Source organism: Dermochelys coriacea, chromosome 4 (assembly GCF_009764565.3).
Source record: "Dermochelys coriacea isolate rDerCor1 chromosome 4, rDerCor1.pri.v4, whole genome shotgun sequence".
NCBI classification, from domain to species: Eukaryota; Metazoa; Chordata; order Testudines; family Dermochelyidae; genus Dermochelys; species Dermochelys coriacea.
Genome location: NC_050071.1, coordinates 85476647 through 85548735, shown reverse-complemented (window position 1 = coordinate 85548735; position 72089 = coordinate 85476647). Strand labels below are relative to the sequence as shown.

General features: G+C 40.4%; 1 long non-coding RNA gene across 1 annotated transcript; it reads left to right on the top strand.

Moving 5' to 3' along the window:
• Positions 1 to 47837: 47837 nt before the first annotated feature.
• Positions 47838 to 58348, top strand: LOC119854848. The gene is made up of 4 exons (XR_005292653.1): positions 47838 to 48004; positions 51033 to 51147; positions 54235 to 54386; positions 54473 to 58348. It is a non-coding gene; the product is annotated as an uncharacterized LOC119854848 (long non-coding RNA).
• The last annotated feature ends 13741 nt before the right edge of the window (positions 58349 to 72089 follow it).

Below are 72089 nucleotides of genomic sequence, written 5' to 3'. Positions count from 1 at the left end.
CAATTTAGCAGGTGCCCAGCACTCTTTAGAAGAAAAATGAGGTCTGAGTAGAACTGGTCGAAATTCATTTGACAAATATAATATTAAATGAGTTTTAGTGGGTTTGGGCAAAATTTTAATAAATCAATACCTCATTTTAGTATTAAACCAGCTTTGAAACTTGTCAAATGCCACTAGTCAAAGTATTCATTAACTGATAGATAACAACTGTGTTCATATACAGCTACATTTAGGACAGAGTGGCTGAAATTGATCAATCCTTGTAACACATTCATCTGGACCTTCTCCTAGACTGCTCCAGAAAGTCAATGGAAGTTTGGCTATTGATTGCAATGGGAGTGGGACTGAGCCTCTCTTCTTTTAGGAAAATGTCAGACATTACATTTGTATTCTGTACCTGGGGCATGCTGGCATATGATTTTTAGGTGTGAGATTTGACTCAGGTTGTATATCTTGGAAACATTATGAGCTAAACTGCCAGTAGTTTTAGTGATGGCATCTCTATCAGAACTCCCAGTGCCTGGAAAGAGAAGTAATATCATGCTTGCATTATATACACTTAAAAGTGTGTTCTTACTGAAAGGCTCTTCACTGTAGGACCTTTTACTGCAGATAAGGATGAGTTCATTTTTCTTTGTTGTGTGTAGGTAGAGCTTGAAGACTAATGATACGCTTGGACCTCACCATGCCAAGCACTATACAAACACAGAACAAAAAGACCCTGCTCTGAGGACCTTAAAATCTAAATAATGTGCTCTCTTTGTTAGCACACCAAGTAAGACTGTCAGTTTGCAAAGGGCTTCCCATACTAAAGATAGCCACCTTTAGACTAACAAGCTGCCTTTTCCTGAAGTATAAGGATTTAGAGAATATAACCCTCATGGAGAGTGGCACGGAGACTATGGTTCTTTAGGAACAATGGAGAAATAATAATTATTTTATTATTCCCAATTCAATGGTAAGCATGCACTATAAATGCATAGACAACTAAGAAGGGGACTGCATATCCTTTTTAGTTATCAAATTATTTCATATCTCACATAGTATAAAGAATTATTGCATTCTAGATTAACTCAACTGATACATTCTGGGAGCAGGAGTTTTTCCCTGAAAAACAATAATTAAAAATGTAATTCCATAAATATTGCCTCAGTAATCCAGTTATTTGGCTGTATATTGTATATAAAAAGAGAACTGAAGCTTGCTTGGTGTTTATGGCAACAGGTGTTATTGTCAGGTACATTACAGGTCATTGATTTATAAACAGCCAGGATGAAACTCTCACCACATCCAACTGTTAAGGGAATTGTGGCTATGTCTACACTAGCACATTTGTTGGTGAAACTTTTTTTGGTCAAGGGTGTGAAAAAACTACCCCCTGATTGACATAAGTTTCAACGACAAAAGTGCCAGTGGGGACAGCCCTATGTTGGTTGGAGACGCTCTCCTGCTGACATAATTACAGCTGCTCATTGGGGATGGTTTAATTATGCCAATGGGAGAGCTCTTTCCCATTTGCATAGAGCAACTACACAGGAGATCTTACAGCGGTACAGCTGCAGGGTACAGCTATGCTGCTCTAAAGTCTGTAGTGTAGACACAGCCTGTATGAAATAAAGTACCCTCAGAGAAGCACAACCTTCTCTGCATCTGCACAAAAGGAATGCTAATGGCCAGGCCATCTCTCCAAAGCATGCAATCCTAGATGAACAGCTAGGACACGGGATTCTCAGACAGAAAACTCAGGGCCCGACAAACCAAGATGGGTCAGTGTGTTTTAGCAGTTAAATTTGAGTGAGAGGCCAAGATAGATGGCGAGACCAAGACAGCTGCTTCTTTGTGATTAAGTAAATGGTGCCTTAGCTGAGATTTCAGAAAGACAGAATTATCTATGTGCATTTGATAACTGTGACAGATAGGGCAAATTTCTATTATATCTTTCAGAGACCATTTTATATTAAGTATATGATTGGTTTATATAGCAGTGTGGGCCAGGGTTTGTATGCATTTTCCAGCAGGGAGGGATAGTGAAAACAGGTGCAGAAGATTAAGGCAAATCACTCAGGTTGTAACAACTCCAGAGATGTACCATCTCCTGGGGGCTTGCGTATTCTGGTTCAAAATATATTCTTCAGAGACCATCATGCAAAGAAAGGACTTTTGGATAAATAGTCCAAGCTTAAACTGATGTGGGGCCTTCATTCTGGTTCCTGATCTAAAGAGCAATATGAACTTGTAGCGAGAAGGAAAACCCAACTCTGCATGTGAAGGACCGACACTTACTGGAGTCCTATGGTGGAGTTGGGGGTGATCCCTGGTAAGCTTCCAGAGCTGTTAGCACTTATGGCAATTCACTCTGTCATATGTCCCACACATGCTGCCACTAGACATGTCACAATAATATCTCAGTTCTTGGAAATCGACTCATGTCCATTCTGTACATAAACAAGTTACTCTGGAAAATGTTCTCAATGAGTTACTGATTTCTGCTAAAATGGAAAACTGATCTTCAAGGCTCAGAAATATGCTACTGCTTGGCAGAGACAGAACAATATCATTTGAGGTATGCAATTATTTTCACTTTTTAAATGCATTCCTACAAATCATATTAGATTCAACAACTGCCTTTAAGGCCTCACTCCTACAAAGTGCTCAATGTGAGTAGATCCTTGAGTCAATGCAGAACTTGTTGCAGGATCATGAGCTTAACACTATGTTGGACAAATTAATAGAAACAATATCTGGTGGATATTTGACCTCTAAATAATTTATTCCTCTTGGCCTGAGTTTCACAGGAAGATACATTGTGCATTCAAAGGAAAAACTTATTGAAATTTGAATTGCAAGTTAACAAGAGACTCTTGAAGTTTCAGATGGATTCAACTCATAGGATATTCTGTTTCTGAAGTAAAAATAAACAGTTAATCAGCATATCATCTGTGTATTTTATTTAGAGGAAACCACACAGTATTTTAAATGATTCTGAACAATAGCTAAATGACAGGCAAAAATACTAATCTCAAGTGCCAGAGTGAGGGGCACTGCAAAGTTAGTATGGGGAGTTTGGACTGCATGGAAATTTCATCTCCATTTCATTTGAACCTTTTACACCAAACTTGAGGATTTAAACCATAATCTTTATAATTAAAAAAAAAAGGCTGGACAGAATGGCAACCCCTGTGCAATTGAAAAGACTGGGGGATAGTTTATCATCTTCTCTCTAAACCAAAGGTATGCAAAGCACTTAATGATACAGGAGAGGTAGACTTGGGGCTTCTAGTTAACCTTCCTCTTAGCACAAGAACAAGGAGACATTCAATGATATTCAAAGGCAATATATTTAATACTGGCAGTAAACCCTCAAAATTCTAGGCATAAACTAACTACTGAGTGACACTGGGAAGGTTATTTAATAATTGTCCGCTACAGAGTTTCTTACACTTACATCTAAAAGCAGTTGCCACGAGCTACTGTCACAGATAGGGTACTAGACTAAACAGACTGCTGTTCTGGTCCAGTCTGGCAATGCGTATGTAAAGACAACCTGATTAAGTACATTTCTGAAACATTGATTAGAGATAGATGAATTATTCATGTATAAGTGATACTATTTCATACTCACTACAATTGCTGACTTGCTGCGAAAGGCATTCGTTTTTCACAGGATAGCATTAGATTTTAGCGAGTGGAATTGGTTGACTAATACAGAAAGTGATTAATGTTCAAGCAGGAAAAAATGATGCTGACTAGTTCAGCTTGCAATTTGTGAGGTCATCCTGGCCAATATTTTCAGAACAGGAAAAGGACTTAGGAACTTAACTTTAGGCATCAATTTTTAAAAAGCTTGGATATTACTTATTGTTAATGAAAAAGCATTAGGTAAGTGTCCCAATTTTTTGCAATAATAATCATTTCTATGAAGATTCATGCCATATGTGAGTTACTTGCTATTTTTATTCTCCTATTTTAAAGGTTTATCATCCAATCACAGAACAGAAATATCATCTATTTTAGATGACTAGTTATACACCACAAATAATAAATAATGAGCAATTTGCAAAGAAACAAATTGGGAGTGGATGCACATATGTGTAAACAGTGAATTGAATGTTTACCAATAGTGCATATATTCACATACATTGGGATAATTTGGGAATAATTTGTAAAGAAAAAACTGACAAAATTCACAACAATCAACTTTTAACAAATAATTTAGCAAACTGTAATTGTGGGTAAATTAGTGTCTATTTCTTTAATCCAACTGTTATAGATTTCAGACTCTTTTCACATTTCAGGAACAGCAACCCTTTAAAGACTACAGCAACTGTTTACAATCCTACTTATTGCATTGTTCAATAAAATTATTATTATACTCAAACTAGACTTGGAGCCGCAGCATTAGAAGGATTTGTGAATAGATCAAGTGCTGCAGTGCATCCAACCCAATTTCAGATCAATTTTTTCTTTGATCTGAATACTGCCATGTGGATTAAAAACTGGTTGAAGGACAAAAAAGAAAAGGTGATGATGAAAGGCAATGGACTGAATTTTGGGTAAGTGTCTAGTGATATAAACAAGGATCAAGGTTTGATCTGGTCTGACAGAAACTTCATTAATTATCTAGATGAGGGAGTAAGTAGCACATTTAACAAAAATCATAGATGATACCAAGTTAGGGAAAGGTAAGAAAGACTAGTGAAGACAGATAAGTGATGCAAACCGTAATTCCAAACATGGATAGGAAACGTAATGAGATTCACCTTGAAAAATGGAAGCTATGCTAGCTGAGGAAAGATAATCTAAAATAGAATTATTCAGTGGAAAGCAGGGGAAAGCAGTAATGTTGAAAGAAATGTAGGGCAAATAAGTTGATAAAAAAATTGACTTTGCAATGTGATTTGACAGCAAAAAAAGCCAGTGCAATATTGGACTGCACCATATCATAGAACGTGGTGGTAATATAGGTCTAGTTCAAAAACAGTGTAGTATTATGTTTCATCCTGGGAATCTTGTTACTGTAAAGATATTGTTAACTTGGAAGAAGGTATTAGGAAAGATTAATAGAGTAAAATAGGTGTAGCTAGCCTAAGTAATGATTACAGGAGGACAAAATAAAAGTCTACAAATCTCTGAATAAGGTGTAAACAACCTAAAAGGGAAAACATTGTTTAGGGAAAAACAAGAGAATAGGAGTAAAGGAATAATATCAAGAAAAGGAAAATAGGATCTGAATATCGGAAAAATCTTTCTGATAATGAGATTTTTCAGGCTAGGGAATTTAGCTCTCAAGAGCAGCAGTGTAAGCTCCACTGCTTTGGACTCGTAAGACTAGATCAATAATCATGGTATTTTAGAAATGACATTCTAGCCCCATTATAGTAAATGGTAAAATTCCCATTGACTTGAAAGGGGTTGGTCAGTATTTCACCCTAGGAGTGAGTCCTGCATTGGCAATGGAATGAATTAAATGATTTAGCAATTATTTTTCAGTTGTAACTGTTTAGGGTGACATTCTTCTCTGCTACCTGTATAAATCTATAATAACCCAATTGCAGCCAATTGAGTTACTCTGGATATACATGTGCATAAATGGGAATAGAATTTAATCCTTGGATTCTTCTTTACTTCCTTCTCTTCTTCAGAAAATTATGTACTCAGGCCAAATAGTACATCACAAGTAATAAGCTTAAGACCCAAAACATAACTCTTCCAGGAAACCATAAGTGCACAATCCACATTTTTATGGGCAGTATAGAGCATATGGATGACAGCATGTGGATTTTGACAAAAGCTTATAGAGAAGCTCATTATGCTGGAAGAATACTTCCCAGATAACCATATAGAGGTCCCAGGAAGGACATCATACTACACTGGCATATGCGAGAATGTCTATAACCATAATTTATAGAAGAATCTGTTCACCACTGGGCTATTGTCTGCCTTCAGATTTGTACTCAGAGTATGTTTTATGCTAGTCAGTGCTGCTGAGGGACAGTGTGTCCAAAAGAGCATTACTCCTTTCATATCCATATAATACTGAATATTTTATTCTTATTAATGTGAATCTAGAAGTCTCACACAGTAACCTCTAACTTAAATTTTGTGCAGAGAAGATGATGCTGGAAGCAGTGAATCAAGTAAACTAGTAGATCAAGATCAGTGTCACTACAAATAATAAACTACAAGTATTGAAGGGACTGTGCAGTTTTCGTTTTGGGAATCTCAGTACTGAGCCTTGCTTTGGAAACAAGGAGACCAGACCAAAACAATAGCTCCTATTATGACAACTGGGCCTATACATTTATTGTCATTGTGAGCTCAACTGCGAAAAGTGAATGAAAGTTCATAAAGTGTCACAAATGTTGATTTGGGAAATGACTGAATTAATACAAACAAAAAGCAACCTTATTGTTTGGTTCTTTTTCTTTTTTTTTCTTTTTTTTTTTACTATGTTTTATTTACTCTGCAATACTTAGGATAAATGCACTGATGAGAACAAAATACCCATACAACCTAAATTAAATCTCTAACTTTAAAAAGATTTGGATAACTACCTGTTAGCTCCCTAACTTTCAACTGGCAACTCTACCTTCTATGACATACCGTCAAATCCACAGTGAGGATTCAGCAGTCTGGTAATCTCTACTATGGTGTCTTCTGGTCTTTGAATCTCACATACTCAACTGCTACCTGAATATCAAAGGCTCAAAATGTGTTATGTAGAGCAGTGCTACTCAAAGTGGTGGACCGCGGACTGGTGCCAGTCAGCAAGCCATCGGCTGCCGGTCTGCACGCACATTGGAAAAAAAAATTGCCAGTCCCCTACATCCGATAGCTTGAGAAGCACTGATGTAGAGTGTCTTTTAACCAAGGAAGCTTTGGAATGCATGAGATTTCAAGAGCAGGCTGATACACAAAGACCCTGGAAATCTGTTATTGTATTGATGGAATACCAATATAAATATGACAGGGATGTTGAGGGTAAAGAGGAAAAGGAAGGAAATGGGAAAAAATGAAAGATGTGGAGTTATAATTGGTTCAAGAAGTTAGCATTGGCTGAAGAGATGATTCATGAATAGGGTGACCAGATGGCAAGCATAAAAAAATCAGGACAGGGGGTGGGGGGTAAGGGGTGCCTATATAAGAAAAAGCTCCTAAAATTGGGACTGTCCCTATAAAATCAGGACATCTGGTCACCCTATTCATGAGGCTAGGTTGGAGACTGGATCAGGAAAAAAAAAGAGGGGAGGTCTTGATCTTCTTAGCATATGTGCAACGTGTTTCAGGTGGAATGTGATCAGGATTCATCACCGAATTTGGTCCATTGGTTGGATCATTAGCTTCCCCGGACCAGGACAGGTACTGACAGGGAACATGACATGAACACTGATTTGAGGGTTTGAGGATTTGAGGATTTGATTTGACTGTTGCACAGAGGGATGGGATGCAGAGAAACTGAGTAGAGAGAAAATCTCAAAAGGCTTGGATAAATTATTTTAAGCATTCACATTTCAGGGGCTTTTCTGAATTGAGATTCCAAACCCCTTGATGTCTGCAGCTTATGCCTTATACTCTAGCTTAGTAAATATTGCTAGTTCTTATACAAATGAAATTTTGAAAATGTTCTGGACTAAGAAAGAAATCTAAGGAGGTTCTGAGAACCATAATATGAGCATTGAACTAGAAACAGAGAACCTTGCTAACTAGGAAAATTCTAGGAGTTTCAACTTTGGGCAGTAATTTAATGTAACTAGAATTGTTTTGCTCACAGTAAGTATCAAATTATAAGTGATTAAGAGTGGAACAGCATATACAATTTGTATCATAATAATAAACATTGAGAATATATACATTTTAATGTGCTTCTGCAAATCAGGCCCAGCATATTGCAAGTTGGATGCCCAAATTGTAACTTACTGACGGTATCTCCATCAGAGCTATGATTTGAACTCAGGGGTTCAAGGCTCCTGATCGCTTAATCAGGTCTAGACCACACCTAGTGTGGGAGGAGGTCAGGACTCTGGGCTGGGGCTGGGGATGAGGGGTTTGGGGTGCAGGAAGGGGTTCCAGGTTTGGGGGGCTCAAGGCTGGGGTAGGAGATTGGGGTGCAGGGTCAGGGTGCAGATTTACCTCTGGTGGCTCCTGGTCAGCCAGGACTCTGGCCTGCAAGCACAGCCCCTCCCCCCAGTTCCCATTGGCCAGTTCCAGGCCAATGGGAGTGCGGAGTCGGTGCTTGGGGCGGGGCCAGTGCGCGGAGCCCCATGACCCCTCTATCTAGAAGCTGGACCCACTGCTGTCTGCTTCTGGGGCATAGCATGGTGTTGGAAAAGGTAGGCACTACCCTGCCTTAGCTGGGCAGCACCGCTGGTGGGACTTTTAACGTCCTGGTCGGTGGTGCTGACAGGAGCAAGGCGACCCAGCGCCTTACATGCCGCAACCCAGTAGTGGGTCATGATCCAGTTTGAAAAACACTGCTGTAGAGGCTCATGCTCTAAGCTCCAGAGGTCTCAGGTTCGATCCCGCCTGCCCACACCCAGGGTCTGTCAATGTTACAAGTAGAATCGAACCTGGGACCTCTGGAGCTTAGTGCATGAGCCTCTATGGCATGAGCTAAAAGCCACATGGCTCTTAGCTAAGGCTGTAGAGAAGACTCATTAATCTTTCTCTCTAAGTGGTCATGGTGCCACTAGATGGGCCAGAGCACCACACCCAGGAGGTGTGTGGGTTACATACTGCCAATGACTGGGGTCTGTCAGCTTTACAAGTGGGGGTTCATCCAGGATTTCAACTGGAAAGTCTCTGAAGCTCGGGACTCACTTCCTCAGCTAGGGGAAGTATGTAACACACATACCTCCTGGGTGTGGTGCTCTAGCCCACTTGTAATAATGACAGATCCCGGTCATTGGCAGGTGGGATCGAACCTGGGATCTCTAGAAGCTTGGTGCATGAGCCTCTACTGCCTGAGCTAAAAGCCATATGGCTCTTAGCTAAGGCTGTAGAGCAGACTCATTAATCTCTCTCTCTAAGTGGTCTCAGTGCCACTAGATGGGCCAGAGCACCACACCCAGGAGGTGTGTGGGTTACACTCAGATACTATGGTACTGGAGGGCCATCTAGGAACATAAAATAGGTAGGCCCAAGGCAGGAAGTGGATTATTTATTTCAGGGCTTCCAGCCAGCACAGTAATTTGTTTTGGTCAAAAATTTCACAAACGGGTGCCTAAATTTAGGCTCCTAAATCTATAATGAGACACCTAAGTGGGTTGATTTGTAAAATGCTGAACACTCTGCAGATGGTAAAAGCTACTAGATGTTCAGCACCTTTGAAAGTCAGCTGACTCAGAAGGTTTAGTGAGTTTGGATAGTCTTGGATAAGCAGCTGAACATTTGAGAACTTAGGGATAGATTCACAAGGGGGCCTTAGGCACTGCAAAACCTTGCAGCCTGAAGGAATTCACAGCCCCAAGTCAGGTGCCCAGGTTTCATGTACAATGTGTATGGAGAGTTAGGTGCCTTAAAAAAGGGAGACAGAGAACCCAGCACAATGAATGGGGAACCACCTAAGCTAGCAAATAGGAAATGCCTAAGCCTTCCTCCTCAAAGATAGCTAGGAGGCTCTGCCTGCTCATGATTCACATCTGTGAACTTTCACCTTGAGTTAGTTGTTGCAGTTAGGGGAGCACTTTTTCAGCCAGGAGGAGTGATATATCCATTAGCCCAATAGCTAGTCTGCTCCCCCAGGATATAGCAGACTCACATCAAATCCCCACTCTGGCTGATTCAGAGCAAGGATCTGAACCAGGTCTCCCATCTCAGTGTCCTAATCACTAGGCTATAGAATCATTCTGTCCAATGATTATTTCAGTATTTCATATTTCATATAATGTGGAACAATACCCACTTCAGTGTACTCCTATAGTACCATGATTAGGGTAATCAGGTGGGATGTGGGTGTGATGTTGCATTCCATATGATTTTATGAAAATATGCTAATGAGTGGGAATATAATGTAACGGGAATATGCTTCATGCAAAAGGTCTCTTGTAAGGTATCATTACAAAGCTTATAACCTACTGAGTGTGGTCATCCTATTTGTATAAATGTATCATTCTTGTATATGAAAATAGAAATATGAAATATAACTCTGAGGTCCTATTGTAATTATGCAAAGTGTTGGCCATTAATGGGGTTTCGAATCTTGATGGCTCCCATCAACTAGGACAATTGTTTGTATATGGCTCTGTTTACTTGCAAGCCTTCCTGTGAGTCAGGCCAGGAAGAATGAAGGCTTGGGGTCTCACAGGACATGTGATCATGTCACCTGATACAGGAATCCATCTTAAACCTGGTGCTTTTCCATTTAGAAGGTGGGGTGGGGACGCAGAGAGACAAAAGATTCCCACCTTGTTCCAAGTTATATAAGGAGGTGGAACAGAACAAAGTAGTTTCCATTCATGAGAAATCCCCTAGTTACTACCTGAGCTGGAGCTAACAAGAACTGTACCGGGGGAAAGGATTGGGCCCAGACTAGGAAGGAATCCAGTCTGTGAAAGAAGCTTATTGGAACATCTCTGAGGTGAGATTTTATCTGTAATCAGTTTCTTAATATTTAGGCTTAGACTTGCATGTTTTTGTTTTATTTTGCTTGGTAACTTACTTTGTTCTGTCAGTTATTATTTCAAACCACTTAAATCCTACTTGTTATATTTAATAAAATCACTTTTGTTTATTAATTAACCCAGAGAAAGCAATTAATAACTGGGGGAGCAAACAGCTGTGCATATCTCTCTATCAGTGTTATAGAGGGTGGATAATTTATGAGTTTACCCTGTATAAGCTTTATACAGAGTAAAATGGATTTATTTGAGATTTGGATACCATTGGGAGCTGGGTGTCTGTGTGTTAGAGACAGGAGCACTTGTTCCTGTCTTGTTAAGCTGTTTTCAGTTGAGTCTGCAGCTTTGGGGACATGGTTCAGACCTGGGTCTGTGTTTGCAGCAGGTCAGTGTGTCTGGCTCAACAAGGCAGGGTTCTGAAGTCCCAAGCTGGCAGGGAAAACGGGCTCAGAGGTAGTCTCAGCTCATCAGGTGACAGTGCCAAGGGGCTCTCTGTGATCGAATCTGTCACAGTGGGTTCAAACCCTTGCTCTGAATCAGGAGGCATGGAGATTTGAATCCAAGTGACTGACCCTGAGAGAGTGCTCTAACATTGGGCTAGTCAGTATTTTGTCTCTCTGTCTTTTGTGCAAGTTAGGCATACTCCGAGCATGCCTACTGGATCAGGTCTCACAGGCAAGATAGGTGGAGGAATGCTAGTTTGTGAATCCCCGTAGGGCTAAGGTGTGTTAGGTGGTGAACAGTTTGATACCTTCCCCCATTACAGGATCCCCAAGCCTGAGCTCCAGCCCAAGTTTGAATGTCTACACCACAATTAAACAGTGCCTTAGCCTGAATCCTGCAAACCCTCGTCAGCTGACATGGGCCAGCCATTGGTTTTTAATTGCAGTGTAGACATACCCTTAGACACCTAGAGACGTTCAATGCCTACAGGGTTAGACAGGCATTGGAGTGGTGGGTTTTGTGAATTACGGAGGCAACTCTATGTTGGATTTAGATTCCTAAAGTGGAAATTAGGCATCTAAATCCCCATTGTGAATCTAGCCCTTGATCTAAATGTCTCTTCAGAGCTTTCAGAAGACATCAATGACTAACAGTAACTATAGCTTGAAGCTCATACAAATCCAAAGTAACTATTACATTGTTTTAATTTTTATATGGTTACTTCAGATTATTAGGGTGTAAAATGTAATAACTTTGTTGACTCTTGAAATGATATTACTTTCAGACACTTTTCTAGTCAAATATCTAGGAGAATACAATTTTGTTTCCATGTATTCCTGTTTAGGCAAATCTATGGTTTTATGTTATAAAATCTTAATGAGTTAATGATTTAAAAATCCCTTCTTCTGGCACTTACCATATGAATACCAACAGTTACCATCCAAATATAAATTAGTTGATATTGGCACACTAAAGTACAGAATTACTTTCTCAGGAATAAGGAACAGGAGTACTTGTGGCACAGTAGAGACTAACAAATTTATTAGAGCATAAGCTTTCGTGGGCTACAGCCCACTTCATCAGATGCATAGAATGGAACATAGAGTATATATATATATACACACACACAAAAAGTGGAAGTTGCCATACAAACTGTAAGAAGCTAATTAATTAAGATGAGCTATTATCAGCAGGAGAAAAAAACTTTTGTTGTGACAATCAAGATGGCCCATTTAGACAGTTGAGAAGGTGTGAGGACACTTAACATGGGGAAAGAGATTCAATATGTGTAATGACCCAGCCACTCCCAGTCTCTATTCAAAACCAAGTTAATGGTATCTAGTTTGCATATTAATTCAAGCTCAGCAGTTTCTCATTGGAGTCTTTTTTTGAAGCTTTTCTGTTGCAGAATTGCTACCCTTAAGTCTTCTCCTGAGTGGCCAGAGAGGTTGAAGTGTTCTCCTACCGGTTTTTGAAGGTTATAATTCCTGATGTCAGATTTGTTTCAATTTATTCTTTTGCGTAGAGACTGTCCAGTTGGTCAATGTACATGGTAGAGGGGCATTGCTGGCACATGATGATGTATATCAATTGGTAGATGTGCAGGTGAATGAGCCCCTGATGGCGTGGCTAATGTGATTAGGTCCTATGATGGTGTCACTTGAATAAATATATGGACAGAGTTGGCATCGGACTTTGTTGCAAGGATAGGTTCCTGGGTTAATGTTTTTGTTGTGTGGTGTGTGGTTGCTGGTGAGTATTTGCTTCAGGTTGGGGGCTATCTGTAAGCAAGGACTGGTCTGTCTCCCAGGATCTGTGAGAGTGAGGGATCATTTTTCAGGATAGGCTGTAGATCTTTGATGATGCACTGGAGAGGTTTTAGTTGAGGGCTGAAGGTGACAGCTAGTGGCGTTCTGCTATTTTCTTTGTTGGGCCTGTCCTGTATTAGGTGACTTCTGGGTACTCTTTTGGCTCTGTCAATCTGTTTCTTCACTTTAGCAGGTGAGTATTTTAGTTTTAAGAATGCTTGATAGAGATCTTGTAGGTTTTTGTCTCTGTCTGAGGGATTGGAGCAAATGTGGTTGTATCTTAGAGCTTGGCTGTAGACAATGGATCGTGTGGTGTGTCCTGAATGGAAGCTGGAGTCATGTAGGTAAGTATAGCTATCAGTAGGTTTCTGGTGTAGGGTGGGTGTTTATGTGACCATTGCTTATTAGCACAGTAGTATCCAGGAAATGGACCGCTTGTGTGGGTCTAGTCTGAGGTTAATTGTGGGTTGGAAATTGTTGAAATCATGATGGAATTCCTCAAGGGCTTCTTTTCCATGGGTCCAGATGATGAAGATGTCATCAACATAGCACAAGTAGAGTAGGGGCATTAGGGGACAAGAGCTAAGGAAGTGTTGTTCTAAGTCAGCCATAAAAATGTTGGCATACTGTGGGGCCATGCGGGTACCCATCGCAGTGCCGCTGATTTGAAGGTATACATTGTCACCAAATGTGAAATACTTATGGGTGAGGACAAAGTCACAAAGTTCAGCCACCAGGTTTGCCGTGACATTATCAGGGATACTGTTCCTGATAGCCTGTATCCATCTTTGTGTGGAATACTGGTGTAGGGGGCTTCTACATCCATAGTGTCCAGGATGGTGTTTTCAGAAAAGCTTCAAAAACAAACTCCAACAAGAAACTGCTGAGCATGAATTAATATGCAAACTAGACACCATTAACTTGGGTTTGAATAGAGACTGGGAGTGGCTGGGTCATTACACATATTGAATCTCTTTCCCCATGTTAAGTATCCTCACACCTTCTTCTCAACTGTCTAAATGGGCCATCTTGATTATCACTATAAAAGTTTTTTTCTCCTGCTGATAATAGCTCATCTTAATTAATTAGCCTCTTACAGTTTGTATGGCAACTTCCACCTTCTCTGTATGTGTGTGTGTGTGTATATACATATGTACTATATGTTCCATTCTATGCATCGGATGAAGTGGGTTGTAGCCCATGAAAGCTTATGCTCTAATAAATTTGGTAGTCTCTAAGGTGCCAGAAGTACTCCTGGTTTTTTTGTGGATACAGACTAACAGGGTTGCTACTCTGAAACCTTTGGCAGGAATACTTTGATAAGTCCTTCTTTTTTGTTGTGTAACCAAAACAATACCTTCCAAAATGTAATGTGGCGGGTTTTTTTCAAGCCACATACCTTTTTCTCAGATGGGATATTTAAGATGTGGATAAAAGAAATTACATTAAATTCTTACTCTGTAATATAGCTAATCTCTCTGTGTAGAAGTATTGTATTTTAGGGTATCAAATAGATATGACGTAGAATCATAGAATCGTAGGACTGGAAGGGACCTTGAGAGGACATCTAGTCCAGTCCCCTGCACTCATGGCAAGACTAAGTATTAAGTATATAAGTATTATGTATATAGTAAGATGATGAGTAGAATGGGGGCATCTGTAAAGTGGTACACAATAAAGAAAAAGATGGGGTGTGTAGCATATACTGAAGTAGATTACATAAATAATATGATAGCAAAGATCATTGGTGTCAATCAATAATTTTTAGGCATAATGAATGAAGTTTTCCTACCTCTTGAGGTTTAAGTGGTTATCAGAAAGAGCTCCCCTGCAGATTTAAACTATTCTTAATTATTCCCTTGACAGCAGCACTCAGCTCTTTCCTCCACTTACAGTATATAACAAAGCTTAGGTTACAAGAGCACTTTAAGAAGTTTAATTATATTCTTTATCACCTCTAGTACTTTATGACTACAGCTGGCAGGAGAATGATTATTCTAGTTTGCAGCAACTTTTGAGGTTTCAAAATTTGTTTCCTTTGTGTACTGGAAAGAAAACAAAACCTTTCAAACATTTTTCTGAAATACAATTGTATCAAAAGATCATTTTTCAATCTCCCGCTTGCTCTGTGACTAGAGAATCCACCCTGGACCTGAGAAACTTTGCCTTCAAAAACTTCAAAAATAGATACATTTCTCTTAAACATTTTGGCATCAACAAAACAGCATACAACAGAGCCTCAAAGATACGAATATCAGAGTTACGGACTGATTGGTCAACTGGACACCATGTGAAACTGGAAGTAACCAATCAAGCAGCAGCAGAGACAAAAAGAAGAAGCAAGTACTGTATTGCATCTTAAAAGTAGGCACATCTGGGCTGCCTGTTCCCACGCCCACTGGCGGGACAGCCAGTGACAGCAAGATGCTGGGGCTGCCAGCCCAAGGCAGCCAGAGCCAGCTGAGCAGGAGCAGCGCTGGGGTCTGCACAGCTTTCACTTCTCCCCATGCCCCACCAGGAGGGGAATGTGCTGTTTTTACCTCCCTCTCCCAGCAGGGGTTGTGGAGGGGTGTTACTGTTTTTACACACCATGCAGAGAGGGACAAGCTTGCAAACTCATGCCAGGGCTGAGTAGGGAGCTCAGCTGCTGCTGAATCCTGGCCTGGAGTAGCAGTTGCTGGATCTGGAGCCCAAACTTTGCTTTGTTCAGAGTTATGAACATTTCAGAGTTATGGAGACAACCTACTCCTGAGGTATCCATAACTCTGAGGTTCTAGGAGTACTTGTTAGAGACTAACAAATATATTTGAGCATAAGCTTTCATGAGCTACAGCTCACTTCATCGGATGCCTAAATTAATTTGTTAGTCTCTAAGGTGCCACAAGTACTCCTTTTCTTTTTGCGAATACAGACTAATACGGCTGCTACTCTGAAATCTGAGGTTCTACTTTATTTAGATGAACAAATGTTTAGCTGGAAGCTTTTGGACCAGTTTGAATCATGACATTGTCAACAAGGTGATATGGGGAAATAATATGTAGGTTGATTGAACATCAGCTTTTTATAACTATTGCATCACTTTATAAAATGAAATTTTACTTTGAACTTGCCTAAATTATGATGAAGATGAAATGTATGGATGGTACTAATTAAGAATGGACTCAACCAAAACCCAGACTGGAACACTCTCAAACTCAAAATGCAAATCTAGATCTGATTTTTGTTTTCAAATGGTCTCCATTTTCATAATGAGTGAAACTAAACTCAAGATCAAAACATGCTTTAAGTTGGAGTACTGTGTGTGCATATTTAGTATGTATGATAACTATTAATGACCAGGATTAGCTATCAGATTTATAGGAAGAAATTGCAAAAATCCAATAGGGCATGTGTTCTTCCTTTACAACATGACCATAAGTGTAAACAGGTCAGGATTAGAAAAGATAGACATGAAATAACATGAAAAATATTATCAATTATCAGGGGACAGCCGTGTTAGTCTGTATCCACAAAAACAACAAGGAGTCTGCTGGCACCTTAAAGACTAACAGATTTATTTGAGCATAAGCTTTTGTGGGAAAAAACCTCACTTCTTCAGATGGAGTGAAAGTTACAGATGCAGACATAAAAATATTGTTCTCTGGCATTTCTAGGTCCAATGTAAAGGATAAGTTCCCCTTTAAAGTACTGGAAACATTTTTAAATTAAATGCTAATTATTTAGTTTGTTCACATTCACAAACTATATACATTATACAAGGACAGGTCTGAGCCTGCCAGTGGCTCATTGTGCTTCCTCTGACGAGCATCCTCAATTGCCTCTGATTTCAATAACCACTAAAGGTGCACAGCAACTCACAGGAGAAGTTCAGCACCTGGCATGGTCAGGTTTTAATACTTTCTTGCTGGATTTATAAGATTAAATTCTATTTAGTCTTTCTACTGGCATCCCTAAATGGTCATTCAGTAAGACCTGTGTGTCTGGGTTTGGGAATATTGGTTTGCTTATTCCCTGTTCACTTATGTTCTTGTAAAGTTAGACTCCATGGAGGAGAACTAACAGAGCCTTTTACTGAGATGATTGTATTTTTTGCTTTTTTAGACTCAAACCCATAGACTTTAAGGCTGAAGGGACCATCATAATCCTCTAGTCTGCCCTCCTGCACATCGCAGGCCACAGAGACTCGCCCACTCTCTGCTGTAATAGACCCACAGACTCTGGCTAAGTTATTGAAGTCCTCAAATGATGATTTAAAGTTTTCAAGTAACAGAGAATTCACCATTTACTCTAGTTTAAACCAGCAAATGACCATACCTCATGTTGCAGAGGAAGGTGAAAAAAAAAAACAGGGTCTCTGCCAACCTGACTCTAGGGAAAATTCCTTCTGGATCCCAAATATGTTGATCATTTAGACCCTGAACACATCAGCAAGACCCACCAGCCAGGGAAATAATTTTCTGTAGTAACTCAGAGCCCTCCACATCTAGTGTCCCATCCCTGGCCATTGGGGATATTTGCTACTAATAGTCAAAGATGTGGCTACAATGGCATGAGGCCATCTTATCATATCATCCTCTCCATAAACTTATCAAGCTCAGTCTTGAAATCAGTTTTTTGCCCCCACTTGTTTTATCCCCTTGTGACAGAAGACACCAATCTCCTCCAGGATCTTTTTCATTAAGGGCCAAGTTCAGATACCCTTACTCACATTGAGTAATACATTACTCTTGATTTCAGTCCAGCTGTGTAAGTAATAATTTACTACGCAATGTGAGCAAATGTGGCAAAATCCAGCCGTACATACTCTGATGTTGTATATGTATCCCTTTGTACCTTATTTTATACAAGATTTCAAACAATGAAAATATTAATAAATCATGTTTAAAAGATCAGATTTCTTAAAATAATACTGTGTTATTTGTGCAAAAATCCCAAATGATACAATATAGTACATTGCCCTCTTAACTGGCCCCTTATCTTGAAGTAATAATGCTGACAAAAATAATACCCTGGGGTTATAAGTTTGAAGTTTCAGTAGTATCTGTTTCTGTAGGGAATGCCTAGAATAGCCTAGGGTTTTGTTATTGTGCTAGCAATGTAGTAATAATTACATGAAGGAGGATGTTAGTTACTTCCAAACTCCTTTTGGTTCTCTCAGTCTGGACTTTCTAATGCTTAGTGTGATATCCTCAAAGAGTTAACTGCAGAGGTCATTGGGGAACAAATCATTACAGACATTTTCTAAACATCAGCATGCCTTAAAGCAAATGATTTTTATATGTAACAATATCATCCTCAGACACTCTAACCTCAGTAAATGCTGTGGTGGTACATGCAAGCACAAACAGTACTAATCAAAGTGACAGAAAAACTTCCTGTAAATTTAGATTCCTTTTACATTTAATTCTTAAAAGGTGTGGAAGGATTTCTATGTTTTTGTTTTTAAAGCATGGATGCCTTCTTATGTCCTATCAGGGAATGATTTGTGGCAAAAGACTAACAAAGGTACATATTTTATAACGGCTTATTAATAGTCTCAATTCCTCCTGCTCAACACCCCTCTTCCCTCCCTCCCCCCAAGTGAAAGGGCAATGTAAACAACTTCAGACATAGGAATCCTCAAGAGCAAGAAATGCCTGCAAGCAATGCAGAAATTCTAGGACTTTGGAATAGCAGAAAATATAATTTCACTCATGGAATTTGCTCTTGCTTCACATGCACAGCTCTCCTGGGGCTATTGCCTGTGTGTTACTTCCTTCAAGCCTCGGCATTGCTGTTCCATTATCTTTCAGCATTGGGGAGCAGAGTGGAGAATCTTATTTCTCCATACTGAAAAATATGAAATTTGATTTTAGACATAGGGAGGCATCATATACAATCCACATGTAAAGCCTGATTTTGAACATAGGGAGGCATCATATACAATCCACATGTAAAGCCTGAATAAAGAGGCTCTGTGCAGAGCCTACCCTATGATTTGCAGGAGGACTGTCAGCCCCTTCATGGACTCTCTTTCAACATCTGGGGCCTGAAATTCAGGGCATGCTTTCATGCACTCCTATTGGCCACAGACTTGTACTTCCCACAAATTCCTTCTTCAGAGTGACAGGTTAGAACCCAGTTCAACAGTATTAACTAAGTGTGGATCCTCTTTACCAGCCCACGCCATATCTACACACCCTGTGTAGAGGAATGAAGATTCCACCGTTCCACTTTTTTGCGGGCTTCTTATACTGATGGGTGAATTTCACCTGAAACAATTTGATAGGATTTACTGAATTGCTAAAGGTTTTCAATCTCTTCCTCTTATTTTCTCCCATGTTAAAATGCATTTTGTAAGACTGATTTTTTTCCTCCCTGCTTTTATTTCTTCTCAGTGATTTATTACTATATTGCTCTGGAAGCCTTCTCTCTCCTGTATTCTTTTTGACCTCTTCCTAATATCTTTCCAAACTAGTTTAATGCTGTGTCTACCTGATATTCTCAGCACACTTATTATCAATAATTGCTCTAATAGACATGGTATTACTTTTGAAAAATGGTTGAACATTTTTTGTACTGTATTTTTACTGACAAATATGACAGTTGTGAAAAACACTAGCAGAAACAAAAGAGCCTTTTAAGGCAGGGGTGCACAAACTTTTCCAATCGCCCCCACCCCCCACCCCCACCATTAACAGAATCTGTCTGCGACTCCCTCCGTCCCATTACTGAACAGCCAAGGCTTCCTGAGCAGCAGAGCTTGGACTAAGGTGGGTGTGAAACTTGGCATGTGGGGAGGACCTGGGGCTAGTGGAAGAGTTGGGTTGGGGGTGGAACAGAGGGCAGAGTGGACCTGGGGTTGGGGGAAGAGTAGAGCTGGGGGCAAGGTACTGCCTCCCTGCCTCCTTTGAGGGCTGACCTGGGCCCCGCTATGTGCCCACCTGAATGTTCCTCCACACCCCACTATGAGGACACACCGCACAGTTTGGGGACCACTGCTTTAAGGGATGACAAAGCAGACCCTTCCCTTTACCCTCGCTAAGATAATATAGCAAATTCAGGCTCCTGAATTTAATCAATTACAGCTTTGTTGGAGGGGAGAAATTTGTATTTCTTTAGCTGAAAGTTTTGCTTGCAGTTCTAGAAAATTATTGATTTCAGTAGCATGAGAAGATGCTAGACTTGCTCAGTGTCTTGAAGCATACACCCTAATGCATTCCTCCTTTGCAATATGACTTTTCCTAACCATCTTTGGATTAATTTTACTTAATTAAACTGCTGGTGGAAGGAACTCTTGCCATCCCAGTCTCTACATGACCTCAGAAGTATAGTTACCAGCTCTGCTCATTAAAATATAGATAGTAGATGTCCCTACTGAAGTGTAATAAGTGAAATTATGATCATAGTCAAATGTTTTGTGTTTATCACGGGGAGGAGCAATAGTCATCGTAGCAGTAATAACGACAAATAGAATTTTGCTGCTTGATGACCATATTATCTGCCCTAATCAGTCTCAGGATAAGCTCAGGTCCTAGAAAATAGCAGAATGTGGGTGGTGGTGGTGGAATCTAAATTCAGAAGATTAAGAAATGTATGTATGCACACCAACATATACGCAAAGAGTTCAGTGAGCTCAGCTTCACAGTATGGAAAACACAGGATTGATTTTTTAACCTTCTCTCTTGTGCCCCAAGCTATCTGATTTTCATAGTACTGACGAGGGAGGTAGTGTTCCAAGCCCTTCGGAGAAATACCCATTAACATTGAACCTCAAGACTAACTGGATAGAGAGAATTCTAGCTAAATAGTTGAAAATTTACAGTCAAAAGATTATTTTCAGAAGGGATATCATTTATCACAGTGTATAAGCAAGGAAAAATAAATTAAGAGGGAAAATGCATTCCAACTGGGGGGTTCAAATAAACCTTAAGTGTGACCACCTAAATTCCCTCTCCATCATCCCAGAGGAGAACCACTCTTAGAACCTTCCCCTCAACACCTGTGCAAAGGAAGCTGAGCTGGAGTTCTTTGTTCACTGGGAACCAGCTGGCATCCGTTCACCTTGTTCCTAGTTATAAAATGAAATCTGACATAAGGATAATCAAAAAGTTTGCTTTGGGGCAAATTTGGGCCTGTTTGTGAGTGGACCTGAATTAATTTATTGTTTTGTGTTTCCTCTTTATGAAATGTTCAGTTCTGTATGATTTCACTGTGAAGGAAGGAAGGAAGTCAGCAATTTAGGCTCAATTTTACTTTGAGTTCCTGGGTTTGTCCTAAGTCAAACTTCAGAATAAATTAGGGGCTGTGAAAACTCTCAAACCATAATCAGTAAGAGCATTCACATGAGTTCCTAGTAAGTGGAACTATTGAATTTCACAGAGCTCTAGTCCACAGACACTTCATATTCCATTAATGTTTGGAAAACAGCAAGGCTGGATCCTCAGCTGCTGTAAATCAGGGTAAGTCCACTGAGTTCAACAGAGTTACCTTAATTTACAGCAGTGGAGGATCACAATACTGTTTAAGAAGGTTTTATGTTAAAATCATTCTCACTTCACCTAGCAGCAGGCACAATGCATTTATATAACTTCAGCTATTTGTTAGGCATTTGCTCACCACACCATTTGTACTAGCAGTGGTAGAGTTCCCGTGATGACATTTCATTTTGTTTTGATTTTATTTTTACATGGACATGCACACTTGTTAAATCTCTCCAAACCTCTCATTAGGGCATTTATTTTTTTCCATGAGTAGAGTAAACTGAAACAGTAAATAAGTGATGTGAGACTGGGAGGCTGAAACAAGAGAGGCTTTAGTTTAAATTTATATGAAAACTATGTTAATTTTAAAAAAATGGTAACAAATCTGTAGAGCATTTGAAGAGATCATAGCAAACAGCCTAGCTACATACCGGCCCGTGTGGCTTTGGGACTCCCTTAGAAGCTGGGTTCTGTGTGCCTTTGTGACCCTCAGTCAGTGAGATGGTAGCCAAAATCACTACTGCCAGTGAAAAATAGTGCCAATATTCACTGCCATCACCCTATACTCATACCTCTGGAATGGGAACCAGAGTTTTATATCTTCACGCAACAGGAAATTGGCTGCCCCCATCTCCACATGCCAGGCCATAGTCACTCATGGTTGGAGCTGGAGAGGGGTGATGTGCTGAGGCATTCCAAGTGTTAATAAGCATTTCTTCCCTAAAAGCATTTATGGGAATAAGAGAAATAAATTTTTAAATGTTTCTTTTCTTTTCCTTTCTGACTGTAAATCTAGTGGTGCATGTGTCTGTTTTTATCATCAGCTTCAGGCATGGGGGCTTTAAGAGGTGCTACCTCCACACTATGGAATGCCTGACCCGGCTGAGAAGGAGGAGGAAGAGGACGAGGGAACACACGTTTTCCAAGATCATACAAGCCAGTGCTGCATCAGACTGTGAACAACAGGCTGGGAGGGCCGTGATGACTGACAGCATGGAAAGAAACAGAAAGGTCAGGCAAAAGGCCTGGTAATCCCAGCAGGACAAGGAGTGGGAAATGCACCAAGGTGTTTTCTGAGGCATCAAACCAAAATGTTGCAGAACCTGGTTGAAGTACAGGTCCAAAAATCCCAGACTCATTGGCCTTTGCACTCCTTGGAGAACTCTGATTGCTGCTCCCTATACCCCTCAGCATATCACATGGCATTGCAGACTCAATCCTTATACCTACCACACCATGCTGGGGACAACAAGGAAAACCTAGCTTTACATACACTGACTATGCTGGGGACAACAAGGAAAACCACAGATTTGTATATGTGTAGCCACAATAGACACTGAGCTATCTGTTTGTTAGATAGGACATAAATGTTGAATTCTTTTTTCAATAGAAATTTTAAAAGTTTAACCATGTTAAGTTATGTTTGAAGTTTGTATGACATTGTATGTGTTTATTTGCATTTTGATTCTGTACACTTTGCATTTTTAAATGCAAAGTGTACAAAGTATCTTTATCAATTCACAATAAATATTACAGAATGCAGAGTGGCAGTCAAGAAATCAAAGAATATTTATAAACGCATGCCGAGTACCACAGAATTCATTGCCTTAGGAAAACATCAAGCCATATTTATAAATGTACAGCAAGCACCACAGAATTCATAGCGTCAGGCCCAGCTGTATTTATAATGTACAGCAGGCATGACAAAATGGAAACCAGCAGCAAAAAAAACCAAAAAACCCCCCACAAGACAAGCGTTACTTCAAGACACCAATCCAGAACACTTTTGTGGCTGACTGTGAAAATGAACATCTCAAACATATAGGTCCACATTGTGCTCTTGTAATAATCCTGAAGTCCGGATGTTAATTCAGCAGACATACAGACTGTTGTGAAGTACACAAAATTCAGCTATAGCATGGAATGTTTTTCTCACTGAGCTCTAATCTAATGAGTAAACACTGCCAGCAATCAATCTACCAAAAGCACATTTAACAGTCATTCTGCACCTACTGAGCCATGAGTCGAATCTTTCCTTAATGCTGTCAATATGGCCAGTGTACAGTTTTATGAGCAAGGAGTTAGCTAGGTCCCTGAGAGCTACTGCTGGCATTGCCACCTCACTAATGGTAATCCGCTGTTTTGGAAAAAATATCCCTGCTTGCAACTTTCTGAAACAGTTCTGTATTCTTCAAAATGCAAGTATCATGCGCCTTTCCTGACCAACCCACACTGATATCAATGAAACATCCCCAGTGATCCACTAGCACTTCCATAACCATGGAAAAGTAGCCCTTTTGGTTGTTGTACTCAGAATCAAGGCAGGGTGGTGATAAAATAAGGATATGTTTTCTCTCTATCACTCCACCACAGTTTGGGAACCCCATTGCTGCAAAGCCATCCACTATTTCTTGCACGTTGCTGTGAGTCAGAGTCAGGGTCAGATCCTGTGTAGCAGATGATTGCATGAGAATTGCCTCAAATGTGGATTTTCCAACTCCAAAATAATTTTCCATGGATTCATAGCAGTCTGGTATTGCAAACTTCCAAAGTGTGATTGCCACTCAGTTTTCTCCTGTAGGGCTGGGGCAAGCTTGGAACACAGATCCAGGGAAATGGACTTTTGCATCCAAAAGTTCTGAAGCCATTGCTCATCATCCCAAACTTGCATTTGATTTGATCCCACCAGTTGGTGCTTACTTCTCAGACTCAGAAGTGGTGCTCCACCATCTGCAGCTGCTCTGTGAACATCGTAGATTAACCTAGATTACGCTCCCCCCCCCAGATATGTCCATCACTGAACTTGCCATGAAGATATGCACATCTTCCTCTTTGTGATCCTGGTTGATGCAGTAGTTCCTAAAGTTCTGCAAGTCTAGGAGAATTATGCAGCCTGTATTTGCAATGTTCATGAGAATAGTGCTGAGCTCTGCGGGCTCCATGTTTCTGTCAGAGATGGCAAATACTGACAAGAACCTCACAATTTTTGGGGATTTTCAAAAAAGATTATAGGATGTAAAATGTATTATGGGATGGAGAAAGTTGTATGCTGGGAACTTGATTCCTAGCTTCCCAAAATACCTGGGTGACCTGTTATTATCCCATAAAAAAAGTACCAAAAGCCATTGCAGTGGAAGGTGGCATGTGGCACACTGGGATACCTCCCAAAGTCTAGCACATTTTTCTTCTACACAAGCACTTGTGGTGAGTATGCACAATGTTGACACAAGCAGACAAGAATGCCCAAGCAATATACAAACGTGTGTGGCTTTACGACGATGTAACTTGTGTTGACTGAAGTTTGTACTGTAGCCATAGCGTAAGTCAGACCTACTAAGGTAATCACTGTTGACATGTAGGTCACTACAGTCAAGACGTGGTTCGGGAATGGGAAAATTATGTGAGTCAAACCCGAAAACTGAGGTGACAACTAGAGATATAAAATCTGAGGGAGTTTCACTGGAGGAGACCAGGTAGAGGCAGAGGTGCAGTTTGCTCAGTAACTGTGATGTGTAGTACCTACCAAAATGTATTTTTATCACATCCAAGCTCAGTAATAGCCATTATTCACAAATGACATAGAAGTTTTTATAAAACAGGGCCTTTTAAGATGTTCCTTGGATTTTGTCAACCCCCAGAATCCTGAATGACTGCTGAAGGGCATAAGAACTCATTGTATATAATGTGTATCAAATACCTAAACATCTCTGGTTTACAGCTATTCTAGGGGAGGGATAAATGAACTCATATATATTACATCAACATAAAATCTGCGTTGAAAATAGAGATGAGCCAGAAAATCCTCAGATCCTAGCATCTTCAAATTTGAGAAGGTTTGGATTAAATTTTGGATCTGGGATTTGGTTTAGTTTATTACAGATTGGGCCAGATATAGATACCCTGCATTTTCAGAGAGTTTGAGCCTAGATCCATAGTCCAACTCTGGTGCTTGGGCCCATCCCTGATTAAAATGTCATAGATACACAAAAGGAAGAATTTTACAGCTGAATAATAAATGCCCAACATTTAGGAATAATACTGTATGGAGTAATAGGATAATATTTTGTGATATACCATTAGTTACTATAATGGGGTAATTAAAAATAAATTATATTTTGTTTGCAATAAACCTTTAGAAACTTAAAAGTGAAATATATTACTTTATTACATTTTTTAGCTTTTAGTATTTAAATAGTTTTTAAAAAATATTCTAGGACAGTTCATGAGCACTAGTGCTGATAGTATTTGTATTAACAATTTTTAATAACACAAATTACTGGGTGTGTCTAAAAAGAGGTATTAGCACAGATGCTGTACTGCACACCGGATTCAAAGGGCCACAACAGGTCTGTTGGGGACACTGATCCTTTGACTGGTTCTCCAGTCCATGAGGACTTACGAACAGCCTGGCAGCTGCTCCAAACTTCACCAGGTGGTAATAGTCTCCAAGGGACCATGCATCAAACCAGAATGTATTGCATTGTGGCCTTGCTCCCTCTCTCCTCTGACATACCCCCTAAGCAATGCCTATGACAATGCTGAAGATGGGTGTTGTAGGAGCTGGAGCCAGGTACATAAACTCTAGGCCTGCAGGGACTTCTCTATATCAGGCTAATCCATTATCTGGATTATCTGGGATATAAAACCAGTTTCTCACTCTCTTTGTGTCATCTACAGCATTTTTGGTTTGTTTGTTTCTCTTCTACAATGGGAACAGAGCAGTTAAGTGACTTGTTTAAGGTTAAGGTGTGGATCCCAGATCATCTGACTCTCAGGTGCTTTACCGACTAGACAAGCCTTTCATTCTCCCTCCCCTATGATTATCTGTGATTTTTCAGATTCATGCTTCTTTTACCTGTCTTCTCATACTGAGTCCTAACCTCAGATACAGCAAATCTTGTGTCTTTACAGTTCTTGTAAAAGTGTGGTGAAATCTGAATTCATTGACTAACTACAAAGGTACGCTAGGATTTTCAGTAACTATTACAACTTTAATTCTTTATTCCTCCTGCCAAGCAAAGAAATTGCTAGGAAAAGCAATATATACATTGTATGGTAGCTTGTCACTGAACATTTTTCAAGCTTTTTCCAATTCTTTCACTAAACACCTCATTTCCAGATTTTGGTCTCTTTAACTCCACTGTATCAGAGGAGCAGTGAAAATCCTAGATTTATCATATAAAAGAAAATGTAATACTGTCTTCTCATGGTACTCTCTTCAGCAAGTATTAAATATTTTGAGATATCATTGTTTTATATTTATAAGGCTTTTAAGAGCTGTGACAAGATCTTATGGATTCCCAGTGATATATAGCTTATAGAAGCCAATATTTCACTATAATAACATTGTTTTATTGCTGGATTTCTCAAAATTAGATTCTGTTGTTTAAGAATTGAGAGAGCTGTCTTAGGCCTTGTCTATACTACACAGTTAGAGCAATATAAGGTGCCTTATGTCGACCTAATTATGTCCATGTGCACACTACAGCCTTGTCCCGCCGATGTAAGTGCCCTACAACATGGACATAATAACTCTATCTCCACAAAAGGCCTAGGGCTTATGTTGGTGTAGTTAGGGTGATGCAGTGTCTGTGTAGACACTGCATTCCTTATAGCAGCTGTTGCCTGTCTTGTCAATTTCATGGCTATGGAGCCCTGAAAATTACCAGAAAGCTGGGAAGCTAGAGTCCAGCTGCCCCCGGCTCCCCACTCCTAGCCAAGCTGCTGCCCAGAAGCTTCCTGCTCAGGTAGCTGAGAAGACTGGATGGCTGACCCCCAGCTCTCAGCTTGGAGCAGGAAGGTGAGAAACCCAGGCAACTGTTCCCTCTTCCCCGCTCCCAGCTGGGAGTGGGGAGCAGAGAGCCCTGGGGCCAGCTAGGTTCCCAGTGGCAAGCTGCACAGAGCTGAGATACCCTGACTGTCTGCCCCTCACATTGCCCCTCTTCAGTTGGTGAAAGTGCTTCTGGTGAGGACGCGCACTACCGACAGAAAGAGGGCAGTGTGGACACTACTGCAGTGGCTGTAAATCGACCTAACATAGGGTTGTACTGTACACATGCCCTTCAATTCTGGTTTTAAATGGATTTAGCAGTTTACTAACAGAGGAATTTTCCTCCAGGGCAGATTGGAAGAGGCCCTGGAGGTTTTTCGCCTTCCTCTGTAGCATGGGGCACAGGTCACTTGCTGGAGGATTCTCTGCTCCTTGAAGTCTTTAAACCATGATTTGAGGACTTCAATAGCTCAGACATAGGTGAGAGGTTTATCGCAGGAATGGGTGGGTGAGATTCTGTGGCCTGCATTGTGCAGGAGGTCAGACTAGGTGATCATAGTGGTCCCTTCTGACCTTAATATCTATGAATCTATGAATCTATAATGCAACTTCCTCTGAGTATTAAATATTCCACATTGCTCATTTTTTTCTACTCTTGGGAAAAGCTGCCGTGCCCTTTCCAATGGCCTGCCAAACCTCATCCACTTGTCACCTCAAGCAGGAGAAAGAGAGAGAGAGATTCTTTCTCAAATGGGTCTTGCATATATCTAGGCTTTCCCAGGACTGGCTACTGTGCTGTGTCAGGAAGAGGGTCACTTTGTATGGGGTGTGTCCCTCCTTAAAGAGCTGCAGATGGAATCTCTTCAAAGGCTGTGTGTCGGACTCTGCACAGGTGGATATTTCCTTGAGGGGATGACCTTTTGCAGAATCAGGGCCTAAGACTCACAGACATTAGAGTTCCCATTCCATTGTTCTTCCATGAAGTAGTGAGACTCCTAAGAAAATGTAGACTAATATTTAAGTTGCTTGGGTAATATTGGAGTATGCATTTACTGTAGATGGGGGCAATTAAATCATAGATTAAAAACTATTGTTGTTAAAACAATTTTACAGTCAACATGACACCTAAGCTGAAAAATGTGCTTCACCACAGAATGTCATTTGCTGAAGAAAAAAAAAACATTAGCTAGATACTGTAAATTATAGACTTGAGTATTTTTATTGGGTAAGGCTGGAAAGATTTTCAAATGATCTTTATATTTTTTCATAGCCCAGAATGCCTCCCGAAATTGTTTCATTGCTTCGAACAGTAAATTTGTCAACTTAGAAAATGACCTTAAAGATGATTTTCTCTTAAGGAAAAATAATGTGTGGCTATTATTCTTCGTAGACCTCCCAGCTCGTGAAAAAAAAGTAAATAATTTATATTCTAAAAAATAATCCTATTAGCTCAATTAATTCATATGGTCCTGTATATTTTAAGACCTGCTTTGTGTTTAATCCCTTTAGTTTTCCTCAGCATGAAGGACATAGATTTATAGAAATTACAGATGGAAATAACTTTGTAGGTCATCTAGTTTATCCTTTTTCCAATGAAGCAAGATGGATTAGGAAGGTAAAACTAAATTAAATATGTAGAGTTTTCAGGCACATAAGATCCATTACAACTCATTAATAATTGACTTTTCAGAACTATCCTCCTTAGAAGGGCTCAGTGAACGTTTGCATTAAGGTGAGACTAAAAAATGTGTTCATTTGTACAAAGTTTGGATTTATGCCAAATTTGGGAAAACAGCCTTTTTATTATTATGTTTTGCAATACAGCTAGATATTTTTGTTTTCCTTCATAAAAATCTCTGAACAGGTCACCAGTCTTGCAATTACAACTGGGGTCTCAGCACACATGCATGCTGGCATGAAGACTGAAGTCAAGAAGAGGCTTATGGCCAGTGATGAGCAGCCAAAATCTTAACAACTGGTTCCCTCCTCACCCAATGATGGGGTCATTCCCCCACCCCTGCCCCCCGGGACTCCTGCCCCATCCAACCCCCGTGTTCCTTGATGCCCCCCCACAGGACCCCTGCCTCATTCACCCCCCTCCTCTGTCCCCTGACTGCCCCCAGAACCGGGCAGGAGGGTCTCGTGGGCCACAGTAGTGGGTGCTCACCCCACCCCTAAGAGCCAGAGGGACCTGCTGGGGGTGAGGTGGGGAGTCCCGGTGGTGCTTACCTGGGGCAGCTCCCAGAAAGCATCCAGCAGGTCCCTCTGGCTCCTATGGGCGGAGTAGCATAGCTAGGGGGGAAGCAGGGGGAGCAGCTGCTCCCCCCACTGATCACATCAAAAGTGGTGCCTTAGGCACCAACTCCGTGGGTGCTCCGGGGCTGGAGCACCCATGGGGAAAATTTGATGGGTGCAGTGCACCCACCGGCAGCTCCCCGCCCCACGCCCGGCCGCAGCTCACCTCCGCTGAACACGCCGCCTTCGCCCCTGAACACACCGCCCCGCTCTGCTTCTCCGTATCCCCCCCCCCGGCTTCCCGCGAATCAGCTGTTCAGCAGCTTCACACTCAGGCCGAGGGTGGCGGAGGTGAGCTGGGGCAAGGAGCAGTTCTCCTTCCCCCCCCCCCCGGGTTACCTGCTGCGGTGCGGGCGGCCCTCCGCGTGCCTCCCCGTCCCAGCTCACATCCACCTCCCTGGGCCTGAGTGTGAAGCCACCGCCTGCTTCTCAGCCTGCCCCGGCTTCCCGTGCGAACAGCTGATTTGCGGGAAGCCTCGGGCGGGGGTGGAGAAGCAGAGCGGGGCAGCGCATTCAGGGGAAGAGGCAGAGGTGAGCTGGAGATGGGGCTGGGGGTGGAGTGGGGTGGGGCGGAGAGCTGCCAGTGGGTGCTCTGCACCCACCTAATTTTCCCCTTGGGTGATCCAGAGCTTAGGTGCTCCCTAAGGCGCCACTTTTGGCCGGTTAAATTTAGAAGCCCTTTTAGAACCGGTTGTCCCTCGCGGAACAACCAGTTCTAAAAGGGCTTCTAAATTTAACAACTGGTTCTAGCGAACCGGTGGAACCAGCTCCAGCTCACCACTGCTTATGGCCCATTCTCCCTCTGTTCAGGTTTGTTTGGATTTTTTTTTCCCAGTTGTTGGCAGATTTCTCGACAACTTGCCTTTAACCAGGCATGATTTTTTTCCCATTGTGCTAGAATACAATTTGAGGGATGATTTTCCTCTACCTTTTATTTCTTTTTAAATGTTTAGTCTTCACTTTGGTTTATAGTGTTTTTTTTAAAGCAATTGTTCTTCAGGTTTTGTTGCTGTCAGCCATAACATAACATGTATTGCCGACACACAGAATGGGTGTTGGATCAGCCCAACTTGTGTTTAGTGTACTTTGAATGAGTTACGTTCACACTATTTATTCTTTGGGCTCAGGGATAGTTGGAGAGACTTTTCAGGGTGGAAAAGGCATCTCTTCTCATCTCATGGCAATGATGCTGGCAGCCTAATAGTTCCCAACTCCTGTTTTGGATTCAAGACTGCCTTTACCAATTATGATACGACCGAACTTGGAAAGGAAGTCCTGGGACTGTGTCACACTGGAGATTACTTCTGAGTCCTTAAAAAGAAGCACTCAGTTCTGACAGCTGCTTAAGCACATAACTGCAGACTGTGACCTTGCAGCGATAGTACGCTGAATTGTCTCTATCACTTCCCACTCCATTTCTTTTCATTCCTATAGCGGGGGCTGGACTGATTTGAAACTGAGGATCATATGTGGGCTTATGTCCACCAGCTGCCTCATCACTATCAAAATCCTCAAATCATATGTCAACATCTACAAATCTGTTTCCTCAGGGATGTCTTCTTTTTGGCAATATTGGACCATTTTTTCATTGTCAGCAAAACCACTGACACCAAAATAAGAATAGATTTATCTCTTTATCAAGCTCTTTAACTGAGCTAGAGAGTTATTTGCAAATTTATCATTTCATGTCAACTATTCTTCCTCCAGTTATAGAGGAACCTATGCCCATTCCTGGTACCTGTGCATACCTCAGCTCTATGTTAAATAATTCCATATTCATGGCAAATAATCAGGTACTCATGGTCTTATATGAGGGGCTTGATGGAAAAATTACTGCATGGAGTTCTATGGCAAGAGCTCAGATTAGATTATCATAATGGTCCCTTCTGGCTATAAAGTCTGTAACTTTGTTTATAATACACTTTATAGCCCAAAAACATGATTTAGAGAAACAGGCAGTTCGGCTGCATACAGTAAAATGAATAGGGATTTCATGTCCAGGGTTGTAATGCTGCACAAGTATGTGTGATTGTGTACCTTGGATCATTCCTACGATGCCAGGAAGGTGGTAGATTCTCTGTTGAATTCTATGTTGTGTTAGAATCTCCTTTACAATGTTTTAAGAGGGGTTCTTTTCATTCAGCCCTACCCTCCCTCATGATAAGTATGGATGAGCCTAGCTGGAGCGCTCATTCAGTAGACAGACTTATTGGGCCAAACTCATTACTCATATAACTACATCAAAGCCAGAGCTATTTAGTTCTGCATGGATCACATGGTTTCTAATTTTAGGAAGGCAACACTGCACATTATGGCTCAATAGAAACTAAATGAGATTGGATAACTCTTAGTCTCTCTTGGTCTTCTGGTGCTGCTCTTGAATTCACAAGACAAACTTATGGTGATTCTGATGGGAGTGTCCACCCCACACAAGGCCTGGAGGGGTTAAGATGGCTAAGTGGGCCAATTAACTGCCCAGGCTGCACCTGGAGCAGGAATTTAATTAGAGGATGCTCAGCTGACAGGAAGAAGCCAAAAGGAAGCTGGCAACAGAAAGGGCTACAGGGAAGGAGTCCTTGGGAGGTGTGTCTGAGGTTAGAGGCAAATAGCCTACAGTTACTTCCTGGGAGGGGGAGTTCGGACAGGCAAAACCAGAGAAGTAGGTAAGGCTTAGGGGCAAAACAGCAAGGTATGGAGTACACCAGTGAGAAGGCCTTGAGCTGGATCTGGAGTAGAGGGTGGGCCCAGTACCCTTAGCAGCCACTGGAGGAGTGGCACAATCAGAGCAATAAAGGGAAGACTGGCATTTTGTATCAAGGGACTTTGATACATGATTCCCCTCCCCCGCCCCACACACACACACTGCCAGAGGGCCATGTCACTAAGAGTGGGGAAAAATAACTTTTCAAAGATAATTGCTAATGGCTCAGATATCTCCTCAGTCAGCTCCTTGAATATTCTAGGATGCATTTCATCAGGCTCTGGTTATTTGAAGACATCTAATTTGTTTAAATAATTTTGGCTTGTTCTTTCCCTATTTTAGACTCTAATCCTACCTCATTTTCACTGGCATTCTCTATTTTAGATGTCCAATCACCACTAACCTTCTTGGTGAAAACTGAAACAAAGAAGTCATTAAACACCTCTGCCACTTCCACATTTTCTGTTATTGTCTTTCACCCCTTATTGAGTAACATGCCTACTCTGTCCTTGGTGTTCCTCTTGCTTCTGATGTATTTGTGGAATGTTTTCTTGTTTCCTTTTATGTCCCTAGCTAGTTTGATCTCATTTTGTGCCTTGGCTTTTCTAATTTTGTCCCTACATGCTTGTCTTATTTGTTTATATTCATCCTTTGTAATTTTACCAAGTTTCCACTTTTTGTAGGACTCTTTGAGTTTTAGATCATTTAAGATCTCCTGGTTAAACCTGCTGGTCTCTTGCCATACTTCCTATATTTCCTACGCAGTGGGATAGTTTATTCCTGTGCCCTTAATAATGTCTCTGAAAAACTGCCAACTGTCTTCAATTGTTTTTTCCCTTAAACTTGCTTCCCATGAGATTTTACCTACCAACTCCCTGAGTTTGCTAAAGTCTGCCTTCTTGAAATCCATTTTCTTTATTGTGTTGTTCTCCCTCCTACCATTCCTTAGAATCATGAACTCTACCATTTCATGATCGATTTCACCCAAGATGCCTTCCATTTTCAAATTCTCAACCAGTTCCTCCCTTGATTCTCTCTATCAAATCTAGAATAGCCTCTCCACTTTCTGAAATAAAAAAAAAATTGTCTCTAATACATTCCAAGAACTTGTTGGATAATCTGTGCATTGATGTGTTATTTTCCCAACAGATGTCTGGGTAGTGGAAGTCCCCCATCACTACCAAGTCCTGTGCTTTGGACGATTTCGTTAGTTGCTTAAAAAAAGCCTCATCCACCCCTCTTCCAGGTTTGGTGGTCTGTAGTAGACCACAGCCATTTTACCCCTTTTATCCTTACCCAGAGACTGTCAACAAGTCTGTCTCTTATTTCTATCTCAACCTCAGTGCAAGTGTATATATCTTTGATATATAAAGCAACATCTTCTCCCTTTTTCCCCTGCCTGTCCTTCCTGAGAAAGCTGTATCCTTCTATTCCAATATTCCAGTCATGCATATTATCCCACCAAGTCTCCATGATGCCAACTATGTGATAGTTTTTATTTACTAGCATTTTGAGTTATTCTTGCTTATTCCCCATACTTCTCGCATTAGTATACAGACATCTAAGATACTGATTTGATTCCTCCCCTCCCACAGTTCTGTCTTGTCTCTCTCTTATTTCTGCTATAACAGCCTATGCTTCCCCCAGATTCTGACCATTCTCCCAAGTCTCCATGTTTTTGACTTACCTGTGGGCTTTGGTCATCTGCCCCTCTTCAAACCTAGTTTAAATCCCTCCTCACTAGGTTAGCCAGTCTGTAGCCAAATATGCTCTTCCCCTTCCTCGAGAGGTGGACCCCATTTCTGTTTAGCAGTCCTTCTTCCTGGAACAGCATCCTGTGGTCAAGGAAGCTGAAGCCCTCCTGGCAACACCATTCTCGCAGCCACTGCTGAGGCCCCTACCCTTGAGTGGAAGGACTGAAGAGACCACCACCCAACTCCCTCACCCTTACTCCCAGAGCCCTGTAGTCACTTCTGATCTACTGAGGGTCATACCTCGCAGTATCATTAGTGCCCATTAGTGAGTAGCATGGGGTAGTAATAAGAGGGCCAGATGATCCTCAACAATCCCTCTGTAACATCTCGGATATGGGCCCCTGGCAGACAGCATGGCTCCGTCCCCCTCAGAAGAGAGTCTCCAATCACCACTACCCTACATTTCTTCCTGGGAGTGGTGGCTGTGATCCTCCAAGCCTTGGGGATACATGGCTTCTCCTCTTCAACCTTTGGAGGTGATTCCTCATCACTCATTGCCAGAGCAGCATAAAGGTTCTCCATCACTATAGTGGGTGGGGTGGGAGTAGGGATGGAGCACTGCCTGCTGCCAGATGTATCCAGCAGCCAGTGTCCTCCCTGTACCAGAGCCTTATCCTCCTCCTCCAGTGGCATGACAGCAGTTCTTTAGCTGGATAGCATCCTCAACCTTGGAAGTTTCCATATGAATACTGTCAATGATTTTCCTTATGTGCACGGATGCTTCTCAGCCTGGCCACCTCCTCCTGTAGCTCTCCCACCTGCTTCCTGAGAGATTCCATCAACAGGCACCTCTCATACTAGATAGTCCCCCCAGCCTGGCTTTCTGTGAGTGGAAAATGCAGACCACAGTCTCTGCAAATCCACACCAGGATCTGAGAAGAGGCATCCACGGTTAGGTTCTCTGACTGTATACAGGCACATGTGGAGGAGACAGGAGCAGTGTTGGCACTGGCGATGTGGCCCTTCCTAACCATAACAATAATATTCTGACTCCCTCCTACAAACTCTCTCTCTCTCAAACTCCTCTGTTTGCAGTCCCCTGTTCACTAGCTCCCTTTGGTTGCTTAGCCTCTGGGTTTTAAGGCCTTCTCTCCTAGGTCAGCCCCACTGCCTCATTAATCACATATGGGGAAGGTGATCACAAGGCTGATTGAGGATGATCAAGGGAACAATGGCTCAAACTGTCCCCAAACACACAATCCCAATTGACCCTGTAACTGTAACTGAAATAACCTGAAAGAAAAAGAAAAATACAAACAGCCACACAAACTCACTCACCCCAAGGTTAGTACTCTCACCTTGTTCATTCAGCAGGGGAATCTCTTTCACCCTCTCTTAAACTCCCCTGTTTGCCATCCCCTGTTTGAGAATGAAGGGAGAGACACTGTTGGAGGAGGGTGCCTGGCCAGAACTAATCCCCTGTTGGAGGAGGCACCATTAGCGGTGAGAACACCATGTGACAGCTACATTTTCGTAATCACCACAGTTGACATACAGACCAGTTTCTTTGACCATCAGAGGGCACCTCTAGAATTTGAGTCCCAAATTGGCTATGCAAAGGAAAGAAAACATAACATCCCCCAACTTGGTTTTGGGTGAAGGGGTGGTATGTGACTGGATAGCAAGACTCTTCTGCTAACTACCCTGTTGAGAGATGCTATTAGATTCCTACTGACTCAGTGTCACCTATAGGTCAATAACAACATCCCGGACTTAAGGATGGTAGAAGTGGACCTCTGAGCAAAGGGAATCTTAGGTCTGAGACAGAGGTTCTACAGGAATAAATTTAGCAATAGTCCTGTGAAGAAAGCTTGGTTAGAATTTGTTACATTGTTATTACTTTCTTTATTAGTAAAAGAATACTGAAGAAAGGGAATATATTTGACACACTATAGAGTGAACAAATGTTTTTTTGGAGCAGGCTGGGAATAATGGTTGGTCGCAGAAAAAGTTGTAGAGCTCCAAGAGATTGAATCACGTGTGATTCTAGAAAATACCAGGCAAGGCATTTCCAGTAGAGAAAGAAATATCAATGTCTTTGTACAAGACACTGGTAAGACCTTGCCCGTTATACTGTGTACAATTCTGGTCAGCCGTGTACAAGAAAGATTAATTTAAACTAGAGCATGTGTAGAGAGGAGCTACAAGGATGACCAGGGGAATGGAGGGCCTATCTTATGAGAGGAGATTAAAAGATCTCAACTTATTTAGCCTAGCTAAATGAAGGCTGAGAGGGGTTATGATGTACATTTTGGGGTGGGAAACACCGAGGAGAAGAACTATTTAAGTCAAAGGACAATGCTGGCACAAAAATAAATGGGTATAAACTGACCATAACTAAATTTAGACTAGAAATTAGAACAATGTTTCTAACCATCAGAGGGTGAGATTTTGAAACGGCCTCCTAATAGGAGTTGTGGGGCAAACAACCTAATTAGTTTTAAGAGACAGTATGACAAATTTATGAGAGTGATTGTATGGTACAGTGGCTTGCGATGGTGGAGGGCTGGGCTCAATAGCTTTGGGTGTCCTTTCTGGTTTATGTCTTATGTTCCTTGAATCTCATGATTCAGGTTTCAAAGAGTCACCTGCAAGGTTCAGGAAGAAATTGTCTCCTATCAGTGTTTTCTGAGATGGCCCTGGTTGGAGATGGGACACTGGACAGGATGGGCCAGTACTCTGAGGTGAAACTGATAATTTTCTCTTTCAGGTTCTTGGCTGGCTGGTTCTTGCTCACATGTTCAAGGTCTAACTGCCATATGTGGGATTGGGAAGGTATTTTCCCAGGACAAATTAGCAGTGAGTTTGGGAGAGGGAAGTCTCCCTCCTCTGCAGCATGGGGTTCAAGTTGCTTGCTAGGATAATCTGGGTATTTCACTGTGACAATCTACACTATTATGCAAAAAGAAAAGGAGTACTTGGGGCACCTTAGAGACTAACACATTTATTTGAGTATAAGCTTTCATGAGCTACAGCTCACTTCATTGGCTGCTGTAGGTCATGAAAGCTTATGCTCAAATAAATTTGTTAGTCTCTAAGGTGCCACAAATACTCCTTTTCTTTTTGCGAATACAGACTAACCCGTCTGCTACTCTGAAACCTACACTATTATGGTCACCATTTTTACAAAATTACAATAAATCCTGTGCAAAATATGCCTGGTGAGGTAACATTGCAAAAGTCATAATCTGTTGACCATTACTGTTCTGTTGAAACATATGTATCATCACTGTATATGAAATTATGAGATTTTTCTATATGTTTGTTACTGAAACATGTTGTGAGTCTGGAAAACATGCACAAACTAGCCAAAGACTGTGACCAGCACCCAGGCAGGTTTTAAGTGACCATCACCAGCCATTCACTAGCAGGGGAGTTGTAACAAGGGATTCACATGAAAGATAATTGCTCGAGCACATACTCCATGGAGCTGTCTTACCTCCATGACCCAGCAAGGATCTTTCCAGCACCTGGAAAAGAGTATAACATGAGGGACAATGACATCACCACTTAACTTCTTCTTCCTCACCTACACTGAGGGCCACAAGATCGCTTGGAAGACAAAGAAACATTAGAACTGGAGGAAGTGATTGTAACTGGAAAAGCTTCCCAGTTAGCACAGACGGATGTAGGTTTTTAGGTAAGAAAATCCTTATTACTTCAAATTGGATTTAGCTTGATAAATCTTAGGAATTAGACTGCAATTTTATCTTTTATTTCTTTTTGTTACCAATTCTGAATTTCTATGCCTATACTACTTATAATCACTTAAAATCTATCTTTCTGTAGTTAATAAACTTGTTTTAATGTTTTATCTAAGCCAATGTGTTTTTGATTGAAATTTGGGGAATCTACTCAGGTTACAAAGGCTAGTGCATATTTGTATCCTTTGATGGTATGACAAATTTAATTAATAAGCTTACTCTGATCAATGGGGTCTTGAGCAGTGTAAGTCTTACATTTCTGGGATTCAAGACTGCGGCTGGGGGAATTTGTGGGTGTCTTTCTATATACAGTTCATGAGTGGCTGTGAGAGCATTCATGTATTTGCTGATAACTGAGTGAACAGAGCTGGGAGGGGTTTGCTGTTCATTAGCAAAGCAGTGTAGGAGACAGCCTGGTCAGGAGAGTTAAAGAGGTCACAGTGGTTTCACAGTCCAGGTTGTACCTCAGGACTTGTCACAATTATACTTAATCAATGCCTTGCCATTGCAGGGGCCTTGGGCACTGGTGCATTTTGGCTCCTCATATTCTCTGCTTGTGGCACATAATAATTTAGTCTCCTGAGGGCTGTAAAATTTTTGTCTAATTTTGGCTGTTGTCAAGGACACAATGGTTTTTGTTCGAGTTATTTGTATAGTGCTGTCAGCATGCACTGCACTTTACAGCATACACAATGTACCATAAAACAGGAAGATGCAAGGGAGATTTAAATTAGCTATTAGGAAAAACTTTCTAACCCTAAGAGTAGTTAAGCTCTGAACTAGGCTTCCAAGGGAGGTTATGTAGTCCCCATCATTGGAAGCATTTAAAAACCAGCTGCACTAACACGTATCAGGGATGGTCTAAGTTTACTTGATCCTACCATAGTGCAGGGGGGCTGGACTGATGACTTCTCAAGGTCCCTTCTAGCCTTACAGTTCTATGATTCTAACATATCTAATTATTAGAATGAAATGGTGTTTGATGCTTCTGATGTGTTTATCATCCACAGGAGGAAGATTCAGTTTTAAAATTAAATACAGTTAGATCAGATGCCATTTCAGTCCCAGTAATCTGCTTTATTCTTGTTCATGTATCTTCTTACGATAGAAAAATAAAACAAAACCATAAATTGTAGCAGAATCTCCTAATCCTCTATCTCCAAAAGCATATGTTCATTTGACTTTCTTTTGTCTCACAGAATAATGACTTCAAAGTTCTTTGGATCAGACACTACTTGAACTTTTCATATATGCCATTGAGTCTATTGGCTTAAAAGAAAGCATTCAGTACCTGGCATACTCAGTTTTAGGCCAGCCGTTTGAACATCATGCCTGTGAACCCATCAACAAGTTTAAGTTCAGGGAAAAGTATGAGGGGAACATACCACAAGCTAGCAGTTGGGGTGGAATGGATTGAAGCTCATGGTGCTCTGCAGTTCCTCAGTTGGCATAATATCTGGGTATAGAGCATAATTAAAGCAAACCTAAAGCTGCTCTAAATCAGCGAGGGGCCATTTGAGTCCCTGGCCAGATCAGGATCAGGAAAGTGGATACTAAGGTTGATAGGAACATTTTGGATGAAACAAAAATTGTATCAAAGCCTAAACATTTTGTGGTTTCAGTGAAAAAGTTGACTGTTTTCATCTGAAGGGGTTTTTTTTAGGGTGAGAGACTGCGGCTGGCCTAGCATGTCTGAAACCTTCCTTCACATCCCTATTCTGCCTGACTGAGAACGATTTAGTATTTAAAAACTTTGCCCTGAACCACTCAGCACAGATATTTAAACTGTGATCTTCCATATCCCAGCCAGTGCCCTACCTCTTCATCACACTTTCCTGAATCATAAATGAATAAGGGGGCAGCTACTGGAGCTGGTTAAAGGATGACTTATGTTTTGTGGCTACTTCAGAGGTTTTCAGATTTGGTTTGATTCCAATGTAGAATGAAACAAGACCTTTAAAACTTTTTTGTCAATGAAATGTTATTAAAATATCCATTTTCAGATTAAACTTGAGCTTTTTGGTTCAGGAAGGTCAGTGGGGAGGGGAGCCACTGGTCTAGGATATCGTACTCACCTTTCCCAGACCTGAACAAGAGCTCTGTGTAGCTTGTCTCTTTTACCACCAGAAGTTGGGCCAATAACAGATATTACTTCAATGGCTTTGTCTCTCTAATATCCTGGGATCATACCAACACTGCAATATGCTCATTGGCATACAAGAAAAGTTCAAGTAGTATCTGATCCAAAGAACTTTTATTTCAATGGAAGTCAATAATATGAAAGAGGAAAAAAAAGTCAGATAGTCAAAAGGTTTTGGAGATCTAGGATTAGGAGATTCTGGTGCAATTTATGGCTTTGTTTTTCTATCATTCTAGGAAGATATAGGCACAAAAATTATGCAAATTATTGGCACTGGAATGGGATCTGATTCAATTGTATTGAATTTTAAAACTGAATCTCCCTCCTGTGGATGATAAACACATCAGAACCTTCACACACCATTTCTTTCTAATAAAGACATTCGCCAGTACTGTTCTGTCCTGAAAATTTCAAAAGCACTGGTTCTCAGAATGCACAATATTCCTAATAGCACCTTGCAAAAGCTAGGCAAATTTTATTGAATGTGGATTTTAGTCCCACAACACTTTGATATATTTAACTGCATACAATTCCCTTGATAAGGCACCTTTAATTCTGATAATATTTTTGAAGCAATACTTTGGCTCTATTTTAATGCACTGCACATGATAACACCTTGCCACTTTGGCACCATCCTGCATTTTGTTTTATTTTGTGTTGTAGTACATTGTACCCTCTTTTGAGTCAGAGTGCAAGCCTATTGGCATCTACCTGTTTTATGGTGTATCTTGTCTGTTGTAAAGTGAAGTGCATGCTAATAGCACTAGATAAATAACTAGTAATAAAACAAAAAAAAACTCCATTGTCTCCTTGGAAATCTTAATAATTTAAACAGTCTTTTCAAACAAACAACCCAAGCAAGTACAAGCAGAAACAGAAAAAATGGAGTAAAGGAAAGGGCCTCATTTCTAGAGCATTGCAGAGGTTTAAATGAGAAGCAAGATTCAGATATATAACAAACAATAAGTTATTCTTTGGCTGAATTGTATTAAAGCAGGCAACTATAAGTCCTTGCAATCTACAATAAATGGACAGCTTGCTACACATCTCATAGCACTAAAAATGTCACAGTAGAAGGATGGTCAGAAATGTTAACTTTACTTTAATATGAAATTTTCTCTGTTCATGACAATTGCTTCTGACCTTGGAAACTTTTGTATTGTTTTCTTTCTAGTCCCATGATTCTAATTTATGTAGAAAAAATAATTTAAAAAAATAAATGTTGAGAGCTAAGATATTCATTTGTTAAGAATGGAACTGTAAAGGCAATCTGGGTTTGTGTTCTCTTTTCTTCATAGGGACAACCGGGGTTATCAGGACCTCAGTCTCATTAATAGCTCTTCAGAGGTTGGTCACACTATAGAGACAAGGTGGGTGAGGTAATATCTTATATTGGAGCAACTTCTGTTGGTGGGACAGATAGGCTTTCAAGCTTACACAGAGCCCTTCAGGTCCGAGAAACTAATTCAGAATGTCACTGCTAAATACAAGGTGGAATAGAGTGTTTAGCATAAGTTAACTCATTTCAAGGGACCATTCAAGGTGAAGTGGCCTGATAGCACCCTTCCACTCACAGGGAGGAAAGGAAAGTGGTGGGGGAAAGCAGCTGGGCGTGAGGGTTCATTAGTGGGTTACAGATTGTTGCAGGTTTCAGAGTAGCAGCCGTGTTAGTCTGTATTCGCAAAAAGAAAAGGAGTACTTGTGGCACCTTAGAGACTGTTGCAATAAGCCATAAATTCAGTGTCTCTGTTCAGTCCATGATTTTTGGTATCTAGCAGAGTAGTGAATTTAAGATTTCTTGGGTCATCTTTTGAAGGTTTCCTTTGAGGATGAGGACTGCAAGATCAGATATAGAGTGATTGCTTTATGAAAACTATTCACCCACAGGTGATATGGTGTTTTTATCTTTTATCACGCTGTAGAGTCTAGACTAGAGCCCTGCAGTGGGACGGGGATCCCATGGGTTCCGCAGGACCCGCTGCTGTAATAGTGTGAGGTGGTAAAATGTACTTTGTTACAGACAGGACTGGGTAGGCAATAAATAAATAAATTAAATACAAGACTCTGGTAATTTGTGGGACAACAAGATGCTAGTTTAGCTTCACCTACGATTATTAATCACTTAGTTTGAAACTCTTCTTAAGATTTATTTCTATCAAAAACCTAGTGCAGTGAGCAGCTTTTCCATTAAATGTTTTTCAAAAATCAGTAATAATTCTGACATGTAAATAACTTGAATGGTATGTTTTAAAGTTCTAAAAAGAGTGCTTAAGCAATTTAAAAAATTCAGGTTTTTTTAAATAACTTATTTTTTATAACCATGAAAAAATCTGCATCTTTTAAGGCAAAATTGTGGTGCAATTTGTTTTGACATTCCATAGATTCATAGATACTAAGGTCAGAAGGGACAATTCTGATCATCTAGTCTGACCTCCTGCACAGCGCAGGCCACAGAATCTCACCCATCCACTCCTATGAAAAACCTCACCCATGTCTGAGCTATTGAAGTCCTTAAATCATGATTTAAAGACTTCAAGGAGCAGAGAAGCCTCCCTCAAGTCAACCATGCCCCATGCTACAGAGGAAGGCAAAAAACCTCCAGGGCCTCTCCAATCTGCCCTGGAGGAAAATTCATTCCCGACCCCAAATATGGCAATCAGTTAAACCCTGAGCATATGGGCAAGATTCACCAGCCAGATACTACAGAAAATTCTTTCCTGGGTAACTCAGATCCCATCCATCTAATATCCCATCTCAGGGGATTTGGCCCATTTACCCTGAATATTTAAAGATCAATGACTTACCAAAATCCCATTATCCCATCATACCATCTCCTCCATAAACTTATCAAGTAGAATCTTAAAACCAGATAGATCTTTTGCCCCCACTGCTTCCCTTGGGAGGCTATTCCAAAACTTCACTCCTCTGATGGTTAAAAACCTTCGTCTGATTTCAAGTCTAAACTTCCTGGTGGCCAGTTTATACCCATTTGTTCTTGTGTCCACATTGGTGCTGAGCTAAAATAATTCCTCTCCCTCTCCTGTATTTATCCCTCTGATATATTTATAGATAGCAATCATATCTCCCCTCAACCTTCTTTTAGTTAGGCTAAACAAGCCAAGCTCCTTAAGTCTCCTTTCATAAGACAAGTTTTCCATTCCTCGGATCATCCTAGTAGCCCTTCTCTGTACCTTCTCCAGTTTGAATTCATCCTTTTTAAACATGGGAGACCAGAACTGCACACAGTATTCTAGGTGAGGTCTCACCAGTGCCTTGTATAACGGTACTAAAACCTCCTTATCCCTACTGGAAATGCCTCTCCTGATGCATCCCAAAACCGCATTAGCTTTTTTCACAGCCATATCACATTGGCAGCTCATAGTCATCCTATGATCAACCAATACTCCAAGGTCCTTCTCCTCTTCCGTTACTTCTAATTGATGCGTCCCCAACTTATAATTAAAATTCTTGTTATTAATCCCTAAATGCATAACCTTACACTTCTCACTATTAAATTTCATCCTATTACTATTACTCCAGTTTACAAGGTCATCCAGATCCTCCTGTATAATATCCCGATCCTTCTCCGAATTGGCAATACCTCCCAGCTTTGTATCATCTGCAAACTTTATTAGCACACTCCCACTTTTTGTGCCAAGGTCAGTAATAAAAAGATTAAATAAGATTGGTCCCAAAACCGATCCCTAGGAACTCCACTGGTAACCTCCCTCCAACCTGACAGTTCGCCTTTCAGTAGGACCCGTTGTAGTCTCCCCTTTAACCAATTCCTTATCCACCTTTTGATGTTCATATTGATCCCCATCTTCTCCAATTTAACTAATAATTCCCCATGTGGCACGGTATCAAATGCCTTACTGAAATCTAGGTAAATTAGATCCACTGCATTTCCTTTATCTAAAAAATCTGTTACCTTTTCAAAAAAGGAGATTAGGTTGGTTTGGCACGATCTACCTTTTGTAAAACCATGTTGTATTTTGTCCCATTTACCATTGACTTCAATGTCCTTAACTAATTTCTCCTTCAAAATTTTTTCCAGGATCTTGCATACTACAGATGTCAAACTAACTGGCCTGTAGTTACCCGGATCAATTTTTTTTCCTTTCTTAAAAATAGGAACTATATTAGCAATTCTCCAATCATTCGGTACTACTCCTGAGTTTACAGATTCATTAAAAAATTCTTGCTAATGGGCTTGCAATTTCAGGTGCCAATTCTTTTAATATTCTTGGATGAAGATTATCTGGGCCCCCCGATTTAGTCCCATTAAGCTGTTTCAGTTTCGCTTCTACTTCAGATATGGTAATATCTACCTCTATATCCTCATTCCACATGATATACACATAGCATTAGTTTGTCATAAATAGAATTTCAGCAATGTAAAGCAAGTTTTTATTTTTATATTTTCAATAAATATTTTTCCTACTTAAATTTAAGTGAGGGATAGAAATAGATTTGATGTCTATTATAACAGGAGTTAAAGTATTTGTACAGGGTTTAAGCAAGATTTGTTTTATTCTTTTAGTGGTAAAAATTGTGTCTGAATTCCATATGTGTGTGTGTGTGAGAGAGAGAGAAAGAGAGAGAGAGAGCTGGGAATCACACACCTAGATCAAAGTGTAGATGTAGCCACAGAGGCAAGTGGTGGCGTTTCCTGTACATGCTTTTTGCTGCTTGCTGATCTTATTTCTCCAAATCAAGCAACAAATAAGAGATGTTTTTGAGATGAGGGCCAGGAGATAGAATGGAAAAGGGAAAGATTCTCTGTAGATTTGGCAGAAAATTGTATTTTTCATGGACAAATCTTTGAAAGAAAGGGGAAAAATCCTATTTTAAAATTTCCAGCTGAATATTTTGTTTGTCAGTGAAAACACTTTTTTATTCTGTTTTTTTTAACAAAACTTTTTCCTGTTTCAGTTGACAGTGGAAAACTGAAACATTTTTAATACAACACATTTTTACATATTTTTAAGTCATTATGTTGGCGGGGAGAATGGGGGAAGGGTAGAGAGGGAAAATGTTTTGAACAGTTCTATTTCTGAGCTTGAGGAAATGTCTTCTGACCCTGGGGGACAGGAGAAATTTCTGTATCTGAAAAGTAGAGGGTGGAAATGAGTAGCAAGAATTCTCAGTGCATGAGAAGGAAGTTTTTGAGCTAAAAGAGGACATTTTCAGTCAGAGAAATTTTGAGTTTGTAGAAGAAGGAACTGGTAGAAGGGGATTTCTGAGCAGTGAATGTTGACTTCAGGTCAGTTGAGATGTTTTGAAAGTTCCAAGCCAGGAGATGGTAGGGTGAGATTGACAGAGCTGAGTGTGAGTGAATGGTAGTGTGAGTATGTTGGGAATGGGATGAATTAGTAAATGAGGGTGTGAGTCCATGTGAATTGCTATTTTGCACAAACTAAACATGTGGGTGGCAGGAAGAGAGTAGCGGGAGATAGACGAGGAGACAGAGTTGGAGGATATGAAAGGCAACAAACACCATGATGATGAGAAAACAATAAAAGTGTTGTAGATGGTTAAATATCATTTGTCCCACTTTGCTCTATATTGTATTGTGTTTCAAAATCGCACTAAGGAGAAACCAAAGTGGGCACTCCTTTGCCACCACTTCTCCATCAATCTTACCTATCACTCAGCCCACCTCTCCCCTGTAACATGCACCACTCCCAAACACCACCAGCATTCCAGTTTATCACTTTGAAAACCTGATCAATCTGCAGGATGGAGCTAGGAAGAGACTGCAGAACAGCCCCATCACTTACTTCATGCACCAGCCTCCAATGATGTTTCAATATCAGATTCCTTTTGTTGTATCCTTGGGGGCAACAGTTTTTGGAAGAAATCACTTGAGACGCAAAAAGCTGTAAACCTTGAAAAGCAGCCATTTATTGCTGCACACTGAACTAACCAAAGACCAGCCAAAACCGGCTGGAGTATCTCTAATAATCTAACTCAGTTGCCATAGCAACAACAAGATTCTATTAGTACGATAATCAAATACACAACACCTTTCATTTAGAAGCACATAGCCAAGCCATTTCTTTTGATAGTAGCACTAACATCTCAGTGAATTTTCATTAAAACAGAGTATCTAAGTCTTCCGAGGCTCAGCTCTTGTGCATCTCACAGGAAGACTCCCCAATTTAGTATTTTTTAATTTGCCTGAAACTAAGCAAAGTTTATACATAGAGCATGTATGTGTTATTTTTGATAAAGTAGACAAGAACTGAATCATTTTGTTTCTAGATACAATGCAATTCCTTCCAATAAAACGTCTGGTGAACCTCTATAGCAGGGGTGTACCGTGACCACCTTCTGAAAACAAAAATTAAGACACAATCCCAGGCGGGGGGACTGAAGCCTGAGTCTACTTGAGCCCTGCTGCCCTGGGTGCGGGGGCCAAAGCTGAAGCCCAAGGGCTTCAGTCCTGGGTTGAGGGTCTGTAGCCTCAGGCCTGCAGCCCGAGGCTGAAGCTGAAGGCTAAGCCCCACCATCCAGGGCTGAAGCTCTTGGGCTTCAGCCGCAAGCAGTGGGGCTCGGGTTTTGGCTTTGGTCCCAAACAATTGTGCTTGGGCTTCAGTCCTCGGAGTCAGCAGTCTAACACTAGCCCTGGCAATCCCATTAAAACAGGGTTGCAACCCACTTTGGGGTCCCAACCCACAATTTGAGAGCCACTGATCTATAGTATGCTCTGTTTAGCAGAGCAATGCATTTGATCATAGATGTCTTGGTGGCTACCTTAGAAAGAGTGTTCTGCATCACATACATATGCTACATGAGACAGCTTTGGATACTCAGAAACTGATCACCCCCTGAAAAAGACGCACCTTTCACTAGTAAATGTATTCTCTCCTTTGCAGTCGTTATAAGTTCAACCTATTCTTCTAACTCCAATGACTTACAATCATCACAAGAGAATGCAAATTATAAAAGGATGGGAAAATGATAGCAGAACATGGAATATTGGGCTCTGATGGGGCTTGAGTAAAATCTCATGTGAGCTTTTCAATTATTTTAATTTGAACCCCATGCAAGATTTATGAAATATTTCTGTGGGCCATGCAAGTAGTCACTATTTTCTGATGGACCATACTTTGGGCCAGATCCTCAGCTGCTGCAAATCAGAATAGCTCTACTGAGTTCAGTGACACCATCAATTTACATCCACTGAGGACCAGGTACTTTAAATGGTGGCTATTGTACATGCACTATACTAACTCCAATCAAAAGTGCTACATACATACAATGGCTGTTGGTTGGCTAAATATGTAATTTTCTAATGTTCTGCAATGGCTGCAGAACTGTTAAGGACTACCACAAAGTATAATGCACATCTTTAAAGGAATTCTCAATATTTCTCGTGTTATAAAAATAGCAAACAAAACTATGTAAAAAGAATTTTAGAGTTGAAAAGTTGACCATTAAAATTTAGGAACCTTTTTACATATGTTTTATAACACCATCTTTAATTACATACTATTTTTTTCCCACGGAACTCCTGCTTCATTCAGTGCACAGGGTGCGCAGTGCTCACTGAATGAGAGGCTAGTCAATATTTTCTTCATTGTGTGGCCCCCATGCCTTGTGTGCAGCAAACCATTCAAGTCCTGCTCTGAAGACAGAATTATTCATTTCCTCATGGGCTTTTCTGTGGTGCTCATCATTACACATTACTGATGCTTCTCAAACATTACTAAATTTATGTTTACAATGCTCTTTTGATGTGAGGAGGTAGTATTCCCCTTTTATGGAAATGGAGAGAGAGAAAGTTTAAGGTAAAAAAGTGTCCATTAATTTGGTTGCCAATTTGAGATGCCTAGGACATGATTTTTCAGCATAGTAAGCACTTTATAGAACTTAATATGTTCAAACCACAGTCCCCATTCACTTCAGTTGCACCTGCGAGTGCTTAGCACCTCTGCAAATCAGACCCCAGGAACACAACGTGGTCATCCAGAACATGAACATCACACACTTGGTGGCCAGCTGTTGAAATCTGGGATAAAAGATTTACCTAATATTACATGAGACCTCTGTGGCAGAGGCAGAGACAGGATCCATTTCTCCAGGGCTACACTCAACTACCTTAACCCGGACACCACCTTTTTTTCCTTCCTTCAAGCTCCTGTCCTATTGGCTGCATGACTTCCAACTTCTTCAACAAATAAGAAAGGGATCCTGGAACCAAAAGTCTCCTTCTCCAGATAATACTGAATCATCCACAGAGCACAGTGCATCTTGTACACTGAATGAAGTAAGGATCCTGCTAGTCCCAGCCCTCCATGGCAGGTAATTAAGGATTGTAGCATAATGCATACAAATTAAGTTTGTTCAGGCAACTTTAATTGTGACAGTTCCTAACTTTTAAATGATTAACTTGGCAACAATAATGTTCTTCTAATATAGAGTATTTTTTCTTTTAAATCTAATTTCCTTGGTTTTAAAAAAGCAAACTGAAAAAAATGGAAATTCCATCATCCAGCATCATATTGACACACACATGGTTCATCAGCAGTGCTGGAATCTTTAGAGCCACAGCACAGACCTCTGCTGCTTGAGCTAACGAAATAAGTCATAGCAGTTGTAGGTCACCATCCTTTGTGTGGACCAGCCACTGGACAGCGATGGAACACAAACTTTACTAGGGAGTTTCACAGCTATTTGCTGACAGTAGAGGACTGGCAAGGCTTAGGTCCTCATTTGATTTCAGTCTTCCTCAGTTCCAGTCTCCTTCCTCAGGGTCTTTATGCCAATCTACTCCCTTCTTGTCCCTGCCTACTCTTTCTGTCTCTTCTCCCTTCTCCCTGCACCAATCTGCTGAGATTTTCCAAATGTTTCTAATTTAGCCAAATATGTTCTTTTTTCTTCTACAGGGATGGCAAAGCATATATCCCTGACACCAGGGCGGCCTCCCCAGCCAAATTTAGTGTCTGGTCCAAAGGATGGGAGTGCTAGACTTTCTCAAGAAAATGACTAAACGATTTTCATTCATTTATTTATTTATTTTTACTTGGGCAAAACAGTGTATTATTTCCTAATCTCATTCTCAGACATGGCTAAAACGTTTTTGCTGAAACTTTTGAAAAACATTTAGACTCCAGACTACAACACCTGGCAGGGAAAATAGCCCAAATAATTAAAGGTAGATAAAGTTTTGCACAAGTTTAAACAGGGTCTTCCAATGGAAGTATCAGACAACCTTAACTAGAGGCAGCACCACCGACACTGTCTATAAAAATAAAGGAAAGGAAACTTCATACATTCTGCACATACTTAGATAGGTCACTTTGCTCATCAAGACTTTATCAGAAATAAAATTATGCATGTGTGGCAGTTGAGACAGATGCTTTGGAAATGTGGAATATTCAAAGACTATTGTATCAACTTTATAAGTGTTATGTGTATCTGGTTGGAAGTCTGGGTGGAAGATGTGTTTTTGTGTTTGGAACTTTGTATTAATAAAGAAACCAGATTGCAAGAAGGGCTTTGAGTGGATGAGCAAAACTGAATGGATTTTGTTGATAGAGCCCTGAAGAAGAGGGAAACAAGCATGGCATAGTAGAGACACCCTGGCCATGAGGGGGTGCTTGGGTGGGATAGGCACTGGAACTAAGGGTGCTGGGGAGCTGCCCCACCTTCTGGCTTGAAGTGGTTTCCATCTTATACAGGGTTTACAGTTTGGTTCAATGACTCTCAGCACCCCCAATGGAAAAATTGTCCTAGCATCCCTGCTGGGTGGTAGCTACCCTGTTACAGGCCTGAAGCACTTTAATCCTAGAAAGGTCTCTTTGTAGAATATGGGTGACTGCCTGGTAAGCTAAACATGCATATAAGCTGTTTATTGGGTTTAGGATGTTTTTTCCAAAATGTGTTTGTTTTGAATAAATAGTACTTTGCTTTATGAGAGCTGACTGGTCACTGGTTAATCCTGAGAGAGAACAGGACTGCAGGTACTGAACTGAAGTCAGATCTAGTGAGATAAACACATTGAATTGCAGGAGGCTGCAGTCTAAGTCCCTGGTCTGGAGGAAGAAAACCGGAGAACCCTGCCCTCAGAAAGGTCTCAGACCTCTGGCCATGACTTAAGTTGGGTGCCTTCACGGAAGCCACAAAGGGGTCAGAAGTGCAGTTAACTTGAGGTAAATTCAGCACTTGAGAAGTAACTAGAATGCAAGTACCACAAGAGGCCATTCCAGCTCCTTCCAAAAAAGTGCTAGAAGAGCATTCTGTAGCATTCCGGCCTGACTTGAGCACTGAGTTAATTCTCTAACTGTAACACAAGTATTCTCAGGATCATTCCCTAAATCTGTACACTTTCTATAGGAAAACAGTCTTGCTGAATGATCTGTTACTTCTGAGTTAATACTGAGTATATTTTAAAGAAAGTTTTAATCACATGTATATCAAATGAGAGTATATTAGTATACATGTTAAATAAATTAGAATGGAACAGCTTGCCACTTTTAGATTAACCTTTTAAATTTTTCATTTAAATTAATAAATATAACCACCCTCTACAATTTAAATAAATATGTTTAGACAGATCCCAACATAGGAAGGATTCATAATTAAACTGTTAGGCTCATGCATTTGTGCCTTTATTTTCAACAGCTCTATTAAAGAGAAAGCACCAACCTAATTCTGAATACACTAGCTCTTATCAGTTTGTTTCAGAACCTTAAAACTATTGAAATATAGGTTGTTTTGTACTCAGTTCAACTATACACTACCACACTGTAATGCTGTAAGAGACAAAAAATCCATTGACAAATTTTGTACTGTGATTGGATTATATATTGTCGTCAAGAATCAATATTAATATTTAGTAGCATTAAAATAGCTGCTAGATAATCCAGCCTTCAACTGAGCCAGTATCTGCTGCTGCTTTGTGTAAGCTGTCCATTGGCATTAAAGGAAGAAACATCTGTTGTTTTAAAGAGTGGTTTGTTGGCAGAATTTTTTAACACAGGAATGAATTGTCTGTTAGTCTTTCAAACCTTGCTAGATGGGGAGAAGATCAGGTCAACCTAGACCATACAAAACTGAGAATAGCTCCAATTCAATAAAGCTTTTTTTATTCAATTTAGTCCCATGTTGGAAATAATCATCACATTTTACATTATGTATTTCTAATGTCGGTGCTCATACTATGTAATTATTCTGTATAATCAAGCATAACTGCTGGTTTGTTACTTTGAGCTGTTGAATGCATATCCTGTCAGCAAACCTAGTATTTAACTATTTATTTGAAAAATGTGCAGACCCGTAATTGTAGAAATTTGATAAATCTGTAATTACCATGTGTTCGTGTCTTTAGCGTTTTCCGTCAACTGCAGTTTCAGTCAAAACCAGCGTAAAGAACCCTGTAACTGCTAAGGGAAAGCCTAGGATGACTTAGTTACAAATGCACAAATGGCTTTTAGAAATATGAGGTAAGTAAGGTTTATATACAGTAAAATGAGTTTTAAACTTCACAGGATTAACTGGGAAATGTGCTGAAAGAGGAAATTCAAAGAGTTGGAATACTTCATAAATTAAGATCTGATTTCCAGGGGTGCTGAGCACCCATGCTGCCATTGGCTCAGCTGGAGATGTGAGTGCCAAGCAGAAAAATGCACAGTATAATTAAGAGTGAATTCTCAGCAGCTACTGTCTGAGATGAACTCTATGCTCACAATCCAGATACCATCTGGGTCCGATAGTCAGAATGATTAATGAGCTTGAGTAAGTCAGAACCATTCTTAGTTCAAAGCCCATAAATCTTTTAGAATTGAGAAAATTTAGCCAGTGCTGTTAAACAACAGAGGCAAAACTTCTAATAGCAATTTTGGAAACTACACAGTACAAATGAAGTTCAGTAAAGTTCTGAGACTGACTCCAAGTATATGAGTCTCTCTCAAGATACTGTACATATCTATCACTTCTTAAATTTGTAAACTTTGCTGCTGAAATAATGATCAGTCATGGCAATGGCAAACTTTTTCTCCATGTCTGATGATGTTTTTCAAGACTTGTTGAGATATCATATTCTCCAAAGGACCTTTATCTTTCTTTAATTCAGCCTTTTTTCACCACTTAAATTTAGAGCAAACAAAACTCTGAAAGCTCATCTACTATATTCTGCTATCAAGGGACCTGCTGTACTGTATTTGGTGATGGACTCATCTGTAGCGGATGGGGCATTTTAACAAACCTAGGAAAATAGGTTTGGTTTGGATTTGGTGGCTGATACACATTCTTACGCTAGTTCACTAATTCTTGGTGTGACTGACGTTGCTGGGGCCCCAAACTGAGATTGCTCAATCAGGGCAAACTGCAAAAAATGAGACAGATGATCTCCAAAACTGGTGGCTATTCTAATAATTAGATTCACCAAGCCAGGAAACAAAACAGCATCTGCAATACATTACTGGTTACCCAGAAGCCAAAAATACAGCTCCCTTAAAGCAACCCAGCCTTGGGCTCCCACCCAGACAGCTAAGTCAAATAGGGTGAGGATTATTTAAAAACTTATTCACCATATATAAAGTTCTACCAATCCCAAGAGATCAGACACATTACCCACCAAGTCAATGAATATTGCAGATCTTACCCAAATACACACTTACAGCCAATTCTTATTAAACTGAGATTTATTAAAAAAGAAAAGAGTGTGAGAGTATTGGTTAAAAGCTCATTATACATATAGATATGAGTAAAGTTCTTAGGTCAGTTTCATAGGAGAAATGGTGAAGATGCTGATTTATTAAATCCTTCTGGAATCAACTTCAAAGTTATAGTCTAATAGGCAGTCCATATATGGAGTTGTTCAAAGTCTTCTATGAAAATTAGCAGGGTGATCCAAACCAGCGCTGGAGGCCTCAGTCTTCTGACTCAAACTTTCCCTGACCATTCATAAGCAGATCTAAGAAGACAGGATCTGGGCCCTAGAGTTCTTTTTTAGATCTCTGACAGGCTATCAAAAGCCTCCTGACAGCAGGTATTCCTTGGGTGAAGAATAGGGAATGTGCATTGTGGCTTTGAAGTAAAACCTCCTATTTCCTATGTATTCACAAGAAATTAGTTGTGTTCATCAGAATAAGGTAATTATCCATTAAGCAGTTCATAGACAGTTTACTACAAACTTCAAAGAGAAATACAGACAATGACATTATTACACCCAAGTTTCATCTAAATGTTAATATTCCCTTTTGATCTCGGAATCAATAGAACATAGTAACAGACAGGAAAGGCAGTTTACCGTCTACACGCTAATAAAATCACATTGTTAACATCTAACAAGATATAGGCAAACACAGGCAAATATAATTAGTATTTACTTCTAATTCTCTACAATACAGTTTTACATTTCAAACATATCTAACATGGCTTTGTTAGCTATTTATAAGGAATGGCCCTAATTACCATTTATATACTTTTCTAATATGTTTTTAAAGGTTGGATTTGGGTCATTTAACCTGCTAGTTGCTTAACCCTTTCTGCCTCAGTGTCACATTTAGCAATAGTGTTGTTATTATAATTTTATTTACTGTCATCCATTAAAATAAAAAGTTCCTGATGTTCAATAATTGATTATAACGCAAATAAAAAGAATGGGTTCTTCTGAGACATCATGCTTGCTTTCTCAGAGTGGCTGCTTTAGTCTGTTGTACCTATTAGATCGGTCTTATAAGTTAGTTCCAGTAAGTGGGGCTAGAGAATAAGAACACTCATTCATTTATTAGGAGTTCTGAAATAAAACAAAAATGTGTTCATCAGCTAGGAGTGCATGTAATTTTTGGAAAAAACAGAGGCCGGAGCCCCCTTTACAATCATCCCAAATCTTATTTGTTTTTTAAGAGCACTAAGAGCTATTGGCATACTGCATAGTTATTGTCTTTATTCTTAAGTTTAAATTCCTGTTTAGGTCTTTTTTTTTGCTAGAAAATATTTTACCTGAGAGATTCTTCAGTAAATATGAATTGATCACAATGTGAACACAAACTGCATTTAAAAATAATGATGAGTGGTTCAGTTTATTTATGTGAAGAGTAATTTTTTTGGATAAAGTCCTACATAATACAGTGTTTTCATTCCAAGTAGTATAACAGGTAAACTCAGTGCTCTGAAAACTATTTTAAGATCACTGCAGAGTTTCACACATTACTCCTGTGAATTTTAAAATAAGCAGAGTGTTTCTTAATCAACAGGGAGAAAAATAAACTTTATTTTTTAATGTGAATATTATTTATTATGTGTAATGCAGAAGTGCCAAAAATCTTCAGAAGCAAGGATCCTTCATCATATATTGATATTGAGGAAGTCACAGTCTCTGGTTTCAAATATCAGGATAATGTGAAATGTAAATCTACAATATTTCGATCTTCCCAGTTTAGTTTACAAACAGTCCCGTCTAGTCCAGCTACAAAGCACTATAGGAAGATGACAATGTCTCCTTGTCATGCATGGCCATATTCTATATCTCCTGGTTTTTCGAATGCTTTGTCTTATTTTTCTTAATTCTTCCCTTTCCCCAACAGTTTGAGGACTTGATCCTTGTTTCTAGTTGTGGAAATAGCCTTGTGTCTGAATAGCACTACTGATGGCAGACAAATACAAAGCACAGACTATGAAGATTCCTTTTCTCTCTTCAGCCCAGTCAAGAATTGTTGCTAGAGATGTGTGGAGAAAGGTAATTTTGTTTCACAGATTATTTTTGTTTGTTCTGATTTGGAATGGAACTCAAAAAATTTGAAATTTTACATTTTACATTAAAAGGAAAGCCTTGGAATCTGCAACTCTGGAGCAGTCTGCCTGGATGTCTGCCATGGAACCATGGACCCTGGAAGCCCTGATGTACCTCGCCTGGGGACAGTCTATCTGGTGCCCCAGAGCTTTCAGGCTCTCAAGTCCCTATATGTTTGCCAGATGATCTGTGGAGGAGTTGAAGATCCATGGAGCTGGTAAACGGGCTTCCAGGGATTCCAGACTCATGACTTCCCATCAGCCTGTTAGGTGGGCTGCTGAGAAGCCAGGAGGGTGAAGTGACAGGAAACTAGATAGATTGGAACCCTGCTTAGTTTCTGTCAGACCTTTGTCAAAACCAAAAAGTGTCCACTGAACATTTGGATTCTCTCAACGAATTTCTGACAAGCTTTAACTGTCACTGCTTAAAAGTTCATATCAATCCTTCATCTGAAACATTCTTATTTCTTCTATAAGGAGCTCTGTACCACATTTTTATTACAGTGGTAGTTCAGACCAAAAAAAGCTCTGTCCAAGATTCTTTCATACAGATGGGAGAGACTATTAGTGGTTTAAAGGGCAATGACCAGTGAAATTGTCAACTCCACACCCAACTTTTTCTGCTTTTCAAGGCACACAGAATTGAAGTCTCATTATTGACATTGTACACTGGGCTACCACTAGTTTTGGGTGCTTTCATTTTATTTATACTGTAACTCTTAAAGAGTTGAAAGTTTTGATTATAGATACAAGAGCATGGGAAATTTTGAGAAAGAGAAAGTGATTCCATGAGTAAGAAATGTTTGTGAGGAAATCTCATTGCTGTTTTTTTAAGGACCTGGGGCCAAGAACCTTGAAGAGAGGGTGGGGCTAGGGTCCCATGTCATCCAACCAACTGGGAATGATTTGAAAGTAGGGGACTAGCATAAATGCTGCTTCCTCCCTCATTGCAGGGCAGCTGCCTGTTAACAATGAAAAGAATAAGAAGGCTCCTGCATTAGCAGGGAGCAATACTGGCAGGAGAAGACTGCAAAACCTTCTGAGCCTGAGGACTAAGTGTGGTCAGCAGAGGGAAATTGTAGCCTAACTCCAGGAGAAGAGATGGGGCTTTTGCCATAATGAAAGATATAAAGACTGAGAGCTAACCGTGAGGGGACTGGGAACAAAGCTTAGATAGAAGGCTACAGCAGAACCTGAATCACCTTTTGTTTATGTGGCACTATTTGCTATGGACTCTTTTATGTGAAGTTCTGTGATAAACAAGCCCCCAGGAGGTTATTATATAGTCAAGAGTGCCTGAAGTGGAGTTACTGGTGTCTAACTCAGCAGAGGGTACTACAGCGCAGGCATACCCGATGACAAGCACCTCTAGAAACCAATTATCTACTTGAAAATGTAATAACTAGTGGCATAATTCACACAGCAAGAGACCCAAAGTGATGAGCATAGCAAGGCGGGCAATGAAAAAGAGGGTGTGAGAATTTGCAAGTGAAAATAGGCCAGTCCTACTTTAACATACTCATTCCTTCCCCTTTGTCTGGCTTCCTCCAATGTGTGAATGTAAGTAGTCTTAAGCAAGGTGACAGGTGTGGTAGTAAGACCTGAACAAAATATAATATGTGCCTTCAGAGTAACTGATAGGACAGATAACCCATGACCAGTCCCTATCAGTCTGAATGGATAGCACCTGTGTAGTTTGTCAAGCCTGGAGGTGGGCCCTTACAAGGGAGGAACTGCACCTAGTTGGGGTGGCTCTCTGAAACAAATAGAGCTACGTGTTTCAGACTAGGACACTGAATTATTTGCTGAGGATCAGGTTGGGGATACTCCAGCAGAAGCCCTGTGAGGAAAAAAGGAGGGCTGCTTTGTTTTTTTTTTTTTTTGGTCAGAATACCCAGAACTAACTGTTGGCCTTTAACTAAGCAGAAAGGTTGGAGTTGGCACTACCTACAGAGCCTGAAACAGTGCCTGGATCCTTGTTGGCCTGGGAACTATGTTCCTCCTTTTTTGTCCTGCCATACTCATGCATGCTAAGAGGCACAGATGGAGGGACCTGGGACCAGACCACAGAACTGTCATTGCCCAAGGAATGATGGATGAGGTAAGCAAGGTGCCTGCCTTTGCCCCAAGGGGGTGACCTCGAGATATAACCTTTGACAGTAAACTTACACTAATTTATACATCAGCACCACATCTGGCCTCAAGATTCTTAGAACCCACTGGAAAATGCCTGAGTGGCAAAATGGGGAGGCTTATTGTAAACAATATTATTAGGGGCTGGGAACACATTTTGCAGAAAAACTATCATTTTGTAAATTCAATTGGAGGTTAAACTGTTACTTTTTTGTAATAACTGAGGCATTTTAAATAGTGAAAAGGTATAATTTCTCTGATTTCCCTGTAAAATATGCTGTTTTGATGTCTGTGGACTAAATCTTGAAACTCTCATTGACTAAAATGGAAATGTTGCTTTCTGTTACACATTTACATTTATGTTATATTACACAAGCTCTAATGAACGAGACAAGATGAGTGAGGTAATATATTTTATTTGCCCAACTTCTGTTGGTGAAAGACACAAGCTTCTGCGCTACACAAAGCTCTCCTTCAGGTAGCTCAAAATCTTGTCTCTTTCAGCAACAGAAGAGAAGTTGGGCCAATAAAAGATATTGCCTCACCCACCTTGTATCTCAAATATCCTGGATCCAACACATTGAAAACAACATTGAAAACAAACTCTAATGGTAGATTTGATTACAAAATGCTTCTATAGCTCCAATCCTGCAGACATACATGATTTTAATTTCACTATTAACTTCAGTGTTTTCAAGACCAGAGCCTATGCCTGACACACACTGATGAAAATCATAAAAGGCAAATTTGTATATTTGACTTCAGAAAAATCTGAGGTTTTGCGTGTGAATTCTTATGAAGTAAAACTTTGTAGTTTAACACTAGACTAGTCAATGGATTACATGGCTGTTTGCTATCCACCAGCTTTTTCTTTCTTTTTTTCAAAAATAGCTTTTTTTGGACTCTGTTCCCATCTGAATATTTTCTTGATGGTGGTTTTGTTGTCAATACTGGAACGGTTGATTACTTGATTCTGTGAAGTTCAAGAAATAGTTCTGCACTCTCAATAATATTATAGCACACAAGGATCAAAATATTATCACAAATCTAACAGAGGCTAGTAAAGGTTACTGTTAATTCCAAAACGTCTTTACTGAGTAAGCTAGTTGAAAAAAATAGCTTCAGGAAGGATTAAGTATGAGACTCTGTTTGAAACTGAAACCTCCTGAAGGTACTTCAGATAGAAAACGTGTCAATTTGGAAACATCCTTGTTAGTTTGGATTAAACCAAACACAATTAATGTACACAAGACTGCAAGAACTAATGTAAAGATAAAGAGCATAATATATTGTTGATCTCAATGGAAGTTGTGCATGCAGCTGCAGGATAGATTACCATTTATTATGTGTTTTTATGATGGAGATTGTCCAACATTTGTGAAACAAAAAGGAAATGTTGATGCCATCAATATTAATTTTTTATAAACTTCAGGGGGACCAGGATTTGGCCCATTATTTTTAAAACACTTCTAATAATATAGTGCCATCCACGTATATGTGTCCTAACATCTCGTTATTACAGCAGCTACTCCTTAAAGAACTGTATTTTACAACTTCTCAATTGACAAAGGGAATGTAGCTAATAGGTTTTCCCAGTTTTGTTGTGTTACATCATCCAAGATAATGTAAACATTACCAGTATGATTTAAGTTAATGTGAACACCTGTAGTTGAATATAATTGTATTGGCAGATCTTTATTAAATGAACTATGCTTGTTTGAGGGGAGGAGCAAGACTAGACTAATTCTGTAAAATAAAGTCTAGAAGATTCTCTACTATTTAGCTATCTGTGTAGTCATCTACCCCTGTGAAAAGTGAATACAAAATGGATATAAACACTTCACAGATATAATTGACTACAAAAGATAAAGGCAGTAGATGAACAGACTGTTATATACACATTACAGGCCTAAATCTTAGCTTTGTGGCATTGGTTTTTATGTCAGTGTACTTTTTGTAAGCTGGAGGTTTGATTCCCAGCTCATGTAGACATACTCATGGTAGCTCCCATTGACTTTGCTCACTTAAATAGTAACATGGCAACGTTGAGCAGGTGCACGGGCTAGCCACCCCAAGTATGTATCCATGGGGTCCAGGCAGGTTTGTACTCTGGGTGGCTAGCCCATGCCGCAAGGTACGCAAGCCTGTGCTAATATGGCTATACCACTATTTTTAGCACACTAACTCAATGCAAGCTAGCACGAGTATGTCTACTGGAGCCGGTGTAGACGTGGTGGAGTGTAGCCTTTGCATAATAATTCCATCACAGAGTAGAAAATCAATAGCTACAAGTCTAAACTAAGTATGTTAGTGGAGCATAAACTTATCTGGGTATAGCGACTCTTCTTCCTCTTGCACAGCAGTAGTTTTATTTTATACCAAGTGTTTTCAGTAGTCTGTATGAATTATGTAAATTAGTGAAATAGACATTAAGGGGTTTCTCTGTAACTTTACTGCACTATTTTAGGATAAAGATAATCTTGTCTGATTTCTTTTACTAATATACATGGGCCCAAGATCCTGCAGAGAAGCAGACTGTTTGACTGGTAGAGCAGATGGGGCTCATTCGGACCATCTGCTGTATTATTCTGTGTGTCCAAGGAAGAAACCCTACAAACAAGCCAAGCTCAGGCAAAAACTTTGGCTGCCAAATCCTAGGATGAGGGTATTTGTGGGATATTGAGAGTAGAGCTGTGGATATTTTATTTTGGTCACTAGTAAAGCCATTGAAAAATACATTTTTTTTCAGGGCACTGAAACTGTTCATGATTTTTTCACAAATTTGCTAAATAGTTTTGGTCAAAAAATAATTCTGGGGTAGGATGGGTGGTGGGGAGAAACATGGAAGTGGTATTGCCACCCTTAAAAACTTCACTCCAGCAATCATCTGAGATTTGGGAGACCTGGGTTCAATTACTTTCTCTGCCTGTTGGGGAAAAGGGACGTGAACTGGGGTCTCCTGCACAGGTGGAGAGTGTCCAAACACCTGGGCTATAGGGTAGGCTAGGGTTGCCTCAGTTTTTCTTATTGAAGCTGTTCCACTTTGTATAAATAGTCACTGGAACTGAGCAAGAATACAATATATTAGCCTGGTGGTTAGGTAACTCACCTGGAATGTGGGTGGCTCAAGTTCAAATTCTTGCACCCCTGACTAGTTAATTATACACAGTTGAACAAGAGGAAGATTGAGAAGAACTTACATCAAGCTATCCTATAGCCTGATGGCTTAAGCAGTCTCTTTAATGTGGGAGACCCATGTTCAAATTCCTTTTTTGCCTCAGACAGAGGGGAAGTGAACTTTTGTCTTTGGTCAAGATACAGTTTTGATTTATGAGCTAAATGCAGCCAACATAATCACTTAAACATAAGCTTGATCGTTTCTGAGGTAAGATTTTAACTTAGGTGTAATGTGAATTTATGAGCCAGATGCAACCAACATCACCTTTTAAACATGACATGGCAAATCTCTGAGGTAAGTGATTATGAGTTAGACATAGCCTGGAGTTTTCAAACACCTTTGTTACTAGAAGACTGATGTTGATATAATTATAAACAAAATATTACCTAAGGGTTGCCAGATGCTTTTGGTTCATTCTCAAAGAAGAAATAAATTCAATTAAAAGCTGTGTTGAAAGAAGACAATGAAGTAATGGAATTAGGTAAGAAAAATGGCAGGTCTCCTGAACCCAACATTTCGCCCGACCTTACTGTGCAAGAAGAAGGCAAGCAAATAAAAGGGAAGTTATTATAGCCTTCAGAAATATATGTCCGATATTGCACTTAAAGCAAAAATATGGTCTTGTTCTGTGTGCAAGAATGAAAGAAATGAGACTACTTTTGTTTGCAGTGTGTGGCAAATTGCTGCATTTGGGACCATTGTGTTGAAATTACTTGCTCAGATGTCATAGAATAAGAACTATGAGAAAATAAAGGCAATTGCAGTCATGAAGCCCAGGTATAGATTCAAATGTGTATATCTTACAGTTTATTGAAACTGAAGCTGTTAGTATCTGGAATTCATTATAGCTTTAGTCATCATTGATTTAAAAGTTGTCAGTAGTAGACACTGCCTTCACTGTTTAATATCTATGGAGCTGCAGAGCATACTGATCATAAGCAATATCTCAAAAACTTTACTTAAGATCAGAATGATCAGTGGAATAATCCAGGAATGTTATTAGGTTTTCACTTGTAGTTCAGACTTAAAGAGCAAACAGTCTCTCTCTCTCTCTCTCTCTCCTTAGTAATATGTATATGCCACACACACACAAATGTAGAATTTTGATCCTTAGAATCTGATGTAATAGAACCTTAGAAGCTGTTCAAGAAATGGATGAATTCTAACCAAATACCACATGATAGGATCAAATCAGGAAATTAGTGACTGATCTTGGGTAATTCAGAACCAGTCTAATTTCAAAGCTAATAAATCTTGAAGCCCAAGGAAGATTTATCCAGTGCCATTAAAGGGGAAAAGAAGCAAAATTTGTGGACTAGTGACAGTAATCTTAGAAAATGCATCAAGTATGAGTGTTGTTCAATAAAACTCTCAGGAGAGTTTAGGCTAAAGGTTCTAGAATACTTTAGAACAACTATGAAAAACAATACACTCAGGCATGAAGCACATGTTAACCATATTTCAGACCACAAGAATAGAGAATAGCACTAATAATTAGCATCCGTATAGTACTTTTCATTGTTAAAGTGTTTTGCAAACATTAGCTAACTAATCCAACTTATGTCAGTTAGATGAATAAATATGATCTCTGTTACAGATGGGGAATTGGAGACAAAGAGTACATCTACAGAGTGAGGGAGGAGGGGAGGAAACAGCTCTGAGGTAGCAAGTCTAAGAGCATAGGTCAATTGCGTCGTCCTACTCATGGGGCTAAAAATAGCAGTGTAGTTGCTCAGGCTGGAGCCCAGGCTCTGAAACCTTGAGAGTGAATGGGAGCCCAAGTCTGAATATCTACACTGCTATTTTTAGCCTAGCAGAGCAAGCCCCATGAGCCTGAGACAGTTGACACAAGCTCTGACACTGGACACTGCTGGATCTTTTTTTTTTCCCCCTGTGTAGACACATCCAAAGAGATCAAGAGTGAGATTTCTAAAAGTACCTGAGGGATTTAGGAACACAGGTCCCTTTTGAGGCTTCACTGGGAGTTGTATTTCTCAATACTTGAGGTGCTTTGGAAAAAAATCTTACCCTGTGTCACTTGCCCAACCACTGAGAGTTGATGTCAAATCCAGTATTAGAACTCTGTATATGTTGGTTCCCAGTCAAGTGCGCTGACAATAAACGATTCGTTTTTCAATAAAATGTGTCTTAAGGAATTGAGATTATTGAGTTACTTCTGACAGCAATAAATATAGAAGTTTTGACCGTAAATTTTTTTGCAGGGTTTAAAAACATCTACCATTATTTTTCTAAATTACTTAAATTGCAGTAAAGCCTACTTAGGCCCTAACCAATTTCAAATTGAAGTCAGTGGGAAATATTAATAGGCTTAAATGTACATACATTCTTTAGTACTCGGTTGGGTCTATATATACATTTCTTCAAGTTTTGTTTCACATATCCAGTATCTTGTTCATATCCCATGACTCATAAGTCCATCATCCCAAAGTGCTTTATTTTTTTTTCTCACGTGCAGTATGGCTCATACCTGAAATTTTATATAGGAAGGAGGAAGAAGGCTAAGCACATCATTATTATTAGTAGTAGTAGTAAACTAGCTTTGATATCTAGATTTATCAACATTCCCCCCTTATATATTTCATTATATGATGTTAAATAAATACAGCACAACTAACTTATTTCAGCTTTAGCCTACTGCCTGAAATCACTCTCTATATCTACAGCAAGTAAGTAAAGGTATTTCTCAGTTATATTTTAACAATTAATCTTACAATTTGCTAAACTTTGCCTGCTTTCTTGCATAGCATGTTAGTCATGCCAAAGTGTAATATGTAATACAATAGGATGCATCACATTTGCTTAGGCTCAGATGATATCTGACAATGAATCACACATGCTATCTAATGATCTCTACTAGATCAAGATATCCTAACAATTCTATGTGACAAGTGGGAGCATATAATGAGAGTGCAGCTTGACAAATGACCAACCACCCACTAGATGTTTAAGTCATTTACAAAATACAGGATACGACTGTAGACATGGAAAGTACTTCTTTCCTTATCCAGGTATTTCTTTCCTGATCCTTACTTTTTCTTAGGAAAACTGTTCAAATTAGTCTACAAAAATCAGAGTTCTTGCCAGTTCCAATATTTCTTTCCAAACTAAAATCCACTGATAAGAAGCAATTTTTCTCTCGAAGCCAGTTAGCCTTGTCACCTTTAAATCTCATACCGATGAATATATTGCTTTTGATGTGATCCCTTAGGATGCACAAGGAGCATTATTTAGAGCACAACTTATCTAACGCGTCTCCAACAACTTTCTTTATAAATTGGTCAAATACTTCTAAACTGAATCAAGAAAATGAAGTCCCAGGATAGAGGACATCATTTGAGATAAAAATATCAAGAAATAATGGGGGATGGGAAGGAATCCATGAGTAACTTCAGAACTGCAATTGAAAGCCAGTTTGGAAGACCCACTCTATTACATCAGTTCTCCAGAGCTGATAACTATGTTCTATTAACAGTTTGTTTAGCTCATTCAGGACTCTGAGCCAGGTGGCAAGCTTTCCTATACTCAAGGAGAATAGGTGATAAACATTGCATTCTTAAGGGATGTACCACCTTCAGAGTCAGAATACCATTTTTATTCTTAGTTTATTCTTATGTTAAATGCTAATCTTTGTCTGCTGAGAGAAAAGGGTCTGATTTAAGAGCTTGTGTCTTCATATTAGACAGCAGATCTGGCTACTGCAGCAGCACATTCAAGTATTTTATAAATAATGTATGAAACGCTTTGAAGCCTGGCTGTGGGAGATATTCCTCATTCCTCAGTCTGCACATGGAAGCTCATTCATCATAACTGAGACCTATGCATGCTGTTCTGCCTCTGGGGAGATGGGGAAATCTTTTAATTGCAAATACCGTTGGTCTGATTCTGCTCCGCAGCAGTCCATGGTCCGCTCACAGCAATGGACATAGCCAAGTGTTTGTAGCATGAACCATGGCCATCTGTATCAGGTGTGTGCTGGATGTTGCAAAACACAAAACATGATAAGTAAGGGCGACGATTTCTAGACTGAGATTTTAAAGGAAATTAGGGGAGTTAGAGATGCAACTTCCATTTTGAAAATTAATGGGATGTGGGTGCCTGATTCCTTTAATCTTCTTTGAAAATCCCAATCTTGATTTCTAATGTATCTAAAAAGTCTTATTTTTGTACCCAAGTACATAAAGAAAAGCTCTACTTTTCACAACTCTTTGCATACAAATGGTTTTACTGACATCTCCATTACAAAAGTAATGTCATTGAGTGGGCAAATTATTAGTTAGCTTTGGATTCTTTGACCATGGGATGCTGTTCCAAGAAGGAGGAGTGCTAGGCAGAGACTGGCTCCACCTAACGAAAAGAAGGAAGAGCATCTTCACAAGCAGGCTGGCTAACCTAGTGATGAGGGTTTTAAACTAGGTTCACTGGGGGAAAGAGACCAAAGCCCTGAGATAAGTGGGGAAGTGGGATACCAGGAGGAAGCATGAGCAGGAGAACACAAGAGGAGAGGACTTCTGCCTCATACTGAGAAAGCAGGACAATCAGAGAGTTATCTTAAGTGCCTATACACAAATGCAAGAAGCCTGGGAAACAAGCAGGGAGAACTGGAAGTCCTGGCACAGTCAAGGAATTATGATGTGATTGGAATAACAGAGACTTGGTTGGATAACTCACATGACTGGAGTACTGTCATGGATGAATATAAACTGTTCAGGAAGGACAGGCAGGGCAGAAAAGGTGGGGGAGTTGCATTTTATGTAAGAGAGCAGTATGACTGCTCAGAGCTCCAGTATGAAACTGCAGAAAAACCTGAGAGTCTCTGGATTAAGCTTAGAAGTGTGAGCACCAAGGGTGATGTCCTGGTGGGAGTCTGCTATAGACTACCAGACAGGGGGATGAGGTGGACAAGGCTTTCTTCCAGCAACTAACAGAAGTTACTAGATCACAGCCCTGGTTCTCATGGGAGACTTCAATCACCCTGATATCTGCTGGGACAGCAATACAGCAGTGCATAGACAATCCAGGAAGTTTTTGGAAAGTGTAGGGGACAATTTCCTGGTGCAAGTGCTGGAGGAATCTGGCTAACCTGGATTAATCAATAGAATATTTGGGGAAATGGAGTGTGAAATTGTTTTCCAAAGTCCTTTTCCATGGGACACCACTCCCTATCCTCTAAAAAGTCCATAAAACTGAGAATGCAATGCTTTCAGCAGAGAGGCCTAATGAAACCTACAATAGGTATGTGCTGTGTAAGAATGCCATGTATATTTGTAGTAGTAAATAAACTGCTGTTATTAAATTGTTTTTTGAAATAAACCTGGAAAAATATAATTTCAGACGCATTCAAATTGCTGGATTTTTACCTGCAAATCCTTCATTTTACTTGATTTGGATTTCCATGTAGTGATATTTAGCTAATACTAATTGCACCATGTTTAATGTGTCCTAAAGGAACAAAACTAACACTTTTTAAACAACAGTTTTTGTTTTTTTTCATTGAAATCTACTTCCTATTGCAAACAGCAACAGCTGAATGCTTGCACATCTAGGCTGCATCAGAAAGTGATGAAGCTCATTCCTGTTATCTGGATATTTTAAAAGATTATTCCCTGCAATGAACTAGATTAAGACACTAATAAATTTATATGTTGAGAGCCCTGACTTCAGTTGTCAACTCAAAAGTCTGGTTTTTCTGGCTGAGTTTTTCTTGTTCTAAATAATGTAGTTTGCTTTATTAAGTTAGTATTGTGACTTGTTACAAGGAGTGAAATGATGTATAGCAATTATGGACAGCCAACTCTCTGCTGGCAGAAACATTGAAAATATCACTGAAGACAACAGAACTGCACCCATTTTTCATCAGCAGAGAATTTGCCACATAGTCTTTTGGATACCACATGTTGGTTTAATCCACTTGTGTGCTGGGCCTGTTTCAATAGCACAAAACAGCCCCTAATGCCAGGTTAACCAGCCATTTAAGGATTTCTCCTGCCAAGGAGAAGTTTCAGGTAGCATAGAGACACTCTACCAACTTCTACACCACCCCAGGTCAGACTAAGGGAATGTGATTGGAAATTCCCAGGGGCACATACAAAACCTTTGAGCACAACCTTTCTGGGCATGAGCCCTGACGCCAAACAGCATCAGGATTGTGCCAGGTGCGGCTTAATGACAGCAGAAGATCTAGCCTGGTGGGGGTGTACATACGTGTGTGTGTGTGTGTGTGTGTGTGTGTGTGTGTGTGTAAATATCAACATACACACAGTATACATCACTTTGAGAGAGAGGAAACTACAGACAATAGCACTGGGCACCCTTAATTCCTACTGACTTCAGTAGGAGGTGAGGGTACCTAGTAGCACCTCAAAGGTGAAGCTCAACCTTGCAGGATCAGGCCCTAGGTAAGGCCAACCTTCCTGAATCAGAGTATCTGCATAGCCGTACTTTAAAATGAATCATCATACATGACATTGCAATTCCTTAATCTTGTAGGTTATCTGAGATTAAAAGAATATTAACATAATCACCTCCATCTATCTTTTGCTTGTCAGAAACTTCTTACAACACATGTACAATGCCTGACACCTATGAATTGTAACATGATGTATTTAAAAAAAAGATTTTGTATGCTACCACAATAGTTTGCAAATATTCAGACATTTGTAAATGAGTTCTCTTTGCTGAAAGCATCCCCAGGGGTGGAGCAAATACCCTAATCAGTGACTTTATTTGAAAATCTTGATCTGTTCCTGGAAAACTTGTTCATGGAACTTGTTACATTAATCTTAAAGTATTCACTGACATCTAATGTTGTGTGTATTGGGCATTCAAATTGAGTTCAGTGGGACTGGTCCCATAACAATGTGATATTAGCTTGAATATTGTGTTTGGTCATACTATTCTGAATGAACAATTTGGTAGTTTAATTTAGCTCCCTCTGTGTTTTCTTGTAAACAAAATTCTGTTTACTTAAATTTTCATGAAAAATTAGTATAATGTATCACATACTCTGTATCATCAAAGCAACAGTCTATTAAAAATTGTTTATGTATAAACTCTTATTCACCCAACACAGTGTTGCAAGATCTGGTACTATTTCAGTAACTATGTAAGGCTGTTCTTGGGATCCAATAATATTAGAGATGGATCTGATCAGCAAAATTTGGATTCAAATGTGACTCCAAGCTTCCTCAAAGGTGGGGCTTGTTTGGGTTTTGGTTTGGTCCAGTCTTTGTGTGCTGGCTGCAAAGTTCAGAACAAGATCCAAAGTGTGGGTGTTTTTTACCTCCAATATCGATTCAAAGGAGAGTTGCCAAGTTCAGATTTGTCTACAGATTCAGATCTGAGCTTTCTCAAAGACTGGGGAATGTTTAGGTTTGGGGAGTTATGTTTTTTAGAAAAATATTGTTTTTATAAGTAATAATTAGCAATGACAGGAATACAAGAGGGAACAAAATAAGCAAGAAAGCAAGAAAAGTGATTAATAAGTAAAGCAGGGCTAGACATTCTGAACATGAGGGCTATAAGGAAAGTCCTAGTTCAGTGCTGTGAAGATGTCTTTAAACATTAACTGACAAGTCCTTACTAATTTTCATGACTAAGGTCAAATGCTGCCTTCTCGCCTTCATCCATTACTACAATATTACTGGTTAATGATGGTAGGTTGCAGAAAGGGAACGCATCGGGACTTTGCTCATACTGTGAGCTTTGAGGCTTTATTCTGTGGTGCCTCTTACAAAGTCAAGGTGGGACTAGTGGATTTGCCACTTAGCAGCTATGTAGACTTAAACTGTCCATGTAATGGCACAGATATTCCCTACTATGGGCTTGTGGGGGGGGGGAGGCAATTTCATATTCAGTGGAAAATGAGATCCCAGTTAAGTATTCCAGTAATTTATCAATAGCTGGAAGTAGACTTATCTACAGCTCATTCCAGATGAAAGTCTAGATATTTCCAGACAGATTGCAAAATTCTTACATTATGCCTGAACATAATTACTGCTATTTGACTTTCACTTTGGATATGTTCGACTTTCACGCTTTTCTCTTTATTAAAGTGTTTGGTATATTATTTGAGAAGCGTGTTTTAAAGTCCATTTCTGGAGCAGATTTTATCAGAACGCATTCCTGAGATTAGACCCTGCAACAGCTAGTGGTTTGGTTTGGTCTTTTTTAAACAAAACAAAACATGCTCCTTTCTCAATCAGTACTGAAAGTTTTCAGAGTAGCAGCCGTGCTAGTCTGTATTCGCAAAAAGAAAAGGAGGACTTGTGGCTAATAAATTTGTTAGTCTCTAAGGTGCCACAAGTACTCCTTTAGTATTGAAAGTGTTAATGGTAGGTTTCCAGCACAAGAGGGATTAAAGCTGAACTGTCTCCTTTCCCGCTAGCATTCCGAGTTTGTGTCTTTTCAAGTTGGCACTAGTGTAAAAGGATGAACTCGATGGAAATGATTTAACCCCCCCCCCCCCCCCAGCGCTGCACCAATACAGAAATGTGGACCTGCAGCCTCTCCACGATCCGCCAAAACGGGGCCGTGGCCATCCCCAGATCTCTGCAGATCTGCAGGGCTCTAAACAGCTCCGCGGGTCACCGTGCCGCAGTGACCAGTGGCCCCGGAATTGCGGGGGTGGGGTCCGCTTTTCACAGGGGCGGATCCTCCCCCCCCCCTTCCCCTTCCCTTCTTCTTCCCAAACCCCAGGACCCACCTCTCCTCCCCCCGCCGCAGAGGCCAGGCTGGAGCCCAGCCGGGAAGCCCAGGCGGCTGTGGGGAGCCGCGGCGGACTCTCCACCTGCCCGGGGCAGAGAACCTGGGGGGGCAGGGACATGGGTCGGGGGCTGCCCGGGCCCCCCGCCCAGGGCAGGTGGAGGGTTCACCGCGGATCCCCACAGCTGCTCTCCCAGATCTTAGCATGGGGTGGGGAGACCTGCGCGGGCAGCTGTGGGGAGCCTGGGTCCCCCCCCCCCCATCTGCTCTGGTGAGTCCGTGCGACAGCTCCAGAGCCCTGGGCGGAGACAAAAATGGGCCAGGGCTATACAGCAGATTCCAGCGGATTTTCAGGGCTCCAGGGCCGGTAAGAAGGAATGACTCAGCTACGCCTCCGCGTTGCTGGGGGTTTTAATCAGCTGTGTCAGAGCCATGTTGGTCTGAAACAAATGGAAAACCAATGTCCAGAGATGCCCGTTTCCTGTCTTCTACCCACACAGAGAAAAAGATAATAAGCTTTCCTGAGCTACAGCTCACTTCCTCGGATGCATTTGGTGGAAGACACTGAATTTAGCCCTATAGTTCCACCAAATGCATCCGATGAAGTGGGCTGTAGCTCACGAAAGCTTATGCTCTAATAAATTTGTTGGTCTCTAAGGTGCCACAAGTCCTCCTTTTCTTTTTGCGAATACAGACTAACACGGCCGCTACTGTGAAACCAGAGAAAAAGATGAAAGCGGAATTCTCTGTGGGGACAGAACTAAAGTAATTTGGCTGTCTCCCCTGCGAGTTTCCTTTTATTTTTCAAAGTTTGGGGTTCCTTGCAGTTGAACCTAAACTCAGCATTTCTGGGATTTCGAACTTAAAAAAAAAAAGAAAAGAAAATTCTGCCTCTACCATTGTTACAGAGTAATAAACGTTCAAATCACAGATCTATGCCTGCATTCTTCACTACACCTTAATAAAGATTGCATACGTGTATTACGAAGTATTTTGGAAAAGCTGCCATTTTATACAACATATGCACATTGCCATATTTTTCCCCATCCTCAGGTTAAAATCTGAGCAATAATGCTTCAGTAAGGCCCCAGTATGGCACAGAAAATACATTTCTGAAGATATTTTGCAGGGTGGACATGTTTTGATAGTTATTTCATGGTGTCTTAAGTGCTCAGCAACATCTAGAACTTGCAGGGATAGAAAGAGAGAACTACAACTGCACCCACTATTCCAACACTGAGAACTTTGATTTGCTATAAACCTCCTATATTTAAAATCTATTCTGTTTATTTTTTCAAGATTTTTTGCTTTCAAAATGATGTAATTTTTATTTTTCTCTACATTGACAGCTGCTCTGAAGTTTTTTTACCTTCTCAAGACAGAGAGGGGGAATCGGGACTTTGAAAGGTTGAATCTCCTTATTGTGTACCTTCTTCTTGCACTGGTGAACAGTTGTATCTACTGTTGCTGAATTGTGTATGTGAAGATTTCTAGATAGCCCTGACCCTGAAGTGTTTTCCTACCTGTTCTGATAGTCCAGATAAATGAGACTGAGTAAAACAGAACTTTAAGAGGCGTAACTGCTCAGTCTCTTATTAGAGGGCTCCATGGTAAATAGTCAGAGGCAGCATGTGATGCTTATTTGCTTCATCCCTTTAGAACAAGAACAGCAAGACAGCAGCAATAGTCAGTGTGTTACTCTTAACAAATTGCTTTGTTGGTTTTCCCCTCACCAAAATGTATTTCTGTAAACAATGTAATGCTGAATTCTATAATTATCCTTGTCCATCTAGAATTGCTATAGAAATAATCTGTCTCTGGCATGGACAGTAGAAATGGATATTAAATAACTTGATCCAAGTTCTGATACTTGAATGCTGTACCTGCACAGGATGCCACTTACTTCATTAGGGCTCCATGCAGGTGCAGGGATCAATCCATGTGGAGCAACTTGGGGAATCAGGGCCATATTGTGTTCAGAAGTGCAGCACAGAAAAACAATGAACATACATCTTCAGCCTCTGTTATGACAAAGCTGTTTTATTGAGCCATCCCAATTCCCCTTAGTCAATGTGCCACTGTCTATTTTAGCTGGTATACAAGGAAATTTTAAACCATTCTGCAGATCCTACAGTATAGTTTTTATGAAGATATTTGCACTCTCAGAAGCCCTGCCGCTGAAATGACAGAAGCAGAAAAAATGCAGATGGACATTTAGGCCTTGTCTACACTACGAAATTAGGATGAATTTATAGAAGTCAGTTTTGTAGAAAGCGTTTTTATACAGGCAATTGTGTGTGTCCCCACACAAATGCTCTAAGTGCATATAGTCAGTGGAGTGTGTCCACAGTACCGAGGCAACAGTCTACTTCTGGAGCGTTGCACTGTGGGTAGCTATCCCACAGTTCTCTGCTGTCCATTTGAATTCTGGGTAGAAAGCCGAGTGCCTGATGGGGCTAAAACATTGTTGTGGGTGGTTCTGGGTACATATCGTCAGGCCCCCCTCCCTTCCTCCCTCCTTGAAAGCAAGGGCAATCGTTTTGCACCTTTTTTCTTGAGTTACCTGTGCAGACGCCATACCATGGCAAGCATGAAGCCCGCTCAGCTAACCATCACCGTATGTCTCCTGGGTGATGGCAGACGCGGTACTGCATTGCTACACTACACAGCAACAGTTTATTGCCTTTTGGCAGCAGACAGTGCAGTATGACTGGTAGCCATCATCGATGAGGTCCAGGGTGCTCTTTTAACCGACCTCGATGAGGTCAGGGGCGCCTGGGCAAACATGGGAGTGACTCAGCCGGGTCATTTCCCTTTTAATTTTTGTCTCATGGTGATTGAATCCTACCGGCAGTGCACTGTCTTTTAATCTGCAGCCAGCAGAAGACGATGGCCAGCAGTCATGCTGCACCATCTTCTGCCGAGCACACAGGTGATGATGATGGCTAGCAGTCGTACTGCACAGTCTGCTGCCAGCAAGATGTATAAAGCTAGATGAAATGAATCAAAACAAGAAATAGACCAGATTTGTTTTGTATTCATTTTCTCCTCCCTCCCTCCGTGAAATCAACAGCCTGCTAAACCCAGTTTTGAGTTCTATCCTTGAGGTTATGAGTTCTATCCTTGAGGGGGCCATTCTGTTTCTCACAAAGCCACCCCTTTGTTGATTTTAATTCCCTGTAAGCCAAACCTGTAAGACATGTTGTCAGTCGCCTCTCCCTCTGCCAGAGCAACGGCAAACAATCGTTTCGCGCCCTTTTCCCTGGATTGCCCGAACAGGAGCAGACACCATAGTACAGCAAGCATGGAGCCCGTTCAGCTCACCACAGCAGTTATGAGCATTGTAAACACCTCACACATTATCGTGCAGTGTATGCAGAACCAGCACCTGAAAAACCAGGCAAGAAGGCAATGGCAGTGCGGTGATGAGGACATGAATACACTTTTCTCTAAAACCGCATTCCCCCTCAATTTGGAGATCATGATGTTAATGGGGCAGGCTCATGCCATGGAATGCTGATTCTGGGCCTGGGAAACAAGCACAGAGTGGTGGGACTGCATAGTGTTGCAGGTCTGGGATGATTCCCAGTGGCTCCGAAACTTTTGCAATCATGAGGG